At 45.6% G+C, this 72,089-nt stretch overlaps 2 protein-coding genes across 2 annotated transcripts; both read right to left on the bottom strand.

Annotated features, from left to right (window-relative positions):
* Positions 1 to 15,878: 15,878 nt before the first annotated feature.
* On the bottom strand, positions 15,879 to 16,398 carry LOC147981723 (uncharacterized protein At5g01610-like). Its single transcript, XM_087517197.1, has one exon. The coding sequence runs from the start codon at positions 16,365 to 16,367 to the stop codon at positions 15,921 to 15,923; it is 447 nt and encodes a 148-aa protein (XP_087373323.1). The 5' UTR covers positions 16,368 to 16,398; the 3' UTR covers positions 15,879 to 15,920.
* Positions 16,399 to 20,776: 4,378 nt separating this feature from the next.
* LOC147981722 (uncharacterized) lies at positions 20,777 to 41,834 on the bottom strand. The gene is made up of 3 exons (XM_087516070.1): positions 40,781 to 41,834; positions 38,150 to 38,301; positions 20,777 to 20,809 (listed from the first exon to the last, which is right to left on the bottom strand). Exons 1-3 carry the CDS (start codon positions 41,832 to 41,834, stop codon positions 20,777 to 20,779), a joined length of 1,239 nt encoding a protein of 412 aa, XP_087372196.1.
* Between the last annotated feature and the right edge of the window lie 30,255 nt (positions 41,835 to 72,089).

The following is a 72,089-nucleotide window of genomic DNA, read 5'->3' as shown; positions in this document are numbered from 1 at the left end:
CAAGGTGCCGGACTCTCCTCCGGACCCCGAACCATCCGCGCCCCTGCCAATCGAATCCGACTGGGCGCCGATCATGCAATTCACCGCTGCGGATATCTTTCAGCACTCGCCCTTCGGCGACATTCTGAATTCACTAAGGTCTCTCTCTTTGTCAGGAGAGCCCTGGCCGGATCATGGCCAACAGGACTGGGATGCGGACGATGAAGAAATTCGACGCCCACCCACCACCCACTTTGTAGCCACTGTCGATATTTTAACCGACATGCTCGACTTCGACTCCGAAGACATCGACGGTATGGACGATGATGTAGGAGACGAACATGAACCAACACCTATAGGGCATTGGAAAGCCACCTCGTCGTATGACATATACATGGTGGATACACCCAATGAAGGCAACGGCGACGAGATAGCGGAGGATGACCCCTCCAAGAAGCAACCCAAGCGCCGACGTCAGCGGCGCCGCTAGTCCCGCCAAAGCAAAAGTGGTGATACCAGCACAGGAGATAATAACACTCCGGATAGCACCGAAGACAATGAAAACCGCCTCCAACAAGAGTTAGATCAGGAGGATGAAGGAGCCAACTCTCCTGAGAGAGCGGCTGGCGGAGAGGAGGAGGATGACAATTACATGCCCCCCTCCGAAGACGAGGCAAGCCTCGGCGACGATGAATTCGCCGTACCAGAGGATCCCGTCAAACAAGAGCGCTTCAAGCGTAGGCTTATGGCCACGGCAAATAGCCTAAAGAAAAAGCAGCAACAGCTTCAAGCTGATCAAGATCTGCTAGCTGACAAATGGACTGAAGTCCTCGCAGCCGAGGAATATAAACTCGAGCGTCCCACCAAGAGTTACCCAAGGCGCAGGTTACTACCCCGACTGTAGGAAGAAGCGTATGATACGGCTGATCGGCCACATCGTGGTCGCGATAGAGAGGCATTCATGCCAAAAGCTCAGCCTCCACCCCAATGCCATCCAAATAAAAAGGCATGGGGAGATACGCCAGACCTGCGAGACATATTGGAGGACAAAGCAAAGCACTCAAGATCGACCTATGGATCACGAGGGCGCACCACTCTACGAGACGGTAAACGTCACGCCGGATACAGTAAAAGCAAATCCGGCTGGGCCGAACACAGCGGGCAGGACCCATACGAGCTGTGTCGCGACATAGCCCAATACAGAGGCGCTGCACACCCCTTATGTTTCACAGACGGAGTAATGGAACATCAATTCCCAGAAGGTTTCAAACCTGTAAACATTGAATCATACGACGGCACAACAGATCCCGCGCTATGGATTGAGGACTTCCTCCTCCACATCCACATGTCCCGCGGTGATGACTTACATGCCATCAAGTACCTCCCACTAAAACTTAAAGGACCAGCACGGCATTGGCTTAATAGCTTGCCAGCAGACTCCATTAACTGTTGGGAAGATCTAGAAGCCGCATTCGTCGACAACTTTCAGGGCACTTATGTGCGACCACCAGACGCCGATGACTTGAGCCACATAATTCAGCAGCCAGAAGAATCGGCCAGGCAATTCTAGACTCGGTTCCTTACAAAGAAAAACCAAATCGTCGACTGTCCGGATGCGGAGGCCTTAGCGGCTTTCAAGCACAACATCCGAGACGAGTGGCTAGCCCGGCACCTTGGTCAGGAAAAGCCGAAATCTATGGCAGCCCTCACGACGCTCATGACCCGCTTTTGTGTAGGAGAAGACAGCTGGTTGGCTCGCAGTAACAACATATCAAAGAACCATGGTACCTCATATACCAAGGACGCCAATAGCAGGTCACGTCGCAACAAGCATAAGCGCCGCATTAACGGCGAAAGTACTGAGGATACGACAGTCAATGCCGGATTCAAAGGCTCTAAACCCGGTCAGCGGAAAAAGCCATTCAAACAAAGTACGCCGGGTCTGTCCAGCTTGGATCATATACTCGATCGCTCGTGTCAAATACACGGCACCCCAGACAAGCCAGCCAATCACACCAACAGGGATTGTTGGGTATTCAAGCAGGCTGGCAAGTTAATTGCCGAAAACAAGGACAAGGGGCCGCATAGCGATGACGAGGAAGAACCCCGGCAGCCGCACACTGGAGGACAGAAGAGGTTTCCCCCGCAAGTGAGGACGGTGAACATGATATACGCAACCCACATCCCCAAGAGGGAGCGGAAGCGTGCGCTCAGGGACGTATATGTGCTGGAGCCAGGCGCCCCGAAGTTCAACCCTTGGTCCTCCTGTCCGATCACCTTTGATCACAGGGACCACCCCACTAGTATCCGTCACGGCGGATTCGTCGCACTGGTCCTAGACCCAATCATCAACGGATTTCACCACACTCGGGTCCTCATGGACGGCGGCAGCAGCCTGAACCTGCTTTATCAGGACACAGTGCGCAAAATGGGTATAAACCCCTCAAGGATCAAACCCACAAAGATGACCTTTAAAGGCGTCATTCCAGGAGTAGAGGCCCACTGCGCAGGCTCAATTACACTGGAAGTGGTCTTCGGATCCCCGGATAACTTCCGAAGCGAAGAGTTAATCTTCGATATAGTCCCGTTCTGCAGTGGTTATCACGCGCTGCTCGGACGAACCGCATTCGCTAGATTCAATGCGGTACCACATTATGCATACCTCAAGCTCAAGATGCCAGGACCTCGTAGAGTTATTACAGTCAATGGAAACACAGAGCGCTCTCTCCGAACAGAGGAGCACACCGTGGCCCTCGCAGCAGAAGCGCAAAGCAACCTCTCAAGGCAATCTACCAGTTCGGCGTTCCAAAGCCCGGACACCTTCAAGCGCGCTCGGGGCAATCGGCAAATAGACCGCCTGGCGCGATCTGAGCTCGCGTAGCAATACGACGGCCACCCCAATCCCAGCCCAACAACGTTGTTCATGCCGCGCGTACATCATTACACATTAAAAATACCATGGGCACAGATGGGGAGGGGGAGGCACAACTGCAGCACATCCCAAAACCGGCCTAAACCGCACCAGGGGCTTCCCGTTTGGTCATTTTTCTTTTTCTTTCAGGACTTCAATCTCTGGAAACACTATCCGGCAGCTCTATTGCCGAACACATGATACAACAACCAAGGAGGCCGACGACTACGGAATTCCTAGGTGGATTACAGATTTCACATAATTCCTCAGCTCGCCCTTGGAAGGGACATAGTCCTACTCTTTTGATCATTACACTATCTGTATCACTCTGCTTTAATGCAATTTTCTATTATACAATGCATGACATTATGATTATTATCGCATTTTTGTTATATGTATACATATCTATGTGTTCATTAATGACGCCTAGCAACCGTACACTCTGGTATGGCCAATGCACCAGGGGCTTACATACCCACAATATGGTGTGAAAAGTCCGAACACTTTCACAAGTGTGGCACCCCGAACTTATAGCATTATATGCATCATCTCCGAATCATGTCTTTGGTCAAATGTTGGGTTTGCCCGGCTCCTATGTTTTGGTACCTTACGTTCCACTCTATCAGCTAAGGTAGCGCTAGGAGAACTACTGTGATTGTGCCCCGGTTCTGCCGGGCCGAGCACCTCAGTAGAGAAAGCTAAAACTGAATGTCATGATAAGGCGAGAGACTGGTCGCTGTTCGGCGAGGTTTTTCGAGTCCCTAAAGACTTATGCCGCTTAGGGCGAGGGGTCGGCTCCGTCCGGCTTACAGGCGTGTATCGCGCCCCGAATTCGGCCTTCCGAATACCAGGGGCTTCGAATAAATTTAAAATTATAGAATTCTATGGCCAAGTGAGAGTGATAAAGCATTATTAGTCCGGTTGCCTTGTTCGTTGTGCTGAGCACCTCCCTCGACGGACCCAAACATGGGAACAAGAGTGCTCAGGTTTATCCCGAACACCCCGGCACTCGTGGCATGAGGGCATAAGCCGAGGACTAGCCATCTCTCAGATTGGATAAACAGCCAAACAGAAGGTAATATTTTAATTCACACAAGCGTTGCATAGCGCATATGAAACAAGTTTTCATTACACAGGATAAAAACGAGCAAGTTTCATTCAAATATTACATTTTGTGAACACTGATCCGCGATAAGACGAGCGCCCGGCAGAACACCCTCGTAGTACATCTCGGGGTGGCGGTGCTCCTTGCCCTCCGGCGGCCCCACCTTGATAAGATTCACGGCGTCTAGCTTGACCCACTACGTTTTCACACGGGCGAAGGCCCGGCGTGCACCTTCAATGCAGACGGATCACTTGACGACCTCCAGCCATGGGCAGGCATCCACAAGCCGCCTCACCAGGCCGAAGAAGCTGTTCGAAAGGGAGTCGCCAGGCCACAACCGGACTATGAAGCCCTTCATGGCCTGATCGGCCGCCTTATGTAGCTCGGACATCTGCTTCAGCTGGTCGCTCATTGGCACCGGATGTTCGGCCTCAGCATACTGAGACCAGAACAGCTTCTCCGTCGAGCTTCCATCCTCGGCCTGGTAGAACAGTGTGGCATCGGACACAGTGCGGGGCAAATCTGCGAATGCTCCTGAAGAGCTCCGGATTCGGGTAAGTAATCGGTAATTCACCTTTACATGCTTGCTTTGCATATAGAAAGCCTTACCCGCCGCTATCTTCTTCATCGCGTCGATCTCCTGAAGGGCTTTCTGGGCCTCGGCCTTGGCACTCTTCGCGCTCTCACGGGCCGCGGCAAGCTCAGACTCTCTCGTCTTCAAGTCAAGCTCCAATGCCTCATGCTTGGTCACGAGAGCCTGGAGCTCTTGCTGCACCTCGCCCACCCGAGCCTCGTGCCTCTCTCGCTCGGTGCGCTCCTGGGCCGCCTTTTCTTCGGCCTGGGACAACGCTTGCTTCAGGGTCGCCACCTTGGTCGTGGCCCCTGGCAAACATACAATGATCCTGTCATTTAGCAATCGCATCCTTTTCTCATCTACAGACGGGGTATCACTTACCCTTGTTCTCCTTGAGCTGCCTCTTAGCAAGGCCGAGCTCTTTTTGGGACCCCTCGAGGGCCTCCTTCAGTACGGCGACCTCCGCAGTTAGTGCGGAGGACGCCAGCAGTGAAGCCTGCATATGCATATTGACATACTTATATTAGACTCCTGCGATATTATTTGATCCTCTATTCGGCTTTTCTTTGTGAACACCGAACAAAGCATCAGGGGCTACTGTCTATGCGGTAACACTTCTACTACATTTTAAAACACTTACCTCGAAGCCTGTTAGAAGGCTAGTACAGGCTTCAGTCAATCCGCTCTTGGCGGACTAAACCTTCTGGATCACCGCACTCATGATAGTGCGGTGCTCCTCCTCGATGGAAGCGCTGCGAAGCGCTTCCAACATAATGTCCGGCACCTCTGGATGGACAGAGGTCACCGGCACAGGCGTCTCACCCTCCTTTGAAGGGGACCGCCTGCCCAAGCTCGGATCCGTTGGAGGGTCCGGCGCGGTGTTCGACTGAGGGCCGAACTCGGAGCTCTCGGAGACCCCGTCCCCTCGGCTCCCGGAGTCCAGAAGGTCACCTTGCGGCGCCTCCGGGACTGTCCCCCTCGATCCGGTGCCTCTTGAGACAGCACCTCGGTGTCGTCGGCTGGATGAGGGGAGGTGGCCGTCGGGACTGGATCGCTATCCATGTCCGACGCACCCAGGGAGCCGTCCGAGGATACCTCGATATTGGCTCGGGGCGGCCTCCACAATTGAGTTCGGCGTTAGGGAAAGCAACGCGACAAAGGAATCCTATGGGTTACTTTGGTATCCGAACACTTACGATCTCCCCTGGGGCTTGCCCCTGGGCAACCACTCGTCTTCACTTTCGTCGGCGGCGGTAGCGCTGTCCGGAGGGAGCGTCCTTCCCTTCTTGGACCCTTCGGCCTTCCCAGTTGGGGCGGCCTTCCTTTCTTGTCTCCCCCAGTCGGTGGGGGAGCCTCTTCTTCCTCTTCCTCGTCTTCGGGGGAAGAGTGCGCCGCAGAGTCATCGGACGGTGAGTCCGACGACGCCTGGCGTCGGGAACTCTTTCGAGCTCCCTTGGCCTTCTTGGTCTTCTTCGGCACCTTATAGGGGGCCGGAGTCAGCATCTTCATTAGAAGAGCGTCTGCGGGGCCTTCGGGCAAGGGAGCCCGACAGTCGATCTGTCCGGCCATCTTCTGCCAGTCCTGTCAAAATTACGGGACTTTAGATCCCGCATAAAGCCAATCTATATATATAAAAAAATATCCTGTAAGAGGTAAAACAACTTACCGCACTAGCGTGGCGCTTCGTGCTGAATCCGCGATCCTCAGTAATGGGGGGAGGGACCGCGGCGCCCTTGAATAGCACCCTCCAGGCATCTTCATGAGTCGTGTCGAAGAGCCTGTTCAGAGTTCGGTGCTGCGCCGGATTGAACTCCCACAAGGTAAACTCCCGTTGTTGGCACGGGAGTATCCGGCAAACGAGCATAACCTGGACTATGTTGACAAGCTTGAGCTTCTTATCCACCATGTTCTGAATACATGACTGGAGTCCGGTCAGCTCTTTTGAATTACCCCAAGACAGGCCCTTCTCTTTCCAGGAAGTGAGCCGCATGGGGATGCCGGATCGGAACTCGAGGGCCGCTACCCATGCGCGGTCGCGCGGCTCGATGATATAGAACCACCCCGATTGCCACCCCTTTATGGTGTCCACGAAGGTGCCCTCGAGCCATGTGATGTTGGGCATCTTGCCCACCATGGCGCCTCCGCACTCCGCCTGGCGGCTGCTCACTACCTTCGGCTTGACATTGAAGGTCTTCAGCCATAAGCTGAAGTGGGGCTTGATGCGGAGGAAGGCCTCGCACACGACGATAAACGCCGAGATGTTGAGGATGAAGTTTGGGGCTAGATCATGGAAATCCAGGCCGTAATAAAACATGAGCCCCAGACGAAGGGATGGAGAGGGAATCCTAGTCTGCGGAGGAAATGGGTGAGGAATACCACCCTCTCATGGGGCTCGGGGGTGGGGATGAGCTGTCCCTCATCTGGGAGCCGGTGCACGATGTCGTCGTGCAGGTATCCGGCTCTCCTCAGTTTCTTGATGTCTCCCTCCGTGACGGAGGAGACCATCCACTTGCCTCCCGCTCCGGAGATGGTTGGAGAAGGTTGAGATGGAAGTGAGGACTTGGGCGCTAGAGCTCGAGTATGCGGGAGTGGATGAGTAGAGGAGGAAGAAGGCGTGGATAGAAAGGTGAATCCTTATCCCTTTATATTGGCGGACAAAATTAAACGTCCCCACTTGCCTAGTAAAATTCGCTTATCCCCCAAGCGCGGCAATTGATGGCGCGGTTGGGTTACCCACGCCCGTATTGATGAGAATCCAGTAATAAGGGGACACGATCTCTGCTTTGACAAGACATGTCGGAAAACTGCCTCGCGTTATGTGCGGGGCTGGTTAAAAGAAACGGTTCGAATAATCACCGGGCCATGACATAATGTCATGCTCTGAAAACAAGCCAGCAAATTAGATCTGCGAAAAAACATTATTCTCTCTATGGTGAAATGTGGGACTTATTTTGCAGGGTCGGACACTATCCTCGTATGCAACTTCTTCTGTAATGTATTCGGAAAGGAACCCGCCTTGCAATGCCGAAGACAACTGCACGCCGGACTCATCGTCATTGAAGCCTGGTTCAAGGGCTACTGTGGGAGTCCTGGATTAGGGGGTCTCCAGATAGCCGGACTATCTCCATTGGCCGGACTGTTAGACTATGAAGATACAAGATTGAAGACTTCGTCTCGTGTCCGGATGGGACTCTACTTGGCGTGGAAGGCAAGCTAGGCAATACGTATATGGATATCTCCTCCTTTGTAACCGACCTTGTGTAACCCTAACCCTCTCCGGTGTCTATATAAACCGGAGGGTTTTAGTCCGTAGGACAACAATCACAAGATACAATCATACCGTAGGCTAGCTTCTAGGGTTTAGCCTCTCTGATCTCGTGGTAGATCTACTCTTGTAACACCCATATCTTCAATATTAATCAAGCAGGACGTAGGGTTTTACCTCCATCAAGAGGTCCCATACCTGGGTAAAACTTCGTGTCCCTTGCCTCCTGTTACCATCCGGCCTAGACGCACAGTTCGGGACCCCCTACCCGAGATCCGCCGGTTTTGACACCGACAGGGACCATTAGTAACAACACTTTAGTCCCGGTTCCAAAACCGGGACTAAAGGCCCTCTAGAACCGGGACAAAAGGCCCTTTTTCTACTAGTGCATGTATATCTAGACATCATTAGAACATTAAGGTAACACTCTTCCTTATTGCTATGTAGCCTGGGATTGCATATTTAGTCATTCAGTACAATGCATGTTGCTATGTAGCCTCAGATATATTAAATATGGCCCTAGTTAACCTACTGATAAATGGGTTACAAATATATTCAGTGAAATGTCCGATTCGATGGTTAATCCCTTATCAGCCCTAGGCTATGTGGTACCAGCTACCGTATCCTGAACAGTGGGTACATATAAGCAATACGATGAAACTAACCTCGATGGAAAACAACACTGCTCTCAATATTGTCCTGCATGAGTACATATAAAGGCATGTTAAGCACAACAGGCTAAACATCAACCAAATATATCCCTGGTATACAACATAATCTACAAATGATAGCTTCAGTGTGAAGGCTTAAGAACGCTAGTTAAGCAAAACAAGAAGTGGAAAGGTGTGTTAACTGCATCAGGCATAATATTTAAAAATAAGCAAATAGTCATTCAAACTGGTATTGTGCAGGTCTAAAGTACACTAGTTATTGATAAAAAACAAAAAGCCATGTTAACTGCAATATCCTTAACAGCAACCAAATATCATAATTCATAGTGGTTTGGTTGAAACTGTTATTGATGAAATTGAACTGCACGGCAAATACTTGCACATATAGAGCATCACATTGTGAAGAACTGAAATAAACAAGTCATAAGGCCATATCTAGCCGATCCTTAAAAAGTTAGTGTATATATATATATACACTCCAGCAATTTTTGGCCTTTTCTAGTCGATCCCCTAAACTTAAGGTTGTAAACTTCAATCTGATCAAGTTCAAAGCAGGTTCAACCGAAAGTAGCATGCATTCAAACATAAACATAGATAGTTTTCCATAACCGAATATAAAAAATAAATTTAAACTAAGCTAAACTACTTTTTGTCGAAGTAGAGGTCGAGCCAATCCGTCCTCGTCATGTAAGGTGTGCCGCAAGCCGGGTCCGGGCCGGTGCCGTCGTCCGGGTCGTTGGGGAAGACACCCCTCCACTCGTCGACGTCGATCTCCTCGTCCTCGGGGCCCACCTCGACGCCCTCTGCGCCGCCGCCTTCGACCTCATCATCGGAGGACAGCATGATAACCTCGCCGCCCTCCACGCCGCCGTCCTCGCCGCCTTCGACCTCTCAAACGACCACAAACACCAACCGACGTGCCCAGGAGCGTCCACGGGCACTAACCGGGCTCGCCTCTTATTTGCCAGTCTGCATCCGTGTATTATCCGGTGCCTTATATACATACTACACATGCAACATTGATCTACTCTATGTGATCAGATGAGGAACAACAAAAATCGGCTACAAAGGAACACAAGATCGACTGCAAACGGACAAGTTCTTAAAATTCTAAAACTAAAAACAATATAAACATTAAGGAGGGGAGGATCACCACTTCCTCACCATGCCTTTGCCCTTCCGGTCACCGGTGCAGCTGTAGGTATCCGTGGCTGGTGAAGGTTCTTGGTCATCCGACAAGGAGGTGCAGCTGTCGCCGTTGTCAGAGTCAGAGTCAGATAGGACGATGAGCCCCTTCATCCGATGGACCACCCTGTCCTGCTCCCGATTCAACCTGCCGACCAGAGCCTCTTCGTTGCTGCCTCCTTCGCCTCACGCTCCGATGCTCAATAGCAAGCCGGAGCGCCTTGGCGTTCTTCCATCTGAGGCGGCGAGCATCCGTCTCCATCATCGTGAAGGACTGGCGGTAGACACATGCACGGAGACCCGTGCACGCAGCCTCTCGCAGCGTGCTACTCCAATTCCGGAGTCCGCGTGCAGTCGGTGGCGCGGGGACAAGCACCCACCAGTGGCCGCATGGAGGAGCGGCCGACACGGGAAGGAGACAACGCGGGGGCCGTGCGGACTGCGCTGTCCTGGCGTCGTTGCGTGCGGGCCGGTGATGTCTACTACACAACCTTCTTCTTGTAGACGTTGTTGGGCCTCCAAGTGCAGAGATTTGTACGACAGTAGCAAATTACCCTCAAGTGAATGACCTAAGGTTTATCAATCCGTGGGAGGCGTAGGATGAAGATGGTCTCTCTCAAGCAACCCTACAACCAAATAGCAAAGAGTCTCTTGTGTCCCCAACACACCCAATACAATGGTAAATTGTATAGGTGCACTATTTCGGCGAAGAGATGGTGATACAAGTGCAATATGGATAGTAGATAATGGTTTTTGTAATCTGAAAATATAAAAACAGCAAGGTAACTAATGATAAAAGTGAGCGAAAACGGTAATGCAATGTGTTGAAACAAGGCCTAGGGTTCATACTTTCACTAGTGCAAGTTCTCTCAACAATAATAACATAATTGGATCATATAACTATCCCTCAACATGCAACAAAGAGTCACTCCAAAGTCACTAATAGCGGAGAAAAAACGAAGAGATTATGGTAGGGTACGAAACCACCTCAAAGTTATCCTTTCTGATCGATCTATTCAAGAGTCCGTAGTAAAATAACACGAAGCTATTCTTTCCGTTCAATCTATCATAGAGTTCGTACTAAATAAAACCTTAAGACACAAATTAACCAAAACCCTAATGTCACCTAGATACTCCAATGTCACCTCAAGTATCCGTGGGTATGATTATACGATATGCATCACACAATCTCAGATTCATCTATTCAACCAACACAAAGAACTTCAAAGAGTGCCCCAAAGTTTCTATCGGAGAGTCAAGACGAAAACGTGTGCCACCCCCTATGCATAAGTTCGCGAGGTCACGGAACTCGAAAGTTGATTACCAAAACATACATCAAGTGCATCATGTGATATCCCATTGTCACCACAGGTAAGCACATGCAAGACATACATCAAGTGTTCTCAAATCCTTAAAGACTCAATCCGATAGGAGAACTTCAAAGGGAAAACTCAATCCATTACAAGAGAGTAGAGGGGGAGAAACATCATAAGATCCAACTATAATAGCAAAGCTCGCGATACATCAAGATCGTACCACCTCAAGAACACAAGAGAGAGAGAGAGAGATCAAACATATAGCTTCTGGTACATACCCTCAGCCCAGAGGGAGAACTACTCCCTCCTTGTCATGGAGAGCGCCGGGATGATGAAGATGGCCACCGGAGAGGGATTCCCCCTCCGGCAGGGTGCCGGAACTTGTCTAGATTGGTTTTCGGTGGCTACGAAGGCTTCTGGCGGTGGAACTCCCGATCTATTCTTCTCATCGATGTTTGGGGGTATATGGATATATATATATATAGGAGGAAGAAGTACGTCGGTGGAGCAACGAGGGGCCCACGAGGGTGGAGGGCGCGCCCAGGGAGGGTGGGCGCGCCCCCCTGCCACGTGGCTGCCTCGTGCCTGACATATACTCCAAGTCTCCTGGATTGCTTCCGTTCAAAAAATAACTCTCCCGAAGGTTTCATTCCGTTTGGACTCCGTTTGATATTCCTTTTCTTCGAAACACTGAAATAGGCAAGAAAACAACAATTTGGGCTGGGCCCCGGTTAATAGGTTAGTCCCAAGAATAATATATAGGGATATAATAAAGCCCATATACATCCAAAACAGATAATATAATAGAATGGAACAATAAAAAATTATAGATACGTTGGAGACGTATCAGCCGGGAGGGTGTAGCTCCGGTGTTCGCGTTGCGCCGGTGCGGGAGCTGCGGCGACGCTCCAGATCTAGAGTTGTCGCTGGTCTCCGCCTTGGACTGCTCCAGTGCAATGCGGAGGGCCATCTCCTCCTTGTAGTCGAGCTCGGAGTTGGAGTCGCTGCCCAAGTTGGTCATCGTAGTGGATGGGACTGGAATCGAAGAGGGAGAGGAGTATACGGAGCAAGAGATAGTGAGCTAGGGTTTGGAGCGAGGCGCCCGGATTGGGTTTTTTTGTGGGATAGCTTTGGGGTTGGTGGTGGGCTGGACCTGTCAGGCAGACGCCCTCGGACCACCCCATATCCTCCCTATATTTGGGCTAGATATGAGGGGTGCCAACCATCCCAGGCGTTTGTCCGTGGTTTGAGAGGTACGGTTGGGTTGATTTTTTTTAACCATTTAGTGACCGGATGACCTGCCCGGGCGTTTCAGATGGGTATGTGAGGCCCGGCTGTATGCTGTAAACAAAGCCTTCCAAAATTTGTTGCTGGTGGGAACCATTTTTCATGGGCTAATAAGAACTTTTTTCCCCATCTCATCAACAACAATTGATGAAAACTCAAGATTGCTTTGAACTTGATTTCCACAATGCTTACTAGCACAATTTCAACTAACGAAATAAAAATACAACTAATTTATTGAATTGTAAATATCTAGTGCTGCCTCTTCCTCTATTTGGAAGTGACCTCAGAGACGAGATTCTTCTGGTTCTTCCACTTCCACAGTCAGGAGGTCTATGAGCACATGTGTGTCTTCGTTGCGGGACTAAGCTACAACGCTGCCAAGGCGGTAGTTGTCATGAAGGCAATGTAGTGCTGGGCGGCGGGGAAGCGCTCCATCCCAAGAGTTGATTCAGCCTAATCGAGCCAATCCTCCTTGACCCACTTAGACCACGATCAAGCCCTCTCACAGAACTTTCTCTCGGCACGGTCCTCTTCGGTCTCGCAGGGGAAAGATCCGATAGGAGGGCTCCACTGCCCTGACATGGCAGATGTGGGTGGTTGTGGTGCCGACAACAAAGATGGGTGAGTAGTGGCGCCCCGAGGAGGCGGGCCGGCTTATATACACGCAAAAGGGAATGCTCCGGCGGGAAACGGGGTTAGAATTAACGGTCGTGGTAGGTAAATGGGTGCGACACACATCATTTGTCATTAATTGGTGCTCTTCTCAGTGCAAAAGTGGTTGCGCTATTGCCAAGAGTCAAGGTGGCGGACGTACGGATGACTGCATCATTGGCCGGACTGGATATAGAAGGAAGAAGATGGCATCAAACTTCACTCCTTCGCGAGTGGTTGGGTTTGATGCCCGCTCCATATCAAAACCCCTCCAGCCTACAAATTTATAGGCTCGCATGATCGATTTGAAGCGGCCTGCAAGAAGTATGGAGGCCAAGGTCGTTATGGCCACTCTACAAGACCTAATTTTGGGACTTGAACAAAAAACTACGGTTAGTATGGCGATTGGCGATGTATGACTTGACTTTGGTAGAGCTATCAGATGATATCATTAAGACCGCCAGTTCTTTGCCATTATTTCTTCTCATGTCCCCCTTTTCTGAGTAGGCTCCTTTTTTTACACTAATATCTACAATCATTATATTTTTTTTTTGTTGTGAAACTGCATACATTATAGTTGTCCCCGCTACGGCCGCTAGTAAAGGAGTTCAACGGGGAAGTAGAACTTTGAAACTAAGACAATGAAAATGGTCACAAAATCGTACATGTAGTCACGTACAGGTGCCAAATAGTGTTGCACTACCATAGGTCCTTAGTTGTGCCAGATAACATTTCACGAGACGTCATGTTCCGCACATAGGGATCGGGTCGTTGACCACACACAAAATCAAGTTGGCGTTGTGAACCAGACCATTTACCATTCTACGGACTTTTGGTTGTTTGTTTGGTCAGTTTTATTATATGCTAGCGATGGGCCGACCAGTTTTTTCACTTGTTTTTTTCTTCTTGCAACTACATTAATTTTTACAAATGGTGACGATATTTTATACAACGTTCTTGAGTTTAAAAAAATGCACACAAATGTTCAATAATTGTAAATTATTTTAAAATAATACAGAAATTTAACATGTTAAAGAATTTTTAAAAAATTCACATTTCTTTTTTAATGAAAATCAATTTCACAAAATCTCACAAATAATAAAATAATTGCAAATTTCAAAATGTTTTCAATTTAAAATAGTTCAGGAATTAAATATTTTATAAAAACTAATGTTAATGAACTAAAAACAAAATTTCCAATTTTAGTTGAAGCATTTAAAATTTAAAAGGTGTTCGTGAATAAAAAATAGAAAAGGGAAAGTTTCTAAGAAAAAATTAAAATAAACAGAAAATTAATATTAAAAAATGAAATGCAAGAGAAAAAGAAAGAAGAACAGAAAAGCCCAAGTAAATCAGGATATTTGTAACAGCAGAAGCAGGAATCAATACAGTGTCTCGAGTAGGACGGCCCATATAATCACCGGAAATGGGTGTTTAGGTTTTTTTTAGTAACATGCGTGTTTGGGTTCACACACCCAGCCTTACACGCGGAATATTTACCCCTCTTCACACGGCTCTCAATTGCATTTAATTTTTTTAGAGGAACTAAATTTAATCAACCCATTTCTTTGAGGCATGCAAGCTGTGGCGGACATTCTAGAACAATCTTGGCTACCCCACCAGCCCATAAGGACAAATGTACCGGTTGCCAATGAGCCAACATATTTAGGAATGAAATTGAATCATCTCATTACCACACCGTTTTTTAAAGAAAAAAAAATGCCAAGCTCCGACACTGCACACAAGCATTAAATATTACTTACCCAATTTCAAATTAATTAAAGATCTAGATATATTCCAAGTTAAACTTTTGACAAAGTCTACAGAAACATGTGCTAAAATATACACTATCAAATATATAGAGTACGGACATATATTTAGAAATGCATGTTGTAGATGTGGATAAATTTTTTGATCAGTTTTTGTTTCAATTAGGATGAATTTAATTTTTTAATTAGTTTAAAATAGAGGGAGTGTGTAGAATATTACATTGCTACGTTTATTTTTTCAAGGTAACAAACCAACATGTGTTTGTCAATATCTATATGAAAGTATCTATCAATATCTTTATGAACGAGTGGTGGACCCTGGCCCTTGCGAGCGGGAGGGATCTTGCCCCCATTAGGTGTTTTTGTGAGTTTGTGTACGGTTTGTGTTTTGTTCAGGAAGACCATGCGATGGTGTCACTCTAAAGATGGAATAAGGTTCTCCCCACCTAGCGCTCATTTTGGTGATGCATCTAGCGTCATCGAAGGGCATGTGGTGGTGTGTCTTCGGCATATCTCATTAGATTCAGTCGGCGCTAGTGTTTGGTGGCTCTGCATGGATCCAGTTTGTGTTCATCTTTGTCATGTGTCTTCATGTTGGATCCTTTCGATCTATATTTCTCTTCATAGGCAACGTTTACTATTCTGGTGCACTGATCCCGTGGGGCCTTAGCACGATGACTTTCCGACTATCTAATACAACAAGTTTGGCCTGACTCCGGTGAGGGAAGGGCGATGACGACGGCGCGTCTTCGGCTCGCTCCAATGCTGACATGGCATGACTAATAGATAAAAAAATTCCTCGCAAAAAAAGTTACCACATGGGAAATGTGGTAAGCTATCTTTAAGATAAAAAAATTCTAATTATATCTAAGATGATGCTGAGAGCTAATTAAGTGAAAGTCTCCTTTTGTGCCACAATACCATTATGCCTTCTCTGTTTAGATAACCCATTCACTGTCCAGCCCCTCATTAATTGAAATCTCAGAAATAATTTTTGCAATCACGAACAAAAGGCACTTTTTTATATCATTCAATCTCAGCCCATACTACTACAATGGGAGTACATGAATTAGTAAGATGGCAAGGGGTTGCAAAACAAGCACCAACGTGCATAATCAATCCTACAAAGAAAGAAGGAAACGTCAAGCAACGTGATCGAAGAGGCAGACTGGGGTGGCGACACTTGTGTCGATCTTGCAGTCGAGCCTCAGTTACACATAGGGCTAGAGGAGAAAACGTCTACCGGTAATGACTTGGATATCATACCGGCGTGCAACCTAAGCTCATCCCCATCGCGGCCAACCTCCTTTATGCTGACCCACGCAACAAATACCTTCACCTTAATACCTTCGAGACCGCTGATCAAGTCATTTTTTATGTTTCCGGCGACCCAAGTGCTGTAGTGGATGTCGTACTCACCGTCGACACACAATTGGCATTCATCGGAGAAGTGTACCTCAAAGGAGCCATCCGATCGGAGCTCGTAGTCATGCACTCCCTGCGGGAGGATGCCCTGTGGGAAGCCGTATCGCCCTAGCATTTCGTACGCCGTCGGCTTGGCTGCATGGGCTGGGGGCTTGGCCACGGTGGCAGCGGTGGTAGTGAGAAGGATGGCTACTATTGCCACGAGGAGAAAGGTAGTGTGCTTCACCATTGTTGGTGCTCTAGCTCAGGCTGACAACTAAAGCTTTGGAGATATATTTGTGTGTCAGCACAAAAATATGCAGGCTATATATAGAGAGATAAATTTATAAATATTTGGTATACAATAAATGTGTATTCAGTACTCACTAAAGTTAATAGGAAATATACTCCTACTAAAAATATTCTCATATAAATTAGATAACTATAAGATATATATGCTCATTAATTTTTCAAATCGTAGCAACAAAATAAACATTTAATTCCCTCTGAGGGTACAGAGTCTTGGGGAGTTCTACCTCCATTGACATAGCTAACCTAGTTGTGGAAACCTGAGGACTCCATGTATGCTTTATATGTTGAGGGTTGGGTTTGTCATAGATCAACTTACAATCTCTCGGTACTTTTTACTTCGTATACACCCCCAACGCAATAAAACAAAAGAAGGACATAGGGTATTATGTCCACCGTGAGAGCCTGAACTTGGGTAGAAACCCTTATTTATGTTACCATCTTGACAAATACCATACTAAGGATACCCTACTGAGGGATCTGCCTTATTTAGAATTGGGAAACGTTGCATGGAAAACAAAAAAAATCTACAAACGCACAAGATCTCTCAAGGAGATGCATAGCAACGAGAGTTGAGAGTGTGTCTACGTACCCTCGTAGACCGTAAGCGGAAGCTTTTGTTAACGTGGTTGATGTAGTCGAACTTCTTCGCGCTCCAACCGATCAATTACCGAATGAATGGTACCTCCGTGTTCCGCACACGTTAATCTCGGTGACGTCCTCCGCCTTCTTGATCCAGCAAGATGGTGAGGAGTGGATTCGTTCCGGAAGCATTTCAGCATGGTGACGGTGATGGTGAAGCTATCTCTGCAGGGCTTCGCCTAAGCACTACAAAAATATGATCGGGGTGTAAACGGTGGAGGGGGGCGCCACACATGGCAAAACAATTGTCGTGGTTGTGTTAGGCGCCCCCTCCCATATATATATAGGTGGGAGGGAGAGGGGAGAGGCCAAGGGGCGCCCCCCTACCACATATATATAGGTGTGAGGGAGAGGGGAGAGGCCAAGGGGCACCCCCAAGTAGGCCGAATCCTACTTGGGTTCTTCCCCCAAGTGGCACCCCTTCCTTATTTGGAGTGCAGGAGGAAGGAAGGGAGGAGGTGTGCCCCCCCTTCCTTTCTCTCCTGAGGAGGGAAAGGAAGGAGGGGCCATCCATCCCCTTCCTTCCCCTAGGGCCGGCCATCCAAGTGAAGGGACACACCAGCCCCCTTGTGGGATGGTATGTCCCTCCCTTTGGCCCATAAGGCTCATACACTTGCCAGGTTTGCCCGGAATCCCTTCCGGTGACCCAATGAGTACCCGGTGCACTCTGAAACTATTCTGGTGTCCGAATACCATCGTCCTATATATATACCAATCTTTACCTCTCGACCATTTCGAGACTCCTCGTCATGTCCTTGATGTCATCCGGGACTCCAACAACATTCGTTCACCAAATCATATAACTCATATAACACTATATCGTCAATAAACGTTAAGCGTGCGGACCCTACGGGTTCGAGAACTATATAGACATCACCGAGACACCTCTCCGGTCAATAACCAATAGCGGAACTTGGATGCCCATATTGGCTCCTATATATTCTATGAAGATCTTTATCGGTCGAAACGTTATGACAACATACATGATTCCCTTTGTCCATCGGTATGTTACTTGCTCGAGATTCGATCGTCGATATCTTCATACCTAGTTCAATCTCGTTACCGGTAAGTCTCTTTACTCATTCCGTAATACATCATCTCGTAACTAACTCCTTAGTCATTTGCTTGCAATCATATGATGTGCATTAGCGAGAGGGCCCAGCGATACCTCTCCAACTCTCGGAGTGATAAATCCCAATCTCGATCTATGCCAACTCAACAAACACCTTAGGAGATACTAGTAGAGCATCTTTATGATCACCCAGTTACGTTGTGACGTTTGATAGCACACAAGGTATTCCTCCGGTATCCGGGAGTTGCATAATCTCGTAGTCGAAGGAATATGTATTTGACATTACGAAAGCAATAGCAATAAACTAAATGATCAATATGCTAAGCTAGCAGATGGGTCTTTGTCCATCACATCATTCTCCTAATGATGTGATCCCGTTATCAAATGACAACTCATGTCTATGGTTAGGAAACCTTTACCATCTTTTGATCACTGAGCTAGTCTAGTAGAGGCTCACTAGGGACACGGTATTTGTTTATCTATCAACACATGTATTTAAGTTTCCGGTCAATACAATGCTAGCATGAATAATAAACCTTTATCATGATTAAGGAAATATAATAATAACCATTTTATTATTGCCGCTAGGGCATATTTCCATCAATCTCCCACTTACACTAGAGTCAATAATCTAGTTCACATCGCCATATGATTAACACCCATAGTTCACATCGCCTTGTGACCAACACCCAAAGAGTTTACTAGAGTCAATAATCTGGTTCACATCGCCATGTGATTAACAACCAAAGAGTATCAAGGTGTGATCATGTTTTTCTTGTGAGAGAAGTTCAGTCAATGGGCCTGCCACATTCAGATCTGTATGTATTTTGCAAATTTCTATGTCTACAATGCTTTGCATAGAGCTACTCTAGCTAATTACTCCCACTTTCAATATGTATCCAAATCAAGACTCAGAGTCATCCGAATTGGTTTCAAAGCTTGCATCGACGTAACCCTTTACGACGAACTCTTTATCACCTCCATAACCGAGAAATATCTCCTTAGTCCTTCTTAGGTAACTAAGGATAATTTTGACCGCTGTCTAGTGATCTATTCCTGGATCAGTATTGTACCAGATGACCCACAAGTATAGGGGATCAATCATAATCCTTTCGATGAGTAAGAGTATCAAACCCAACGAGGAGCAGAAGGAAATGAAAGGTAGTTTTCAGCAAGGTATTCTCTGCAAGCACTGAAATTATAAGTAATGAGTAGTTTGATAGCATGATAATTTGTAACGAGCTTGTAACGGTAACGGTAACAAAAGTTCAGCAAGATAGCCCACTTTTGAGGCAAAGGACAGAGACCAAAACTGTCTCTTATGATAAGCAAAGCGTTCTTGAGGGTACACAGGAATTTCATCTAGCCACCACTAGTACGCGTCGGTGCTATACAAACAAGTTTTAACCCCTTTCCGCGACGGCATTTGGAACCGTCGCCTAGTCAGTGATGGAGATAGTGGGGGGGTCCTTCCCACACAACCCAGAAACCATCGGGGATAGGGAGCCTTGATGCATACAGTTGTCGCTATATAAGTGTTTCCTGTATCTCGAATATCCCAAACGCTTCATCCTTGCTACTCGTTTGTACTAGCATTGCCATCGCAGTCGGAGTTTTGTGGTTTTACCTAACACTACAGGAATCAGGAACTTTGCCGCCCGCCATGGCGGAGGGTAAAGGCACGAATGGCGGATGGCAAAGACAGCTGACGGTAAAGTTCTTGATTCCAGTAATGTAAAACCACGCAGATTCTAGGCATGGGAGCTTTCGTGGCAAGTTCTAGGCACGGAAGTTTTACGATTCCTGACACATCACAAACAGTTCATGATTATAAACCGTGTACGATAGGTAGACAATCACACACATTTGGTTTTCCCGCACCGTATGTGATAGTGTCTGACATCACACACACTTTGCAAATGGCAACTATGTGCATTGTTACACATGTTTCCTCTCTGTGAACCGTGTCGGATTATGATGTATATCGCACACGATGTGCTTTATTAACCGTTTGCGTCGTAATGACCCGCACACTGTAATTTCACCCTAATTTAATTGCTGCTATTTAAAATTGTACCTAATTTAAACTTGAAAGTAGGCTATAGCTTTACTCATATCCATCAGGTTCAAACAACCAATGCATTATTCGATTCAAAGTTACATATGTTTAAGAATTACATAAGCACCAAATAAAGAATGATGAACGAGGGTTCTATACTTGTACAATTACAGATGGAGAAAGAGGCGACAGACATTCTGATTGCTGAACAAGGTGAAGCAGAATGGCCCTATTGTGCTCTCCTGGATGCAGAAGGCATGCAGCGCTCTTGTCCAACCCCTTGTGGTGGCCGGCCGCCAATCATGTAGTTTGAGAGGTAATCTTGAGTAAACTGCTTCAGGATCCACTACAAAAGAAAAAAGATTCAGACATTGTCATCTCACACAACTCATTACGGACAGTAAAAAGAAGGCTACAGGGTTCTTACTTACCATCCTGCAGTTCACTGTTGTCTTGCATAAAGTGTAAACAAATAGTTTGATTGACATCTTTTGACCCATTTTAATGACAATCTTTATCCGCTTCCTCACTTTATGCTGGTTCATGAATATCTCATTGCCCCATACACAGAAAGGTTCTAAGTGTGGATCTTTGGCAATGATATATGTACCTAAAAGCACCAAGGTAATATTAGAAGTTAAACAACAATTGAAAAATGATGCAGTACAACACTCCCTCCATCCCATTATATAAGATTTTATTACATGTATATCTAGACATCATTAGAACATTAAGGTAACACTCTTCCTTATTGCTATGTAGCCTGGGATTGCATATTTAGTCATTAAGTACAATGCATGTTGCTATGTAGCCTTAGATATATTAAATATGGCCCTAGTTAACCTACTGATAAATGGGTTACAAATATATTCAGTGAAATGTCTGATTCGACGATTAATCCCTTATCAGCCCCGGGCTATATGGTACCAGCTACTGTATCTTGAACAGTGGGTACATATAAGCAATGCGATGAAACTAACCTCGATGGAAAACAACACTATTCTCAATATTGTCCTGCATGGATACATATAAAGGCATGTTAAGGGACAACAGGCTAAACATCAACCAAATATATCCCTGGTAGACAACATAATCTACAAATGATAGCTTCATTGGAAGGCTTAAGAACGCTAGTTAAGCAAAACAAGAAGTGGAAAGGTGTGTTAACTGCATCAGGCATAACATTTAAAAACAAGCAAATAGTCATTCAAACTGGTATTGTGCAGGTCTAAAGTACACAAGTTATTGATAAAAAACGAAAAGCCATGTTAACTGCAATATCCTTAACATCAACCAAATATCATAATTCATAGTGATATGGTTGAAACTGTTATTGATGAAATTGAACTGCCCGGCAAATACTTGCACATATAGAGCATCACATTGTGAAGAACTGAAATAAACAAGTCATAAGGCCATCTCTAGCCGATCCTTAAAAAGTTGAAGGACTAACACCCTTAGTGGATACATATATATATATAGGCTAGACTTCTAGGGTTTAGCCATTACGATCTCGTGGTAGATCCACTCTTGTAACACTCATATTCATCAATATCAATCAATCAGGACGTAGGGTTTTACCTCCATAGAGAGGGTAAACATTGCGTCCCCCGTATCCTGTTACCATCGATCCTAGACGCACAGTTTGGGACCCCCTACCCGAGATCCGCCGGTTTTGACACCGACAGTCGTGCGGATGGGTTCTTTGGGACCGGAGCGACGAGGCGCGTCGGACAGTGGCAACGGCGGGTGCTGGGGTGGCCGGAGTTGGCAACGGCGGCGAGCGAGGCGGCGGCCGGAGCTCGGCTTCGTGCGAGCGTGGCGCTAGATCAAGCAGGCGATCGAGTAGAGGGGCTAGGCGGCCTCCTGGAGGAACCAGAAGCGCGATGCCGTGCAGGGGCGCGGGTGGTTCGAGCTCAGGCCACGGCGGTGACAAAGTCGGGCGGCGGTGAGCTATGCTCACGGCGAGAACGGCGCTACAGCATGCAAACGACAACGGGAGCAGGGGTGGAAGGGGGAGTGGCTCACGGCGCTTGCAACGGATGGCTCGGCATGGTCAGGGCAGCTCTATAGGCGGCGCATCGACGACAGCGATCTCTGGCGATCCGAGGATGAAGACGACGGCGTGAAGGCGATGCAGAGCTTCTGGCGAAGCGTGTCTTGGTGAGGATGAAGAGGGGAATGAGGCAGTCCTTCTAGACACGACGGATAGGCGGGGCAGTGGCTCTGGCCGCGGCGAACGGCGTCGGTGGCGGTGGCATGCTCGGCCATGGGAAGAGAAAGCAGAGGAGCGAGGGGGAGGGACACTGGGAGAGCGAGAGAGAGTCGAGGGGTTTCTAGGGTGGGTGCATGGCGCTCGGGGCCGTCTCCAGTAGCGGTAAGAAGGCAGGAGGTGGTCGGGCGCGTGCTCGCGCGCGTCGGCCACGCGCGATGTCCGGCTGGCGCAGGGAGGAAGACGACAAAGGGGGAAGCGGTGGTGGGCCGGGCCACTTCTGCCAGGTAAGGCCCAGGTGAGATTCCTCTCCTCTCTGTCTTTTTCCTATTTCTGTTTTGTTTTCTAATTTGTTCTATTTGTTTTGATTTAGTTCCAGCACTAAATCATTTTAGTTGCTTCTGGAAATTCTTGTGGGTGTAAGATGAACTAATACAAAGCCCCACATTATTTTTCAGAATTATTCGAGTTATAAATATATTTATAGGAATTTATAACCCCAATTCAAATATTTAGGATTTAACTCAAAGTCCACAAATGTCATGGAAAATGTACAATATTTATGGAGGAGCTTTTAATCACTTCCCATAATCATGTACATTTTTGAAGGGCACTTTGGAATCATTGAGAATTATTTTAGGTTGATCTTGTTTGAAAATAAATTGGTGCTAGGGTTTGGTCATCCCCATTTGAAGTTTCAAATAAATCTAGACATGATGCATGGATGCTTGTGCAACTATTTGCAATCAGATTCTAGGGCCGTGACAACTCACCCCCACTAAACAAGAATCTCGTCCCGAGATTCAAGACGTGAGGTAAGAAGACAGAAGGAACACAAAGCTAACACGATCTTCATGATCCAAACTCCCTTCTCGAAGATGTTGATTCATTCCTTGAAATTGATCTTGACGTCCTTGCTTTCAAGATCTTTATCCAACTATGATGACGGAAGAGAGGAAACTCGACAGAATTCGATCGTCACGAAGATCAAGCGATACACGATCAACTCATGGAATGAGACGAACGAATGCCTCTTGAGCCGAGACACAAGACACATATCAGGGGTGAAAGGAAACAGATGGCGATGGCTCAACTTGGTAGGAAACAATTCCACACTCGATCATGATGTAGTGAGGAGTTAACTGCCATGATTCCTCAACGGGGCACCTTAGGGAAGGTGACTCGTAGAATTATTCTCTCAAGTGGCAAAAAGAATTACTTTTGATACAAAGATCATTGAAACCCTCTATACTAGCCTAAGGCAATCACAATCGATCATTTGAAGGAGTTCTAAAGATTGGCATACTCAGACTAGAATGGATGATGTGGACTACCTTGTTAAAGACAACGCAATGGATGATTTTGCTTATCATCGGAAATGGATGGGACCCATGGTATGTCCACTTTTGAAGATGATCTTGGACAACAACTGCTGAGAAAGGCAGCCCATGGGAAATTGGCACAATGGCGGTGCAAGCTGGGAACAAAATGCAACTGTTGGGAATGTTCCAACCATCATATTTGCCCGAGATTCAGATCCGATTGGTGATAGGATACTTCAGACTTAGCATGTCTGAAAAGAAAGTTTGCAACACAAACCGACGAGATGATGTTGCGAGATTCTCGGGAAATGAACTACGATAGTAAGCTCCAAAACATGCGCTGGTTCTGCTACATACCTGTGAACACGTTGTCCAACACAAGCATGACCACATAGTAGTCTTACAGCAAGCACTACCAAGTTCGGGTAGAAACCATCATTGAGGATATCAAAGTCTTGTGCATTACCATGGATTAGCAGTTAACTTCTTTTCCTGGAACAAATCAATCAGTGGCTTGGTGTGCTAGGGATTCATATAGAATGAAGGTTGCAAGTCTCTAGACCACATAATACTTCGCACATATGCATGACTGACTTGGGATGATTACAGAGGAAGCAAAACAAACTTTTTCGAATTCACGGCGGCAACTTGCATCGAATGCACATGAATTAGAGGAAGTCTCTTCTTTCATCCAAACATATGCTTCATGAATGGGACATGAAGATAATGCTTATAAAAGTTTCCAACACTAGCTTGATGTTCAACACGAATCACGGAGGAGATAAAATGTTGATGATGGGCTAAACAACAAGTCATTAAGATTCCCATGAAGATGGAATCCCACAACTATGTGAACAAGGCGATAGCATTGGTCAGAACAAAAGATATAATGATGTATGCTCGAGGGATCAACCACGAGTAAGACAACATTATGAACATCGTTGGTTCTGATTTGATTTGACGATATCCCATACTCAAATCAAAGATTGTGTAAGACAATAGGTCCAACAACTGATCACGAGGACCAATTGATGAAGATATCATCTTTCTTCAACACACACACACACAGAAAATATCCCTTAGATATGAACTAAGTTAAGAAAAGCTTTTACTTTCCAACTCTCCAAGTTGTTGTCTAGATCAACCAACCAGCTCAGGGATATCCAACACAAATTCTTGGAGCAGGGGTGATTACAAGAAACCAACTTCATAACGAGCTCAACATAACAGTCAGGGGACAGCCTGGCGATACTTCCGAGAAGATAGCCAGAAAATTATGAACCACCGAAATGTTATTAAGCTCGGGAGCAATCTCACTTTCGAGGCAAGATGATATGATCAAAGGAGCCAGGGATTGACACAATCCTAACTCATTGATCGAAGAGTGCACCAGAAATAAGGACTATGTAGCACCATCAATCTTAGATGATGATTCAATAACCAGCACGCTAAGAGTGAGAGTATTGTCCATTAACTACCAAGCAACGAGGTTGCTAGGAGTATTGATTTCACACATCACAGTTCACTTTTCGGCATTCCAGTTACAACAACACGGGACCGAGGAATGAATAATGATGGCGAGAAGTATCATTGCGTCAAGAATTCATAAGAGGTGGTGCAATTCTCATGACATTCCTGACAGAAAGACGGCAACACTCCAAGGTAGAACAGAACAAAAGCTGGATTGGCATTTTGGTCTGCGGGGTACAACTGCTTTGACCCAATCCTAGAACTGGATGAGGTACTGGAGTTTGTTTCTCCTAGTCATTCTAAAATAGAATGGCTTGACGGACTATAAAATAATAGGCATCGACGAACACAGATGCACAACTACTCCTGACTATCAACTGATAGATGGAGGTCAGAACACAACTAAAGGGGAACAACTCAAGGAACATAAAACTTTCTGAGTTTTGGATGCATAGATTAGTATGTCGAACCAAGTTCGACAGGTTTCTTCCGGATAACCCATGCAGAAAGGTAGGACTGGCAGAGTCACAATAGAATGGGGAACTCATCGAGAGCACTCTTGTTGTGATCTTTTGGTTCAAACAACTTCTGCCATGAGCAGTTCATGGTATTTGGAAGAAGGAAATACCACGGACCTCGAGCACTATCGCAAAGGTTACTAATATCCTATAGGAATGAGCAACACTATCAACATGAAGTAAGTAGGGTGAGCTCGGGTTCAAGAACCCAGGAACAGAATACCTACTAACTAATAACATCATGGGATGCTTTCAAGAATGATGGCCAGAATCATCACACTAGGAATATAAGCATTGCAAAATACTGGGTGGTTTTCTAGGATGCCTAGGGTCATAATACTAGCTCCAACATATATGTCGAGGCAATGGAGTACCTCAATAGACGATTGGTGTAGTTAATCTGGCCCAAAGGAACATCGAGAACGGAAAGAAGGGATTTGCAAATGCATCAGACTGTTTAGAAATCTGGGATGACTCAATAGCATAACGCCTGTAAATGCTCAAAAAAATTGAGACATCCTGCAAAATAGTGGCATGACCACTCAATCATCACAACATCAAGGTTCTGAGGCCAACTATGAACATACGGAAGTAATAGAAACTGAACTGAGACTTGAATCCATCAATCCTATAAGTCTACGGATTAGTAACATGTGATCCTAATAGAAAGATGAGAAGCCTAGTTCTTAATCCCCGTAGAAGAGAAGAGGGCGACTCAGATCAGAAGGGCATAAGGTAAAGGAGTAAAGAGAGTCTTACGTTCCCTTCCACAATCAATTCCCTTATATAACTAAAGCATTTCTAGACTCAACTTCGACCAGTTTGGCATGGTAATCCTACAGGCAGTCAGGCTCTGATACCAACGCTGTCAGGACCCCGATCCTAAATCACACCGATCTAGCATGTAACACATCATATCACTTTGCGGCCTCACGCATGGTATCCCCACGGGTGCCACCTTACCTGGCCCAGGACCGTTTGCGCCTTTTGGCTCACGTATATGACAGTGCCGCTAGCATCCATATGACAAAGAACCCGGGCCGACATGTGGTGTAGGGTGGAACCCTAAGTGGAGATCTTTCATGAATTGGAGGGGGAATCCCCAAGAACAAGATGAACACAAGAGGGAAAAACAAGAGGAACACTCAAGAACAAGTCCAATCACACATCCACTAGACAATCAAACACACAAGATCCACAAGGTACATGAACAATCAAAGGGAAATAAGATACATGGTAGAGTTCATCCCAAATCCTATGAAGGAGATGAGGGCTTGATGATCTAGATAGATCCTTCCCTCAAGAGGGGTCTTCATCCACTAGGGATCTTCTCCAATGGAGGCCTTGAACTCCAATGGAGTGTCTCTCTCTCAAGAGGAATCCCACAAGGGGAGATACATGAGCTAAGCTCTAGTGTTTAGATCTATTCTTAGCTAAGTCTAAATGGAGGAGATGAAGGAGTATATATAGGTCCAAGGGATGAAGGGGTAAGCAGGGGCGAAATGGGGATTACATGGGCAAAGCCCGCAGCAACACACAGGGGGCCCCGTGTGCACGGGGTAAATGGAGCCCGTGCGCACGGGGTATGCAGAGACCTGACGCAAGGGCCCGTGCGCATTGGGCCCGTGGACACGGGGGTCCCGTGGGCATGGTACACGCCCGTGCGCACGGGGGCTTCAGGACCGCCAGCCTAGGAGGCCTGTGGGCATAGGGTTGGAGTGGCCCGTGCGCACGGGGTTGCCTGGGAGCTGCTGCCTTCTTCTTGGCGCTTCCTTCTCCACTTCCAGGCTTCCCTCTTGGATGGTGTAGGTGTTCACTTCTTCTTGGACTCCTCCTTGATGAATGTGTAGCTCCGCTCACACCTATGTATGCATGCGAGAGAGGGGTCAAGTAGTATACCATCCTCGAGAGGTACAAGTGGACACGTGTAAAGGAGATGATTCATCTTTGTATGGATGAAGTAGATGTGGCACGCGTCACTTGCCAAATGGACTCTTGACATGGTGATGTCCATAGGATACTCCGCATCATCCCCTCCCCCTTGGGAAAGATCCGACCTCGGATCGAAATCCAAATCACCATGGGAAAGAGATGATGTTGCCGTGTAGTAGTGGAGGATCACCAAGCATTCATCATCTTGTAGTTCCAAATGGGCACTCTCTGATGTCGTACCGTCTTGTAATTTCTTTAAAAGGAGCAAAGATAACAAGCACTTGGAAAAACAAATGTGGTTGGCGTAAGAGCAAAACCAAGCATTCAAGAGGTGATTCACCCAACAAGTCTTGTCATCAAGCATAGCATATGGTTTGACAAAGAAGTGTGGCATGGCATTTAAGCATATAAGGTGAGCACAATCAAGGACATCATGGAAACAAGTATGCAAATGGGAGGTAAAGATGTGATAACCCACAAGTATAGGGGATCGCAACAGCTTTCGAGGGTAGAGTATTCAACCCAAATTTATTGATTCGACACAAGGGGAGCCAAAGAATATTCTCAAGTATTAGCAGCTGAGTTTTCAATTCAACCACACCTGGAAACTTAGTATCTGCAGCAAAGTAATATGATAGTGGTGGCAGCGGCAACAAAAGTAAAGACAGCAAAAGTAATGTTTTTGGTATTTTGTAGTGATTGTAATAGTAGCAGCAGGAAAGTAAATAAGCGAGAACCAGTATATGGAAAACTTGTAGGCACCGGATCAGTGATGGATAATTATGCCGGATGTGGTTCATCATGTAACAGTCATAACATAGGGTGACACAGAACTAGCTCCAATTCATCAATGTAATGTAGGCATGTATTCCATATATAGTCATACGTTCTTATGGAAAAGAACTTGCATGACATCTTTTGTCCTATCCTCCCGTGGCAGCGGGGTCCTATTGGAAACTAAGGGATATTAAGGCTTCCTTTTAATAGAGAACCGGAACAAAGCATTAGCACATAGTGAATACATGAACTCCTCAAACTATGATCATCACCGGGAGTGGTCCCGATTATTGTCACTTCGGGGTTGCCGGATCATAACACATAGTAGGTGACTATAGACTTGCAAGATAGGATCAAGAACTCACATATATTCATGAAAACATAATAGGTTCATATCTGAAATCATGGCACTTGGGCCCTAGTGACAAGCATTAAGCATAGAAAAGTCATAGCAACATCAATCTCAGAACATAGTGGATACTAGGGATCAAACTCTAACAAAACTAACTCGATTACATGATAAATCTCATCCAACCCATCACCATCTAGCAAGCCTATGATGGAATTACTCACGCACGGCGGTGAGCATCATGAAATTGGTGATGGAGGATGGTTGATGATGACAACGGCGACGAATCCCCCTCTCCGGAGCCCCGAACGGACTCCAGATCATCCCTCCCGAGAGGTTTTAGGGCTTGGCGGCGGCTCTGTATCGTAAAACGTGATGATTTCTTCTCTCTGATTTTTTTCTCTCCGAAAGCAAATATATAGAGTTGGAGTTGGCGTCGGAGGGCATCCAGGGGGCCCACGAGGTAGGGGGCACGCCCTAGGGGGGGCGCCCCCACCCTCGTGACAAGGGTGTGGGCCCCCTGGTCTTCATCTTTGGTGAGGATTTTTTATTATTTTTTCTAAGATGTTCCGTGGAGTTTCAGGTCATTCCGAGAATATTTGTTTTCTGCACATAAAACAACATCATGGCAATTCTGCTGAAAACAGTGTCAGTCCGGGTTAGTTCCATTCAAATCATACAAGTTAGAGTCCAAAACAAGGGCAAAAGTGTTTGGAAAAGTAGAAACGACGGAGACGTATCAACTCCCCCAAGCTTAAACCCTTGCTTGTCCTGAAGCAATTCAGTTGACAAACTGAAATAAAGAAAGAAAGAAAGAAAAACTTTTACAAACTCTGTTTGCTCTTGTTGTTGTAACTATGTCAAGCCAGCATTCAAGTTTTCAGCATAGATCATAACTAACCACATTTGCAATAATTCTCAGGTCTCACAATTACTCATATCAATAGCATAATCAACTAGCAAGCCATAATAATAAATCTCGGATGACAACACTTTCTCAAAACAATCATAATATGATATAACAAGATGGTATCTCGCTAGCCCTTTCTGAGACCGCAAAATATAAATGCAGAGCACCTTTAAAGATCAAGGACTGACTAGACATTGTAATTCATGGTAAAAGAGATCCAATCATAGTCATACCCAATATAAATTAACGGTGATGAATGCAAATGGCGGCTGTGCTCTCCAACTAGTGCTTTTTAATAAGAGGGTGATGACTCAACATAAAAGTAAATGGATAGGCCCTTCGCAGAGGGAAGCAGGGATTTGTAGAGGTGACAGAGCTCAGTTTTGAAATAGAGATAAATTGTATTTTGAGCGGTATACTTTCATTGTCAACGTAGCAACTAAGAGATGGCGATATCTTCCATGCTAAACACATTATAGGCGGTTCCCAAACAGAATGGTATAGTTTATACTCCCCCTCCACCAACAAGCATCAATCCATGGCTTGCTTGAAACAACGAGTGCCTCCAACATACATCAGGTCCCAGGGGGAGTTTTGTTTGCAATTAATTTTGATTTAGTTTGCATAAAGCATGGGACTGGGCATCCCAGTGACCAGCCATTTTCTCGTGAGTGAGGAGCGGAGTCCACTCCTCTTGAGAATAACCCGCCTAACACGGAAGATAAGGACAACGTTGGTTGATACATGAGCTATTCGAGCATACAAAACAGAATGTTTATTTGAAGGTTTAGAGTTTGGCACATACAAATTTACTTGGAACGGCAGGTAGATACCGCATATAGGAAGGTATAGTGGACTCATCTGGAATAACTTTGGGGTTTAAGGGATTGGATGCACAAGCAGTATTCCCGCTTAGTACAAGTGAAGGCTAGCAAAAGACTGGGAAGCGACCAACTAGAGAGCAACAACAGCCATTTACATGCATTAAAATTAATAAACATTGGATGCAAGCATGAGTAGGATATAATCCACCATGAACATAAATATCGTGAAGGCTATGTTGATTTTGTTTCAACTACATGCGTGAACATGTGCCAAGTCAAGTCACTTAAATCATTCAAAGGAGGATACCACCCCATCATACCACATCATAATCATCTCAATAGCATGTTGGCACACAAGGTAAACCATTATAACTCATAGCTAATCAAGCATGGCACAAGCAACTATGATCTCTAATTGTCATTGCAAACATGTTTATTCATAATAAGATGAATCAAGAACGAGGGACTCATCATATTTACAAAAAAAGAGGTCGAGTTCATACCAGCTTTTCTCATCTCAGTCAGTCCATCATATATCATCATAATTGCCTTTCACTTGCACGACCGAACGGTGTGGATAATAATAAGAGTGCACGTGCATTGGACTAAGCTGGAATCTGCGAGCACTCAATAAACAGGAGAATACAAGGCAATATGGGCTCTTGGTTAAATCAACAATAATGCATATAAGAGCCGCTTCAACAATTTAATTATGCTCTTCTCCTACTGACCCCCAAAGAAAAGAAAAGAAATAAAACTATTTACACGGGAAAGCTCCCAACAAGCAAAAGAAGAAAAGAAGAACGGGAAATATTTTTGTGTTTTCTTTTTAATTATTACTATTATAGCAGAAAAATAAACTACTACTATTTGTTTTGGTTTTTCTTAAGGTTTAACAAACACACAAGAAGAAAGCAGGAAAAGGAAACTAAACTAGCATGGATATTACAATGAAAAAGTATGAGCACCGACATCTAGCAATGAGTGTGTGTGAACATAAATGTAACGTCGGTGAGAAATACGTACTCCCCCAAGCTTAGGCTTTTGGCCTAAGTTGGTCTATGGCCATGGCTGGCCTGGCGGATATCCATAATAATAGTTTTAGGGGTCGTACTATGATGAGGAGGAATAGTTGGGATCATACTGATGTGCAGCGGTTATCGCCTGCTGAGCTGCAGCGTGGAGTCGAGCTGCTTCCGCTCTCCTCTTGTACTCTTCTGCCTCCTCTCTGGTAATAACATATCTTCCTTTTGTCTGTGAATCAAAGAAGGCAGGAGCAGGGAGAGTAATACGGAAAACACGTCGTTTATCAAAAATTAAACGATAAGAGAGGTGATTCAGGCCTCTCGACAAACTGGTGCGAAGCCATAGAGGCATAATTTAAATATGCAGGGGGCAACTCCATATCACCCTCACGAATGTCTATCTCAAGAAAATAAGCTAAGCGGGTTGCATAAATTCCTCCAAAGAAATCTCCATTATGTCTATTATGATGCAACCTACGAGCTACAATGGCTCCCATATGATAAGATTGGTCTCCTAACACAGCACTCCTAAGAATGCTAAGATCAGGGACACACATGTGACATGCTTCATCCTTAGCATTTATGCATCTACCGATGAAGAGAGCAAAATAATGTATAGCAGGAAAGTGAATGCTCCTTATAGTAGCCTGCGTTATATCTCTAGATTCCCCCACAGTTATACTAGCAAGAAAGTTTCTAAATTCAGATTTAGGGAGATCCCTAACACTACCCCATGATGGAAGTTCGCAAGCAGAAGTGAAATCCTCTAAGTCCATGGTATAAGATTTGTCATAGAGATCAAACATGATTGAAGGAGAATTACGTGATGATGAATACTCAAACCTCCTCACAAATGAACTCGTGAGATCATGATACTGGGGGAATTTGTTAGCCACAAAATCCTCAAAACCGGCATTGCGCAAATATGCTTTGAATTCTTCTTTAATTCCCGCATGGTCCATAAAATTTTCCGACGGCCATTCGCAAGGCCGTACTGGAGCGTCTCTTGGTGGATCCTTGTCAGCATCGCGCATAGCAATCCTGGGTCCTTGCTTCTTAGAGGAACCACCTTGGAACATCTTCCTAAGCATATTGTTTTTCTCTGAAAAATTCTAAAATTTTTAGTAACTTCAAACAAAAGTGAACCAACTTTAATAAAACTGATAGCAACTACTCCTACAAGTGCCTAGAGCCTATATCCTTGGAACCATATAAATTTGACATGCAAGCTCAAGAACATGGTCACCTATGCAACACAAATTTGCAAAGAATAAAGCACTAGAACAAAAACTAATTGGACCAATGGAGGAGTCACATACCAAGGAACAATCTCCCCAAGCAGTTTTGCGAGAGGTGCTTTGAGCAAGGAGATCGAAAATCACAGCAAAAGTGGCTGGAACTCGTGCTTGAGTTGGTTTTTCGGGTTTGTGTGAGACAAAGGAAGAAGATGGGTGCTGGGATAAGTGGAGGAGGGCCACCATGGGCCCACGAGGCAGGGGGCGCGCCCTATAGGGGGGGCGCGCCCACCACCCTCGTGGCCAGGTGGCAGCTCCTCCCGTGGTAATTTTTGCACAGTAAATCCTCAAATATTCCCGAAAAAACATATTAAATTGGCATGGTATTCTGAGGACTTTTATTTTTGGGATATTTTTATATTGCACGGATGAGTCAGGAAACAGACAGAAAAATACTATTTTTACTTTATTTAATATAAATAACAGAAAGTAAAAGTGGGGTACAGAAGTTTGTGCTTCTAATTTCATCCATCTCATGCTCATCAAAAAGAATCCACTAACAAGGTTGATCAAGTCCTGTTAACAAACTCATTCCGATAATCATGAAACCGAAGAAATTTCGAATAACACTAAGTTACCTCAACGGGGATATGCACATCCCCTATAATAAGTATATCATATTTCTTCTTGACAGTAGGAAGAGGAAATTCAAAGCCTCCAAATATAATCGATGGAATTTTTCCAATAGAGTTGATACTATGAACTTGAGGTTGTTTCCTCGAAAAGTGTACCGTATGTTCATTACCATTAACATGAAAAGTGACAGTGCCTTTGTTGCAATCAATAACCGCCCCTACAGTATTAAGAAAAGGTCTTCCAAGAATAATAGACATACTATTATCCTCGGGAATATCAAGAATAACAAAGTCCGTTAAAATAGTAACGTTTGCAACCACAACAGGCACATCCTCACAGATACTGACAGGTATAGCAGTTGATTTATCAGCCATTTGCAAAGATATTTCAGTAGGTATCAGCTTATTCAAGTCAAGTCTACGATATAAAGAGAGAGGCATAACACTAACACCGGCTCCAAGATCACATAAAGCAGTTTTAGTATAATTTCTTTTAATGGAGCAAGGTATAGTAGGTACTCCGGGGTCTCCAACTTTCTTTGGTATTCCACCCTTAAAATATAATTAGCAAGCATGGTGGAAATTTCAGCTTCCGGTATCTTTCTTTTATTAGTAATGATATCCTTCATATATTTAGCATAAGGATTTGTTTTGAGCACATCAGTTAATCTCATACGCAAAAAGATAGGCCTAATCATTTCAGCAAAGCGCTCAAAATCCTCATCATCCTTTTTCTTGGATGGTTTCGGAGGAAAATGCATGGGTTTCAGAACCCAAGGTTCCCTTTCTTTACCATGTTTCCTAGCAACAAAGTCTCTTTTATCATAACGTTGATTCTTTGATTGTGGGTTATCAAGATCAACAGCAGGTTCAATTTCTACATAATTATCATTACTAGGTTGAGCATCATCATGAACATCATCATTAATATTTTTACTAGGTTCATGTTCATTACCAGATTGTGTTTCAGCATCAGACATAGAAATATCATTTGGATTATCAGGTGGTTCAGCAATAGGTTCACTAGAAGCTTGCACAGTTCTATCATTTTTCTTCTTCTTCTTTTTAGAAGAACTAGGAACATCAATATTATTTCTTTGAGAATCTTGCTCGATTCTCTTAGGGTGGCCTTCAGGATACAAAGGTTCCTGAGTCATTCTACCAGTTCTAGTAGCCACTCTAACAGCATAATCATTTTTCTTACTATTCATTTCCTCAAGCACTTGTTTTTGAGCCTTAAGTACTTGTTCTACTTGAGTGGTAACCATAGAAGCATGTGTGCTAACAAGTTTAAGTTCACCTTTAATATTAGCCATATAATCACCCAAGCGTCTAATCATATAAGCATTTTCTTTTAATTGTCTACCAAAATAAGCATTGAAGTCGTCTTGCTTAAACATAAAGTTATCAAACTCATCCAAGCACTAACTAGCAATTTTAGTAGGAGGGACTTCAGCTTTATCATATCTATAGAGAGAATTTACCTTTACTACCTGTGTCGGGATATCGGGATCAGGAGGTTCTTCAGTAAATAAAGAATTAAGATCATATGTTTCTTCAACAAGCGGTGAATTAAGACCATGTATTTCTTCAATAGAAGGTAAATTCTTAATGTCTTCATCTTTAATACCTTTTTCTTTCATAGATTTCTTTGCCTCTTGCATATCTTCGGGACTGAGAAATAGAACACGTCTCTTCTTCGGAGTTGGTTTAAGAATAGGCTCAGTAATTGGAGCAGGAGCTGGCTCAGGAGGTGCCCAATTATTTTCATTTGTCAACCTATTATTCAATAGAATTTCAGCTTCATCCGGTGTTCTTTCCCTGAAAAGAGAACCAGCACAACTATCCAGGTAATCTCTGGAAGCATCGGTTAGTCCATTATAAAAGATATCAAGTATTTCAAGTTTCTTAAGAGGATGATCAGGCAAAGCATTAAGTAACTTGAGAAGCCTCCCCCAAGCTTGTGGGAGACTCTCTTCTTTAATTTGCACAAAGTTTTATATTTCCCTCAAAGAAGCTTGTTTCTTATGAGCGGGGAAATATTTAGCAGAGAAGTAATAAATCATATCATGGGGACTACGCACACAACCAGGATCTAGAGAATTAAACCATATCTTAGCATCACCCTTTAATGAGAACGGAAATATTTTGAGTATATAGAAGTAACGCGATCTCTCATCATTAGTGAACAGGGCAGCTATATCATTTAACTTAGTAAGATGTGCCACAACAGTTTCATATTCATAGCCATAAAACGGATCAGATTCAACCAAAGTAATTATATCAGGATCAACAGAGAATTCATAATCCTTATCAGGAACTCATATAGGTGAAGTCGCAAAAGCAGGGTCGGGTTTCATTTTATCTCTAAGTGATTCTTTGTTCCATTTAATTAATAACCTGTTAATCTCATATCTATCTTTGCAAGCTAAAATAGCGGCAGAAGATTCCATATCAAAAAGATAGCCCTCAGGAATAACAGGCATATTTTCATCATCACTATCATCATCGTATTCAGATTCAATAATTTCTTTTTCTCTAGCCCTAGCAATTTGTTCATCAAGAAATTCACCAAGGGGCACAGAAGTATCAGGCATAGAAGGAGTTTCATCATAAGTATCATGCATAGCAGAAGTGGCATCATCAATAACATGCGACATATCAGAACGAATAGCAGAAGCAGGTGTAGGTGTCGCAAACTTACTCATAACAGAAGGTGGATCAAGTGCAGAGCTAGATGGCAGTTCCTTACCTCCCCTCGTAGTTGAGGGATAGATCTTGGTTTTTGGATCTCTCAAGTTCTTCATAGTGATAGGCAGATATAAATCCCAAGTGACTCAAAGAATAGAGCTATGCTCCCCGGCAACGGTGCCAGAAATTGGTCTTGATAACCCACAAGTATAGGGGATCGCAACAGCTTTCGAGGGTAGAGTATTCAACCTAAATTTATTGATTCGACACAAGGGGAGCCAAAGAATATTCTCAAGTATTAGCAGCTGAGTTGTCAATTCATCCACACCTGGAAACTTAGTATCTGCAGCAAAGTGTTTAGTAGCAAAGTAATATGATAGTGGTGGTAGCGGCAACAAAAGTAAAGACAGCAAAAGTAATGTTTTTGGTATTTTGTAGTGATTGAAACAGTAGCAGCGGGAAAGTAAATAAGCGAGAACCAGTATATGGAAAACTCGTAGGCACCGGATCAGTGATGGATAATTATGTCGGATGCGGTTCATCATGTAACAGTCATAACATAGGGTGACACAGAACTAGCTCCAATTCATCAATGTAATGTAGGCATGTATTCCATATATAGTCATACGTTCTTATGGAAAAAAACTTGCATGACATCTTTTGTCCTACCCTCCCGTGGCAGCGGGGTCCTATTGGAAACTAAGGGATATTAAGGCCTCCTTTTAATAGAGAACCGAAACAAAGCATTAGCACATAGTGAATACATGAACTCCTCAAACTATGATCATCACCGAGAGTGGTCCCGATTATTGTCACTTCGGGGTTGCCGGATCATGACACATAGTAGGTGACTATAGACTTGCAAGATAGGATCAAGAACTCACATATATTCATGAAAACATAATAGGTTCAGATCTGAAATCGTGGCACTCGGGCCCTAGTGACAAGCATTAAGCATAGCAAAGTCATAGCAACATCAATCTCAGAACATAGTGGATACTAGGGATCAAACCCTAACAAAACTAACTCGATTACATGATAAATCTCATCCAACCCATCACTGTCCAGCAAGCCTACGATGGAATTACTCACGCACGGCGGTGAGCATCATGAAATTGGTGATGGAGGATGGTTGATGATGACGACGGCGATCAATCCCCCTCTCTGGAGCCCCGAACGGACTCCAGATCAGCCCTCCCGAGAGGTTTTAGGGCTTGGCGGCGGCTCCGTATCGTAAAACGCGATGATTTCTTCTCTCTGATTTTTTCTCTCCGAAAGCAAATATATAGAGTTGGAGTTGGCGCCGGAGGGCATCCAGGGGGCCCACGAGGTAGGGGGGCGCGCCCTAGGGGGGCCCACCCTCATGAGAAGGGTGAGGGCCCCCTGGTCTTCATCTTTGGCGAGGATTTTTTATTATTTTTTCTAAGATGTTCCGTGGAGTTTCAGGTCATTCCGAGAATATTTGTTTTCTGCACATAAAACAACATCATGGCAATTCAGCTGAAAACAACGTCAGTCCGGGTTAGTTCCATTCAAATCATACAAGTTAGAGTCCAAAACAAGGGCAGAAGTGTTTGGAAAAGTAGATACGATGGAGACGTATCAAGATGCTAATATGTGTGACAAGTGAACAAGCATCAACCTCAAGATCATAGCAAGAATGTGCAATGTGCTCAACAAAAGGTCTATGGTAGGCATAGGAATCATTCACAACACCAAGTAGAATGAGGTTTCTAAACACATGTGTCAAGTGCAAGACAATCCAAGCATAATGTGCATGGGGTGTAGTGAATATAGTGTGGCACTCAACACAATAGAAAGAGCAAGTGTTCATCATGTGTGAGGCAATCAAGGCAAGCATGTAGCAATCGATGGGACATGGCATATGTGAAGTGATGACATTGTTGCAACCAAACATATGAGAGGAGCAAGTAATCCAAGAATTGGATGCAACACACAAGGCATATATATCATGATGAACAATAAGTCTCATGGTGCAAGCAACACAAGTAGTATGATCCGCAATAGCCATGCTCAAGAAAGATGTCACCTTGAAGGCGTGTCCTTGTGCATTCTTCACAATGCCGAAGTGGTAGCAAAGGTGTTGGAGAAGCGAGTCGTGGTCGAATGTATGAGGCTCGCTCTCAAGAGCTCGAATGGTCAACTCATGTGAAGCAAAAGTCGACACAAGGTCCAAGTATCCTACACATGCATAAAACAAAAAAAAAGAACGTATGCGCATGGTAGATAAACACATCATCCATCATGATGGTTCTCTTCTCTTGCACATAACCATTAGAAGCACAAGTGCATGAATAATATGATGCAACAATGGCAATATTCATGGCACTAGGTATATGGTGCAAAGGGGTAAGACAAGCATGCTTCACAAGAAATATGTCTGAATCTCCAAATATAGGCGAGAATGCTATGGGGGCAATCTCATTAGCAAGACTGAAGGTATAGTTGCACTCAATACATGGCAAATCATCTAGCATGAGAGAGGCAACATGTGGAGATATATGACAAGAAGAAATAATAATCATGTGATAAGCATGTAGATGGTTGTCATCAACCGCATGAAGTGAGCAAGTATGAGTCATCGGTGATGCAACAAGGCAAGCAATCATAGGAAACAAGTCGTGCAAGCTAGTAGTGCGAAGATGCAACATACTAGAGGAAATCATGGCAATCATGTCATGTGAGCAAATAATAGGCATAGGCAATGCACATGACATATCGCAAGCACAAACACAAAGCAAGATCATAGCATAATCATAGGCATGGGGCACAAAGCAAATATGGCAATAACAAGTGATATCTCCACCAAGCTTGCAAATACACATACAAGTATTAGAATCAATCATCATGTGTAATGCAAAGCATGGGTCACAAATGCATGGCAAAGGCATAGTAATGAACATATCATGCAAAGTGAACATGGCAAGATGGGCATAGAATAGGTAATGGATAATAACCCATAGCCAAGGGAGGGCCATGTAGAAGAAATGCGTGAAGTCTTTGCGCGAAGATAGTGGTGGGAAAGACAATCCATGGGATCCTAAGTCATCGTTGCTCTCTAGAGCTTGTTTTGTCAACTCGTGGGATTGCGAGGTTGACAAGAATTCATGGGTACCTACACAAAGGAGACACAAACGAAAGAAATTGTGTGTGCGGTAAATGTACACACCATCCATCATGATGTGTATGTGCACGTGAGAGTTAGCACAAGATAAGCATCGCTCAAAGAAATTTGATGCATGGTATAAGAACATGTCATCCATCATGAAAGAATATTTATTGTGTATAACACGATGGGGATGCAAATTGAGCATACAAGTATAAGGATCATGCAATGGATGGGATGAATAAAAATCTCCTAAAATGTATGAGGAAACTATGGGGGTCTCCTCATGAGCAATGTTGGAAACGTCATATGGAGAAAATGGACAACATCCAAAACAATGCATATCCATAGCTAGATGGTTATGGCATGGCATATGAGATAAATAATGCAAAGGTAGCATATCAATATCATCACAAGAAAAACAAATGCTAATAACCATGGGCTTTTCATCTATGCCATAAGTGCAAATTGGGTTAATCTTAATGGCATATGCATAGTCACTATGAAGAGATTGCAAATATGACATGTGGTCGATCTCATGCATAGCATATGACAAGTCAAGCGGATTGGCAAACATGATGTGACCGAGAGAATTAGCACAAGAAATCCTATGTAACATGGCATCACAACTAATAGACTCCACATGGCAATCATCATACTCATCATAAATGGGTAAATCATCGCATGGGGAAGTCACACTAGCATGAAGCATGGAAATAGGTTGATCAACATCATGCAAGCAATCAACGTCAAGAATGTCCACTAGTGGGACTAGAGCATCACCTTCACCTATGTTACCTTTGTCATTCCACTCATGTGGTGTAGGTGAGGTGGGAAAGACCAAATGGTGGTCATCTTCATCTTGATGGAACCATGTGGGGGGTGCATCACATTCCACCATGGCCATCATCTTGTCCAAAGGTAGGACGAAGTCGTCGAGAATCGGCGCGTCATCATATAAGGGACCTAGCACCAAATGAGAAGACACAATAGAGGTAGAGGTCAAGTCGTTAGTGTTGAAAGTGGCCTCACATGCCCTATCAACTACCTCACTTTCTCTATGTGGTGGTTTACTCACTCCCTCACAATAGGTGCACTCAAACTCACATATGGTGGAGTCACTCTTCGCACTCAAGAGGTGGGGGTTGTGGCTCTCCTCACATCGGAATTGTGGAAACACATCATATATGGGGCTAGTGGTGAAGTCACTCTCACTCTCAATATGGTGGCAAAAGTCACTCAAGTCATCATGTGTCGCCGTGGTCGAGGTGACATACTCAACCATCTCATCGCCGTCGCCATGGATGAAGGCCGAAGATGGCACATCATCACTCTCGCCTCCTAAGATGGAAGCATCATCCTTGCTCGCCACCGTGTCGCTCGCCTCCGAAGCTTGGTCGTTGAAGATCTCCGTAGTTGAACTTGTCGCTGCACCGTCTTGAAAAAGAGTCATAGGAGACTCGGCATCGTCAATGCCACAAAGAGGGATGGTGGTGAAGTCGAACTTGGGAGCATCGTCTTGGAGCTCGTCGGGCTTGGACATCGTGGTGGTACTAGCCTCATGCTCGTTGTGTTGGAGCTTGGTCTTCAAGAAGTGTGCTTGGGATGGAGAAGCCTTGGCCTTCATGAGTTCTTGTTCCGCCTTGAGAGCACTAATGTAGTTGTCATCGAGGGACTTGTAGTTCGCGGGGAAGATAGGCTTGGAGATGTCATTGTTCAATCCCATCATGAAGTGGAACTTCATTGACATGGGGTCGTCCACGCCGGCACGTCGCAAGGCATGCTTCATCTCCTTGAAGTACTCGTCGATGGACTTGGATCCTTGGATGGTGTTCTCCAATTGGCGTAGAAGTTGTTCCGTGTAGGTTGGAGGCACGAACTCTCGCCGCAAAACTCTCTTCATCTTGGGCCAACTCATGTCGTAGTTCTCCGAAGGTGTGTGAAGCCACCATGTGGACGCGTAGTCGTGAAAGTTTCTTGAGGCGCACTTCACTTGATCTTCGAGAGGGACTTGATGTAGCTTGAGGTAGTCGTCCATCAAACGCTCCCACTCAAGATACTCCTCGGGTTCTAGAGTCCCATAGAAAGGAATCTCGTGGTTGGTGTCGAGGTCATAGTAGCTCGAGATAGTAGTGGACTTGAGCTCGTGGAGTAGGCGAAGATGTCGTACGTCCGAAGGCGAAGATGCCATGAAGTCACTTGGCGAAGATGCCAAATGTGTTGAAGAAGCCGTAGCCTTGTAGTCAATGTTGCTGTACTGTATGGCCCGTGCGCATGGGGGTGCTGTAGGCCGTGTGCACGGGGTCCCGTGTGCACGGGGGTCGAGGGCCCGTGTGCACGGGGGTGGCAGAGAATCCAACTCTCGTCCAGTAGGTCGCTCTTCATGGTCTTGTCGATGTCGATGCTTGTGTGTACTTGCCGCAGATGGTAGCACGGAAGTCTTTACACTTGAGCGTCTTCTCAAAGATGAGGAAGACCGCTTGCCGTTCTTGATGAGGACCATGAGCTCCTCCATGTGCTTGTCCATCTTGGCGTCGATGACGTTCTTTATAGCAGCGAACCCGTCGTCGTGGTTGTAGACCGGAGGTGAAATGCCTTGCCTATCCATCACAAAACTCGAGCAAACGTGAGTAGAAAATGAGATAAACAATACCAAGCTACCTTTTCCCAAAGTTGAGGATGTATCTCGTATCACTCAATGTGAGATGAAAGAATAGTGGAATTGGTACCGGACTTGTTCACTCACACCTATCAAGTAAAGCTTATGGTGGAGCTCGGTGAGGATAGTGGCACAAAAATTTGATGCAAAATGTTAGAAAGAGTCAATAATGTTGGAAAAGATTCACAAATTCGCAAGGTGAAATAAGTAGACCAATAGTAATATGTGGCACACGGAAACACACACACGGATAGATAAATGGGGTCGTGCAACCAAGGAATGAGCACAAAATGTGGAATCCCTGGAAAACGCTCGTGTTGCACAACTCAAGAGAGACGCTAGCACGATTGCTCAATAGGCGGATACGACACTTGTGCACAACCTATAAGATGCAAAATGTATGAGCTTTCTATCCCAAGTATGCTATGTGTATGATGTTCCCGTTGTTCTTCTCAAGGTGATCCAAGATGATCGGATATGACAATCTTATGCGCAATGTGGTATGATGCTATGGCACTTGCTTACAAGCTCTTTGCTCTCTTTTCTTTTGCTTAAAAGCTTATTCTCTTTTTTTGATATGGCCACTATGCGAAATGCACAAACCAAGATAGCAATTGTGTATATGCCGGAACAATCTTGTGACACAAGAGATGATATGATGATACCAATATGATATGGTATGTATGAAATGGAAGTTGTATATCACTAGTGTGCACAAGTAAAGTTGCCGGCAATACTCAAATGGCTAGTCTCGATAGGCAAGTGACGCAAAAGGGGCTCAGGGTTATAAATGCAATTGCAAGGGGAATGTACAATGGTGTCGTCGAGGTTACCGTCCTTGAAGATTGTGAGTGGCGGTTTTCTTGATGTAGATACCAAGAGGATGGAGACTCGTCCCTAAGTAGCCGAAACACCTTAGGAAACGGTAAAAAAACCGCGAATTCAAAATCTCATGGACAAAAGTCAAATGGTGGTAGCGGAGATGGCAATGCAGAAGTGGTGGTGATGGATGATGAAGAAGCAGCCGTCCCTAAGTAGCCGAAACACCTTAAGAGACTCAAGTCACCACTCAAACAACCATAAATGCTAAATGGAGCAAAATGGGTGATGGATGATGAAGAAGCAGCCGTCCCTAAGTAGCCGAAACACCTTAGGTTGCGGAAGGCTATGGTGGATTTTGCGGATGGTATGGTGGAAGGCCTATGCAAAGATGCCAAAATGTCAAAAACAATTATGGAGTCAAATGGTGTTGGAGCCTATCTAGGTGGATGGGGGATGTCCATAGCTACTCAACGAGCTAAAGAAGGCGAAAACCGGTCTCCGGATGTGGAAGTTAAGGGCGAAATGGTGAAGTACTCGCGGCTGCTGTAGGGGGGGGGCATGCGCACGGGGTCTAGGGCTCGTGGGCACGGGGTGTCGTGCGCACGGGGTCTAGGGCCCGTGGGCACGGGGTGTCGTGCGCACGATACACACACCGAGGGCACGGGGTCACCTGGGACACGCGCGTTTGGCGGATATCTTCCCGATCTGGGCTCCAAATGGATGGATCTCTTTGCTTTGGTGTAGCTGGGGGTATGGGGGTGGTATGGGAGGGTGGGAGGTCGAAGGGACAGCGGCCGAAATGCACTGGAAGGATCGTGCGCATGGGGTCTGTCTGGCCCGTGTGAACGGGGTCCCATGTGCACGGGGTCCCGATGGCCCGTGTGCACGGGGTGCTCTGTGAGCGGACGAACTGCTCCGGATCCGTGGGTAAATACGAAATTGGGGTCTAAATCAAAGGATGGAAGGTAGGGGAAGGTGGAGGAAAGCTAGATCCACTTGAAACCAAGCAAATCCGTGGATCAAATCCAACAAAACATCATCAAAACCAACAGATCACAAAAAAAAATTGGGGCTATTTTTGGTGGGGAATTTTCGAATTTAGGACGAAATCAACAAAACTAGGCTAGAAAACAAAGAGGGGGCTCCAATTTCGTGAGAAACCATGGCTCATGATACCAAATGGTGTAGGGTGGAACCCTAAGTGGATATCTTTCACAAATTGGAGGGGGAATCCCCAAGAACAAGATGAACACAAGACGGAAAAACAAGAGGAACACTCAAGAACAAGTCCAATCACACATCCACTAGACAATCAAACACACAAGATCCACAAGGTACATGAACAATCAAAGGGAAATAAGATACATGGTAGAGTTCATTCCAAATCCTATGAAGGAGATGAGGGCTTGATGATCTAGATAGATCCTTCCCTCAAGAGAGGTCTTCATCCACTAGGGATCTTCTCCAATGGAGGCCTTGAACTCCAATGGAGTGTCTCTCCCTCGAAAGGAATCCCACAAGGGGAGATACATGAGCTAAGCTCTACTGTTAAGATCTATTCTTAGCTAAGTCTAAATGGAGGAGATGAAGGAGTATATATAGGTCCAAGGGATGAAGGGGTAAGCAGGGGCGAAATGGGGATTACATGGGCAAAGCCCACAGCAACACACAGGGGGCCCCGTGTGCACGGGGTATCCAGAGACCTGACGCAAGGGCCCGTGCGCACGGGGTCCTTTGGGCCCGTGGACACGGGGGTCCCGTGGGCACGGTACATACCCGTGCGCACGGGGGCTTCAGGACCGCCAGCCTGGAAGGCCCGTGGGCACGGGGTCGGAGGGGCCCGTGCGCACGGGGTTTCCTGGGAGCTGCTGCCTTATTCTTGGCGCTTCCTTCTCCGCTTCCAGGCTTCCCTCTTGGATGGTGTAGATGTTCTCTTCTTCTTGGACTCTCCTCGATGAATGTGTAGCTCCTCTCACACCTATGTATGCATAAAAGAGAGGGGTCAAGTAGTATACCATCCTCGAGAGGTACAAGTGGACACGTGTAAAGGAGATGATTCACCTTTGTATGTATGAAGTAGATGTGGCACGTGTCACTTGCCAAATGGACTCTTGACATGGTGATGTCCATAGGATGCTCCGCATCAAGATGACTAGTCGTGAACCCAAAGTGGCGCTAACTTACGGGGACAGGAATACATGAACCAGCATCGAACATGTCGGTCATCAACGTGTGAATCCAGGTTGTAGCAACTGGGCTAACATGACTCTGGGAACCCAGGTTGTGGCAGGCTAGTAGGACTCCGGAAGTCACCACGTGACATTTCCCTGAAGGGACAGACACAGGAAGGAAGTGGATCACATGCCGGCCAGTCTAAGTGTTTCGGAGCAGTAGTAACTGGGCTAGTAGGACTCCGGTAAATCGGGCTGTAGCAGACTACCATGGCTCAGTGGAAGCACTAGACTACATTTCCCCATAAGAGAGGCTACCAAGGATAAACAACTAGGTTGTCGGATCCCACACATACCAAGCAGTTCAATCATACACACAATATGCCCGATATGTGTAAATACAACATGGCATCACAACAAAACTCTACAACTCAAAGTATTTATTCATTAGGCTCCGAGGAGCCAAGTCTTACAAACATGGATCTCATGACCCAACATACAGAGCATACAAGCAACAAGCACATGCGGAAGCTTAACTTGTCTGAGTACAGACAACTACAAATGAAAAAGGCTAAGAAGCCTGATTGTCTACAAGACCCTGCAAGACTTAAGTAAACAAGAAAAACGTCGAAGTCCACATGGAACTACTAGCGAGACTAAAGTCTCTCTCTGCAAAACATAAAATTAAGAAAACATGAGTACAAATGTACCCAGCAAGACTTACATCAGAACTATCTACATATGCTTCGGTATCAACAAAGTGGTGGTGGATTTTAACTGCAGCAAGCCAGCTTTGACTCAGTGGTTATCCTATACTACGACTATAAGTAACTCTTTTGGGGTGGCGCACACGACTCCACATATTCACCAATCAATACACCACTATGGATCCGCTCCCGTCTCCCTACGAGAACGCCATCCATAGCACTCACGCTTATCTTGCGCATTTTAGAGTATCCACTTTCACTTGTCTATGAACTGTACCGGCAACCCAGAAGTCCTTTACCACGAACACGGCTATTCGAATAGATGATGTTAACCCTGCAGGGGTGTACTTCTTCACACACCCTCTCGCCACATACCACCATGTACACGTCGTGTATCTCGGCAACCTTCAAGCGGAAGCCTGGCGAGGGAGTCAGCCATGACCTGACTAACCACACAAGTCTCTAGTCCAGGTTTATCGCCTACTCGGGTTCCATCCGCAAGGAGATCCTGTCGGGGTTTCGCTCACGGCCCCAAACGATGAGAGCAGGGTTCCCGAGGCACCAAACGGGCGTCTCGATACACTGTGCCTTGTGTCTCTACCGCAACATAGCCCACCCCTAGGGTCAGCGCTACGCACGGCCCCCAACACATATCCTACAAACACCAGAAACAAGTTGCAACTCCTGGACAGATATCAAGGTGATTAATAAGCTGAGAGGAGTCGAGTTACCGGAACCCAATGTGTGGTAGTAACTATTCATGGATCACAAACACAGAACTCAGTTCCTAAGGACGGCTTCAATGAAACAACCCACCATGTACTACATGGCCTCTCATCGATACCTTTACCAAATCATGTTCACACACTTAGCTCTCAACAGTAGGACATGTTCACACACCTCCAATTCATCCCCGATGAATCAGACCTGACTCAACTCTAACCAGTAGCAGGCATGACAAACAAGCATGAATGAGTAGGCACATCAGGGCTCAAAAAACTCCTACTCATGCTAGTGGGTTTCATCTATTTACTGTGGCAATGACAGGTCATGCAGAGGAAAGGGGTTCAACTACCGCAGCACGTAACAGTTGAATTGTTGTTGTCCTAATGTAGTAAAAGAGAGCAGAAGCGAGAGAGTGGGATTGTATTAGAATGAACAAGGGGGTTCTGCTTGCCTGGCACTTCTGAAGATAGTATAGCTCTTCATCGGTGTCATCGAACTCATCGTCGGAACATACGTCTACCGAGGGGGAACAACCACCAGCAAAGAGAGAAAGGACACAATCAATGCAATGCACAATATGATGCATGATCATGACATGGTAATATGATGTGATTTGAGCTAATGCAAAAGAAAGTCATTTTAATTGAAGTGGAATTCAAACTATATCATATTCCAACTCCAAACCTATTATGAAATTTGCTCTAATCATGTTTCATCCTAAACAGTGAGGTTAACTTGCTCAAACATGCATGAAAATGGTACATATGGATAGATTGGATTTTTCTGATAATTTTTCATATATAAATTATTTCATTTGGAGTTATAGATTATTTTCTATGAACTTTAGAAGTTTTAGCTATTTTCTGAAATTTCCTGAATAAGAATAAATCCAAAAAAATAGCTTATTGCTTTGGCATGACATCAGTGTGACATCAGCAGGTCAACACGGCCAGGTCCAGGTCAAACCTGACCTGTGGGTCCCACTGGTCAGTCTCACAGTGATGGCTAGGCTCATAGACATGTGGGCCCGGTCAAAGGCCACGTCAGCACGCTCAACGCTGACGCGTGGGTCCACTGATTTTATTAATTAACCTAATTATTTTGGTTAACGAGTAACCTAACAAAGTGGGTCCCACTGTCAGTGCCTAAAGTTAGTCCAAAAGGGTTAGTTAGCCCCTAATCTAATGACGGCCACGTCGGCTAACCGATGATTTGCCGTCGGCGCTAAGTGGGGCATGGCGGAGGTCCTCGTCCGGCCGTTTTCGGTGATGAGAGATCGTGCGGATGGGTTCTTTGGGACCGGCGCGATGAGGCGCGTCAAATAGTGGCAACGGCGGGTGCTGGGGTGGCCAGAGTTGGCGACGGCGGCGAGCGAGGCGGCGGCCGGAGCTCGGCTTCGTGCGAGCGTGGCGCTAAAGCAAGCAGGCGAGCGCGTAGAGGGGCAAGGCGGCCTCCTGGAGGCACCAGAAGCGCGATGCGGTGCAAGGGCGCGGGTGGTTCAAGCTCATGCCACAGCGGCGACAAAGCCGGGCGGCGGTGAGCTCCGGTCATGGAGGGAATGACACTACATCATGCAAACGACAACGGGAGCAGGGTGGAAGGGGGAGTGGCTCACGGCGCTTGCAACGGATGGCTCAGCATGGTCAGGGCAGCTCTGGAGGTGGTGCATCGACGACGGCGATCTCTGGCGATCCGAGGAAGAAGACGACGGCGTGAAGGTGATGCAGAGCTTCCAGCGAAGCGTGGCTTGGTGAGGATGAAGAGGGGAACGAGGCGGTCCTTCTGGACACGACGGATAGGCGGGGCAGTGGCTCTGGTCGCGGCGAACGGCGTCGGTCGCGGTGGCATGCTCAGCCATGGGAAGAGAAAGCAGAGGAGCAAGGGGGAGGGACACTGGGAGAGCGAGAGAGGGTCGAGGGGTTTCCAGGGTGGGTGCATGGTGCTCAGGGCCGTCTCCAGTAGCGGTAAGCAGGCAGGAGGTGGTCGGGCGCGTGCTCGTGCGCGTCGGCCACGCGCGATGTCCGACTAGCGCAGGGAGGAAGACGGCAGAGGGGGAAGCGGTGGTGGGCTGGGCCACTTCTGCCAGGTAAGGCCCAGGTGAGATTCCTCTCCTCTCTGTCTTTATCCTATTTCTGTTTTGTTTTCTAATTTGTTCTGTTTGTTTTGATTTAGTTCCAGCACTAAATCATTTTAGTTGCTTCTGGAAATTCTTGTGGGTGTAAGATGAACTAATACAAAGCCCCACATTATTTTTCATAATTATTCGAGTTATAAATATATTTATAGGAATTTATAACCCCAATTCAAATATTTAGGAGTTAACTCAAAGTCCACAAATGTCATGGAAAAATGTACAATATTTATGGAGGAGCTTTTAATCACTTCCCATAATCATGTACATTTTTTAAGGGCACTTTGGAATCATTGAGAATTATTTTAGGTTGATCTTGTTTGAAAATAAATTGGTGCTAGGGTTTGGTCATCCCCATTTCAAGTTTCAAATAAATCTAGACATGATGCATGGATGCTTGTGCAACTATTTGCAATCAGATTCTAGGGTCGTGACACCTCCGCCTCCGGATCTTCAGAGGTCGCCCTTTTCTTCTTCCTCCCCTTTGGGAAAGGGTTGCAGTCGGCCTCCTCCTCTTCGTCTTCATCCTCCTCGGAGGAGTGAGTTTCGGTCTCTCCGTACATCGCGTCCGAAGTACCTTTGCGGCAGAGGCCATCTTTAGCCTCCTTGTTCTTCTTCTTGGCCTTTTTCTCCAGCGCCTGATAGGGCGTCGGGACCAGCATCCTCATTAGAAGAGGATCTGCTGGGTTTTCGGGCAATGGAGCTGGACATCTGATCCGCTCCGCCTTCTTCGTCCAGCCCTATTTACAGGATGGAATTCTCAGTCCACCCCCTCTTTTGATTAATGAACTAAGTTATGTTTGGGAATATAGCACTTACCGGGGAGGCTGGATGATTGCAGTCCAGGCCAATGTCCTCGGATGTCCTTGGCCACGACTTTTGAGTCTTGAAAAGCAGCTTCCAGATTGCTTCATGCGTTGTGCCGAAGAATCGCTTCAGGGTCTGTGGCCCGTCTGGATTGAACTCCCACATGCAGAAAGACCGGCGTTGGCTGGGAAGGGTCCAGCGGATGAGCATCACCTGGATAACATTAGTGAGGCTGGTGCCCTTCTATATGATATTTTTGATGTGCTTTTTCAGCATCAGCACCTCGTCGGATGATCCCTAGTCCAGACCTTTGTTGGTCCATGACGCAAGCCGCAGCGGGGGTCCGGATCTAAATGCAGGGGCAGCCGCCCACTTGGTGTCGCGAGGTTCGGTGATATAAAACCACTCCTGCTGCCATATCATGACGGTCTCCATGAAGGCCCCTTTGGGCCAGATAACTTTGGGGAGCTTGCTCATCATGGCACCGCCACAATCCGCGTGTTGCCCATCGACTACCTTTGGCTTCACATTGAAGATATTGAGCCAAAGTCCGAAGTGTGGGGGGATGCTGAGGAATGCCTCACACACGACGATAAATGCCGACATGTGGAGGAAGGAGTTCGGGACCAGATCATGAAAATGCAGCCCATAATAGAACAAAGGGGTGGAGGGGAAACCCGAGTCTGCGGAGGAAGTGAGGGATGAAGACAACCCTCTTGCCGGGCTCTAGAGTGGGGATGACTTGCTCTTTGGCAGGAAGCCAGTGTGTGATCTCCGTTGTCAACTACCTCGCCTCCCAGAGCTCCTTGATGTCCTTCTCCATCACGAAGGAGGCCATCCACTTGCCCTGCGAGCCGGATCCAGACATGGCTGGACTGTTTGGTGGCGATGGGGAAGATTGTGACTTGGGCGCTGGAGCTCGAGGACGGGAGGGATGAGGAAGAAGAAGGCGTGAGTTAAAAAGATGAATCCTTATCCTTTTATAAAGGTAGTGAATATCAAGCACCCCCTCACAGGCCTTATAACTCACCTATTCCCAAGGCGTTGTGCGAACGGCACGGTTAGATTACCCAAGCCCGTATTGATGAGAATCCCGCAATAAGGGGACACGATCTTTGCTTTGACAAGACATGTCAATGAAAACCGCGCCTCAAAACGCGAAGCGGGAGGCTAAACAACGGCCCGAAATAATAATAAGGTCGGGCATAACGTCTCGCTGAAAAAGTTGTCAGAAGACATGACTTATTTTGTTTAAGTATTTTCCCCTTGTGATTCAGGGTTGTAACTGTTATACAGAGCTGGATATAGTTCTTTTATTTAAACAGCTTTGGAGTATTCGGAGGAGGAACCCGCCTTGCAATGCCGAAGACAATCTGCGCGCCGAACACATCGTCATTGAAGCCTGGTTCGGGGGCTACTGAGGGAGTCCTGGATTAGGGGGTCCCCGGGCGTCCGGGCAGTGTGACATGGGCCGGACTGATGCGCCGTGAAAATACAAGATAGAAGGCCTTTCCTCGTGTCCGGATGGGACTCTCCTTTGCGTGGATGGCAAGCTTGGCGTTCGCATAGTTCCCTTTCTCTATGAACTGACTCTGTATAAACCCTACAGCCCTCTTGTGTCTATATAAACCGGAGGGTTTAGTCCGTAGAGGCTAAGACAAATCATACAAGCTAGATATCTAGGGTTTAGCCATTACGATCTCGAGGTAGATCAACTCTTGTAACCCCCATACTCATCAAAGTCAATCAAGCAGGAAGTAGCGTATTACCTCCATCAAGAGGGCCCGAACCTGGGTAAACATCATGTCCCCTGCCTCTTGTTACCTTCGATCCTCAGACGCATAGTTCGGGATCCCCTACCTGAGATCAGCATATTTTGACACCGAAAACCAGCAAGTTTGAAATCATAATTGAGTTCTTTGATTGCCCAAAATGCTTTATCTTCTAACTCAAAAGGCAGATGACAAGATTTTCCATAAACCATTTTATAAGGAGACATACCCATAGGATTTTTATAAGTTGTTCTATAAGCCCAAAGTGCATCATCTAATTTCTTAGACCAATTCTTCCTGGACCTATTGACAGTCTTTTGCAGAATTAATTTTATTTCTCTATTGCTAAGTTCAACTTGACCACTAGACTGAGGATGATAGGGTGATGCAATTCTATGGTTAACATCATACTTGGCAAGCATCTTATGGAAAGCACCATGAATAAAGTGTGAACCACCATCAGTCATTAAATATCTAGGGACTCCAAAACTTCGGAGAATAACTTCCTTAAACATTTTAATAGAGGTGTTGTGATCAGCACTACTAGTTGGAATAGCTTCTACCCATTTAGTAACATATAATCAACAACAACCAAAATATGTGTATACACATTAGAGGATGGAAAAGGTCCCATATAATCAAATCTCCAAACATCAAATGGTTCAAAAGCAAGCGAATAATTCATATGCATTTCTCGACGTGTACTGATATTACCTATTCTTTGACATTCATCACAAGATAAGACGAACTTACAGGCAGTTCTGCAATACCTTATGAGCAGTTCTGTCTCTAGCATGATGCCCTCCAAAAGCTTCGGAGTGACATTTCTGTAGGATTTATCCCTGTTCATGCTCAGGTACACAACGTCTAATAATACCATCTACTCCTTCTTTATAAAGATGTGGGTCATCCCAAAAGTAATGTCTTAAATCATAGAAGAAATTTTTCTTTTATTGGTATGTAAAGCTTCGTGGTAAATATTTAGCAACAATGTAATTAGCATAATTAGCATACCAAGGAGTACTGTGAGCAACATTTATTGCAGCTAACTGCTCATCAGGAAAACTATCATCAATAGGTAGTGGGTCATCAAGCACATTTTCAAGCCTAGATAGATTATCAACTATTGGGTTCTTGCTACCTCTTGAGCACTGTGTTGATTTTCCCTTGAAGAGGGAAGGGTGGTGCAGTAAAGCAGCGTAAGTATTTCCCTCGGTTTTTGAGAACCAAGGTATCAATCCAGTAGGAGACCACGCGCGAGTCACCTCATACCTACACAAACAAATAAGAACCTCGCAACCAACGCGATAAAGGGGTTGTCAATCCCTTCACGGCCACTTGCAAGAGTGAGATCTGATAGAGATGATAATAATAAGATAAATATTTTTGGTATTTTTATGATATAGATTGAAAGTAAAGATTGCAAAATAAAATAGATTGGAAACTTGTATGATGGAAAATAAACATGGGGGCCATAGGTTTCACTAGTGGCTTCTCTTGAGATAGCATAAGTATTACGGTGGGTGAACAAATTACTGTCGGGCAATTGATATAAAAGCGAATAATTATGAGAATATCTAGGCATGATCATGTATATAGGCATCACGTCCGAGACAAGTAGAACGAAACGATTCTGCATCTACTACTATTACTCCACACATCGACTGCTATCCAGCATGCATCTAGAGTATTAAGTTCATAAGAACAGAGTAACGCCTTAAGCAAGATGACGTGATGTAGAGGGATAAACTCATGCAATATGATATAAACCCCATCTTTTTATCCTCGATGGCAACCATACAATACGTGTCATTTCCCTTTTTGTCACTGGGATCGAGCACCGCAAGATTGAACCCAAAGCTAAGCACTTCTCCCATTGCAAGAAAGATCAATCTTCTAAGCCAAACCAAACTGATAATTCGAAGAGACATGCAAAGATAAACGAATCATGCATAAAAGAATTCAGAGAAGATTCAAATATTGTTCATAGATAGACTTGATCATAAACCCACAATTCATCGGATCTCGACAAACACACCGCAAAAAGAGTTACATCGAATAGATCCCCAAGAGAATCGATGAGAACTTTGTATTGAGATCCAAAGAGAGAGAAGAAGCCATCTAGCTACTAGCTATGGACCCGTAGGTCTAAGGTAAACTACTCACACATCATCGGAGAGGCCATGGAGTTGATGTAGAGGCCCTCCGTGATCAATGCCCCCTCTAGCGAAGCTCCGGAAAAGGTCCCAAGATGGGATCTCTTGGGTACAGAAGGTTGCGGCGATGGAAATAGGGTTTTGTGGTGCTCATGGATGTTTGCGGGGTATATGGATATATATAGGAGGAAGAAGTAGGTCGGTGGAGCAACGAGGGGCCCACGAGGGTGGAGGGCATGCCTAGCGGGGGTGGGCGCGCCCCCCTGCCTCGTGGCCGCCTCGTTGATTGCTTGACGTCCACTCCAAGTCTCCTGGATCACGTTTGTTCCAAAAATCACGTTCTCGAAGGTTTCATTCTGTTTGGACTCCGTTTGATATTCCTTTTCTACGAAACACTGAAATAGGCAAAAAACAGCAATTTGGGCTGGGCCTCCGGTTAATAGGTTAGTCGCAAAAATAATATAAAAGTGTAAAATAAAGCCCATTAACATCCAAAACAGAAAATATAATAGCATGGAACAATCAAAAATAATAGATACGTTGGAGATGTATCAGCATCCCCAAGCTTAATTCCTGCTCCTCCTAGAGTAGGTAACTGATAAAAACAGAATTTTTGATGTGGAATGCTTCCTAGAATATTCTTCAATGTATTTTTCTCTATTGTGGCATGAATGTTCAAATCCGAAAGATTCAAGATAAAAGTTTATTATTGACATAAAAATAGTAATACGCCAAGTATGCTAATCAAGCAATTATGTCTTATCAAAATACCATAGCCAAAGAAAACTTATCCCTACAAAGTCATATAGTTTGGCCATGCTTCATTTTCATCACACAAAATGCTCTCATCATGCACAACCCCGATGACAAGCCAAGCAATTGTTTCATACTTAGCCTTTTCAAACTCTTTCAACTTTCACGCAATATATGAGCGCGAGCCATGGACATAGCACTATGGGTGGAATAGAATATGATGATTGAGATTGTGTGAGAATACAAAAAGGGACTCACATTGACGTGGATAATCAATGGGCTATGGAGATGCCCACCGATTGATGTCAATGCAAGGAGTAGGGATTGCCATGCAACGAATGCACTAGAGCTATAAATATATGAAAGCTCATCAATGAAACTAAGTGGGTGTGCATCCAACTCGCTTGCTCATGAAGACCTAGGGCATTTGAGGAAGCCCATCATTGGACTATACAAGCCAAGTTCTATAATGAAAAATTCCCAGTAGTATATGAAAGTGACAAAATAAGAGACTCTCTATCATGAAGATCATGGTGCTACTTTGAAGCACAAGTGTGGAAAAAGGATAGTAACATTGTCCCTTCTCTCTTATTCTCTCATTTATATTTTTTTTCTTTTGGCCTCTTTCTTTCTCTTTTTTTTATTTTTCGTCCGGAGTCTCATCCCGACTTGTGGGGGAATCATAGTCTCCATCATCCTTTCCTCACATGGGACAACGCTCTAATGATGATCATCACACTTTTATTTTCTTACAACTCAAGAATTACAACTCGATACTTAGAACAAAATATGACTCTATGTGAATGCCTCCGGCGGTGTATTGGGATTGCGATGAATCAAGAGTGACATGCACGGAAAAATTATGAATGGTGGCTTTGCCACAAATAGGATGTCAACTACATGATCATGCAAAGCAATATGACAATGATGATGTGTGTCATAATAAATGGAACGGTGGAAAGTTGCATGGCAATATATCTCAGAATGGCTATGGAAATGCCATAATATGTAGGTATGGTGGATTTTTTTGAGGAAGATATAAGGAGGCTTATGTGTGATAGAGCGTATCATATCACGGGGTTTGGATGCACCAGCGAAGTTTGCACCAACTCTCAAGGTGAGAAAGGGCAATGCACGGTACCGAAGAGGCTAGCAATGATGGAAGGGTGAGAGTGCCTATAATCCATGGACTCAACATTAGTCATAAAGAACTCACATACTTATTGCAAAAATCTACAAGTCATCAAAACCAAGCACTATGCGCATGCTCCTAGGGGGATAGATTGGTAGGAAAAGACCATCACTCGTCCCCGACCGCCACTCATAAGGAAAGCAATCAAAGAACACCCCATGCTTCAAATTTGTCACATAACGTTCACCATACGTGCATGCTACAGGACTTGTCAACTTCAACACAAGTATTCATCAATTTCACAATTACTCAACTAGCTCACTTCTAATATTACCACCTTTATATCTCAAAACCATCTATCAAGCATCCAACTTCTCTTAGCATTTAAAATTTATAGCTAAAGTGAATTACCATGCTGTTCTAAATGAATCTCAAAATGATATAAGTGAAGCATGAGAGATCAATTATTTCTATAAAATAAAACCACGGTCGTGCTCTAAAAGATATAAGCAAAGCACTAGAGCAAAAACTATATAGCTCAAAAGATATAAGTGAAGCACATAGAGTATTCTAATAAATTCCAATTCATGTGTGTCTCTCCCAAAAGGTGTGTACAGCAAGGATGATTGTGGTAAACTAAAAATCAAAGACTCAAATCATACAAGACGCTCCAAGCAAAACACATATCATGTGGCAAATAAATATATAGCTCCAAGTAAAGTTACCGATGGACGAAGACGAAAGAGGGGATGCCTTCCGGGGCATCCCCAAGCTTAGGATTTTTGGTGTCCTTATATTTTACCTTGGGGTTCCATGGGCATCCCCAATCTTAGGCCCTTGCCACTCATTGTTCCATAATCCATCAAATCTTTACCCAAAACTTGAAAACTTCACAACACAAAACTTAAAAGAAAATCTTCGTGAGCTCCGTTAGTAAAAGAAAGCAAACCACCACTTCAAGGTACTGTAATGAACTCATTATTGATTTATATTGGTGTTAAAACTACTGTCTTCCAACTTCTCTATGGTTTATAAACTCTTTTACTAGCCATAGATTCATCAAAATAAGCAAACAACACACGAAAAACAGAATCTGTCAAAAACAGAACAGTCTGTAGTAATCTGTAGGTTTCGACCACTTCTTGAATCCCAAAAATTCTAAAATAAATTGTTGGACGTGAGAAATTTATCTATTAATCATCTGAAAAAATAATTAACTAAATAGGACTCTCCAATAAAAAATGGCAGCAACTCTCGTGAGCGCTAAAGTTTCTGTTTTTTACAGCAAGATCAAAAAGACTTTCCCCAAGTCTTCCTAACGGTTCTACATGGCACAAACACTAATTAAACACAAAAAACACAACCAAAACAGAGGCTAGATAAATTATTTATTGAATAACATCAAGGAAAAATATTGGGTTGTCTCCCAACAAGCGCTTTTCTTTAAAGCCTTATAGCTAGGCATAAGATTTCAACAATGCTCACATGAAGGACAAGAATTGAAGCACAAAGAGAGCATCATAAAACACGTGACAAACACATTTAAGTATAAAATACTTCCTATGCATAGGCATCTTATAGGCAAACAAATTATCAAGGCAAGCAAAAACTAGCATATGCAAGGAAGCGGAAGGAAACAATAGCAATCTCAACATAACGAGAGGTAATTTAGTAACATGAAAATTTCTACCACCATATTTTCCTCTCTCATAATAATTGCATGTGGGATCATAAGAAAATTCAAAAAAATAGCTATCACATAAAATATTTTCAACACGATCCACATGCATGCAAAGTTGACACTCTTCCAAAATAGTGGGATTAACATTAACTAAAGTCATGACCTCTCCAAACCCACTTTTATCAAAAATTTCATAAGATTGAATGTTCTCCAAATATGTGGGATCTAAAGTTTACACTCTTCCAAACCCACCTTCAATAATATTGCAAACACTATTATCAATCTCATATTCATCATGGGGCTTAAATAAATTTTCAAGATCAAAATAAGAATCACCCCAATCATGATCATTGCAACAAGTAGTAGACATAGAAAAACTAGCATCCCCAAGCTTAGGGTTTTGCACGTTATAAGCATAATTGACATTAATAGAATTTATACTATCATCATTGCAATCATGCTTTCTATACAAAGATCCATCGTGAATCACTCCATAAAGTACTTCATCACAATTTTTAGATTCACGAATTTCAAGCAAAACTTCATAAAGATAATCTAGTGCACAAAACTCACTAGCAATTGGTTCATCATAATTGGATCTCTTAAAAAGATTAGCAAGAGGATGAGGATCCATAGATCTTAGGTTCTCTGTTTAGCAATAAATAAACAACTAATCCAACCAAACGAGCAAACGAGCCAAGTAATACATCAAAGCAAATGGAAAGACTGTCGGTGTACTAGAGTAGGGGTACCCTAGTATCCCGAACTTGTGCACGGGCAGTCGCAGCATCCCGCGGCAAGGCTTGCCGGGTGACCGCCAAGACCCTCCGTGGTTCCTTTGGAGCCATTCAAGAACAAAGTATCCAAGCCAAGGAGACAAGACCCCGGCAAGAGGAGCTTGCCGGGAAGGCCAACCAAGGCATATCGAAGCCAAGGAGACAAGACCCCGGCAAGAGGAGCTTGCCGGGAAGGCCAACCAAGGCATCTCAAGGAACTTGCCGCGACGCGCCACGCGTCCCGGCAAGGCCCAGTGAGCGACAAGCTCCCGGACACGACAAGACAACGACCGCGGCAAGGTGCTTGCCACGGCAAGCCACCACTCTGTGCCCGCGCTCCAGCACATCCACCAACGTGTCGCTCTGGGACCCTTCCAGGCGTACGTGGCGGGAGGCTGTGCAGCCAGCGGCGCGCGATGGCAAGCGGCGCTGACAAGATTGCCATCGTGGCGAGCGGTGGCGTCCCTGGCGGTCCCTTTTGCACTATTTAGGCGACGCAGACGGGCATTTAATGCCCTTGTCCCCTGCCGTCAGGGTTAGGTATGATACACTGTAGCAGGTAGCTGTACCAACCGCAGCACCTTTTCCATTTTTACCCTTGTCTACATTGCCACCTGTCGGTGACCCCTTGAGCATATAAAAGGAGGCCCATGCGCAACGTAAAGGGGGGGAGCAAGGAGAACACTCAGGCTCGGTCTCGTTATCTGCTGGTGTGTACTGTAGCACTCTGCGCTCCCGAGCAAGAACTCAATACAAACCACAAGGCAGGAGTAGGGTTTTACGCATCCGTGCAGCCCGAACCTGGGTAAACCGCTCGTGTGCTTCGCCTCGATCCGCTCTTCGTACGACCTCCGCCCCCGCCGAACCGAAAGGGACCCGGTCCGCCGGTCCCATAGGTGCACGTGGATCAGAACCCCGGCATCTTTGGCGCACCAGGTAGGGGCGTCGAGGTTGTGTGAACCAGATCCGGCGTTCACACGAGCTAGATCTTCATCATCTTCATCGACATGCCGCCGAAGAAGAAGGCTTCGGAGGCGGCTGCTCCGTCCGCGCCGAACCCACCACCGCCGGAGCAAACGGCTGATGGGGCAGACGCCGGCCGAAGAACGGGCGTCGACAAGGGAGCTCATGGTGCTGCCAGGTCCAAGGACAAGGCTGCGCTGCCCATCGGCGGCGTAGCCGGCTCCCACAACGACCGGGCGCACTCCAAGACCTCGGCGTCCGTACACGCACCGCGCCCATCTCAAGAGGCGCGGGACCGGCAGCGTCATGGTACTCACAGTACCATGCGTTTGCTGGACCAAGATCGAGTTGGCGGATCTCGGAGTGCTCAAGACCAGCATGCACGCCAACATGCTGGCACGAGCGAGGCACGGTCGCCTGGACGGGATACTGCTCCTTCTAACATAATTAGAAGTCCGAGCATATCCCGCTCCTCGCACCGTTCGCCACCGCCACCCGCCACTCCAGCAGAAGCTTTGGCACGAGCTCAACTGCTCCTGGACTACCCTCCAACGGCAGACAAGATCGACGACTGGAGGGCCACCATTCAGAGTCTCATCGGCTTCGCCAACGGCGACACTCAACGGCAGCCGAGCACGTCGCAGCCGCGGCAAGTCAGCCAGGCACGAGCCGGTGGTGACAAGACCGGTGGGGGTGCAACCACTGTGCACTCTCCGCCCCGAAGGCCAAGATCGCCGACTCGCCGGATCAACCTCGACAGCGACTCCACCGCGTCATCAGATCCACGAGCTCATCGCGATCAGCACCAAGTTCTTCACGAACGACAGCAAGAAGATGCTCGTACTCGCATCGAGCGCCGAAGAGAAGCGCGACGTCAATCGGACCAGCGCGCTGGGCCCTCTATCGACATGCATGCGCCAGGGGAACCAGGCGACTTGCCGTACGCGGTAGGTTGCCCTGCGTTTACCCGTGAGCTGCGGCAAGTCCAGTGGCCCAGCACGAAGAATTTCAAGCCAGACGTACCAGAGAAGTACGACAGCAAGTCGCATCCGTCGGAGTTCCTCAGCATCTACACCATCGCGGTGCAGGCTGCCGGGGGCGGGACGACAAGATCCTTGCCAACTACTTCCCGCTGGTGCTCAAGCCCAACATCAGGTCCTGGCTCATGCACTTGCCGGATAACTCCATATCCTCCTGGGCAGACCTATGCCATCAGTTTGTCGGCGCCTTTACAGGCGGCCACAAACCCCATGGCCAAGAGAGTGACCTTCATCTGCTCGCCCAGAAGGAAGGAGAGCCCCTGCGCAAGTACATTCAGAGATTCAGCCGTGTACAGCACAACATCCCAGATGTCCACCCTGCCGCGGTCATCAGCACGTTCCATCAGAACATGCGTAACCGCAGGATGCGGGAGGAGATGGCGATGTGCAGGATCAGAGACGTCAGTGAGCTGTATGCCCTGGCCGACAAGTGTGCACGTGCTGAGGAAGGGAGGAAACTCCCCGGAGAGAATACAGGAGCAGGAGGATCTGACAGCGAGGATGCTGCCCCGGCAAAGAGAAACCGGCGGCGAAACAACAGGAAGAAGAAAGGCAAAGATGTACTAGTCGTTGAGCAGTCCGGCAACGAAGGCGGCGCCAAGAAAGCCAAAGCTGGTAGCTCCGGCAAAGAGATTGCCACATGCACCAACTGCCAGGCTGTGGCGGTCGCCGACAAGCAGGATGGCACCGACAAGCAGTACTGCAAGATCCACCGCACCAAGGGCCATGACCTCCAGAGCTGCAAGAAGGTCGAGCAGCTTGTCCAGCAGCAAAAAGCTGAATACGAGCGACGTGACAAGGAGAGGGCCCAAGGAGGCGCTGAAGAATCTGGCAAGAAGCGCGCCGGCCGGGGAGGACGCCGCGGCAAGGCCAAGCAGCGGCAAGGAGACAGACCTCCCCGCGGCCGCGACAAGGATGAAGATGACGACGACGACGAAGACATGGATGATGTTGAGACCAGTGAGCAGGAGTTCCAGAAAGCCACAGAGGTCTTGTGCGTTGACGGCGGTGCTTCTCTGCATACTTCACACCGCCAACTCAAGCAGTGGGTGCGGGAAGTCAATGCGACGGAACCACCTGTCGAGTCACGCAAGCTTCTGAAATGGTCCAGCACGCCTATCATCTTTGATATTGAGGACCACCCTGATCGCACAACTGCGGTCGGGTGCTTGCCGATGTTGGTTTCACCAACTATCCGCAACCTCAAGGTCACTAAGATGTTAGTTGATGGCGGGGCCGGCTTGAACCTGATCTCCTCCGCTGTACTCCAGAAACTCCAGATCCCTGACAGCGAGCTTGAAGAGACCGGCACATTCCAAGGAATCAACCCGGGAAGGAGCAAGCCGAAGGGGAAGGTCACGTTGCCAGTAACATTTGGCAGCGAGGTGAACTTCAGGACTGAGAGGGTCACTTTTGACGTTGCCGATTTTCCATTCCCTTACAATGGGATACTCGGCCGTCCAGCACTCGCCAAGTTCATGGCAGCCTCTCACTACGCATACAACATGCTAAAGATGCCAGGCCCGATAAGCGTCATCTCTGTCCCTGGCGACAAGAAGGATGCTCTTATCTGCGTCGACAAGATCTACCGGGAAGCAGCAGCCACAACAGATCGCAAGTCACCTGTCGTTGAAGCTCCCGGGGGGAAGCAAGGAGAACACTCAGGCTCGGTCTCATTAGCTGCTGGTGTGTACTGTAGCACTCCGCGCTCCCGAGCAAGAACTCAATACAAACCACAAGGCAGGAGTAGGGTTTTACGCATCCGTGCGGCCCGAACCTGGGTAAACCGCTCGTGTGCTTCGCCTCGATCCGCTCTTCGTGCGACCTCCGCCCCCGCCGAACCAAAAGGGACCCGGTCCGCCGGTCCCATAGGTGCACGTGGATCAGAACCCTGGCAAAGACTAACAGAAGAAGGGCGAATAAAACGGCAAGGGTGAAGTGGGGGAGAGGAAAACGAGAGGCAAATGGCAAATAATGTAATGCGAAGGATAAGAGTTGTGATGGGTACTTGGTATGTCTTGACTTGGTGTAGATCTCCCCGGCAACAGCGCTAGAAATCCTTCTTGCTACCTCTTGAGCACTGCGTTGCTTTTCCCTTGAAGAGGAAAGGGTGGTGCAGTAAAGCAGCGTAAGTAAAACAGCAAGGTAGCAAGTGGTAAAAGTGAGCACAAAAAGTATTGCAATGCTAGGAAACAAGGCCTAGGGTTCATACTTTCACTAGTGCAAGTTCTCTCAAAAATACTAACATAATTGGATCATATAACAATCCCTCAACATGCAACAAAGAGTCACTCCAAAGTCACTAATAGAAGAGAACAAACAAAGAGATTATGGTAGGGTACGAAACCACCTCAAAGTTATCCTTTCTGATCGATTTCAAGAGTCCGTAGTAAAATAACACGAATCTATTCTTTCCGTTCAATCTATCATAGAGTTCGTACTAGAATAATAGCTTAAGACACAAATCAACCAAAACCCTAATGTCACCTAGATACTCCAATGTCACCTCAATTATCCGTGGGTATGATTATACGATATGCATCACACAATCTCAGATTCATCTATTCAACCAACACAATTGAACTTCAAAGAGTGCCCCAAAGTTTCTACTGGAGAGTCAAGATGAAAACGTGTGCCAACCCCTATGCATAAGTTCACGAGGGAACTCGCAAGTTGATCACCAAAACATACATCAAGTGGATCACGTGATATCCCATTGTCACCACAGATAAGCACATGCAAGACATACATCAAGTGTTCTCAAATCCTTAAAGACTCAATCCAATAAGATAACTTCAAAGGGAAAACTCACTCCATTACAAGAGAGTAGAGTGGGGAGAAACATCATAAGATCCAAATATAATAGCAAAGCTCGCGATACATCAAGATCGTGCCGACTCAAGAACACGAGAGAGAGAGAGAGAGAGAGAGAGAGATCAAACACATAGCTACTGGTACATACCCTCAGCCCCAAGGGTGAACTACTCCCTCCTAGTCATGGAGAGCATCGGGATCATGAAGATGGCCACCGAAGAGGGATTCCCCCCCCCCTCCGGCAGGGTGCCAGAACGGGTCTAGATTGGTTTTTGGTGGCTACGGAGGCTTCTGGCGACGGAATTCCCGATCTATTGTGTTCTTCGATGTTTTTAGGGTATATGGACATATATAGGCGAAAGAAGTCGGTCAGGGGAGCCACGAGGGTCCCACGAGGGTGAGGGCGCGCCCAGGGGGTAGGGCGCGCCTCCCTGACTCATGGCTTCCTCGAAGCTTCCCTGACGTCTACTCCAAGTCTCCTGGATTGCTTCCGTTCCAAAAATAACTCTCCCGAAGGTTTCATTCCGTTTGGACTCCGTTTGATATTCCTTTTCTTCGAAACACTGAAATAGGCAAGAAAATAGCAATTTGGGTTGGGCCTCCGGTTAATAGGTTAGTCCCAAAAATAATATAAAAGTTTTTAGTAAAGCCCATAAACATCCAAAACAGATAATATAATAGCATGAATACTTCATAAATTATAGATACGTTGGAGACTTATCATGTCTCTATTAGCAAGTTTAATAGTAACATCTATGTCTTGTATTTCTCCAGGTGCTATGTCTTTCATAATTTCTTGATATAAAGTGTAAGGGATAGCACTCACACTAGCACCTATGTCACATAAACCTTGGTAACAGTGATCTTCTATTTTAACTGAGATAACAGGCATGCCAACAGCAAGTCTATGTTTATCCTTTTTATCAGGTTTGGCAATTCTAGCAACTTCTTCACAAAAGTAAATAATGTGCCCATCTATATCTTCTTCCAAGAGATCTTTAACCATAGCAATGCTAGGTTCTACTTTAATTTGTTCATCAGGTTTAGGTGTTCTAATATAACTTTTTTAACCATAGTTGAAACTTTAGCATGTTCCTTTATCCAAACAGGGAAAGGTGGTTTCTCAATATAAGCAGAAGGAACAACCGCGTCAACATTATGAAATATAGTTTCTTCTTTAACTGGTACTGATTCTGCAATTTCTTCTTTAATAGGTGCGTGATATTTAAACCACTTCTCTTTAGGGAGTTCAACATGAGTAGCAAATGATTCAAAAAAGTAGGCTACTATCTCAGAGTTAAGTCCATATTTAGTGCTAAACTTTTGAAAAGCATCAGTATCCATAAAAGTTTTAACACAATCATACTTAAGTTTAATACCTGACTCTTTACCTTTGTCAAGTTCTCAATCTTCAAAGTTGCATTTAATTCTTTCCAAAAGATCCCACCGGAATTCAATAGTCTTCTTCATAAAAGAACCAGCACAAGAAGTATCAAGCATGGTTTGATCATTACGAGAAAGCCTAGCATAAAAATTCTGGATAATAATTTCTCTTGAGAGCTCATGATTGGGGAATGAATATAACATTGACTTAAGCCTCCCCCAAGCTAGAGCGATACTTTATCCTTCATGAGGCCAAAAATTATATATATAATTCTGATCACGATGAACTAGATGCATAGGATAATTTTTTGGTGGAACTCCAATTTCAAACGATTCCAATTCCATGATCCAATATCATCGCATAGCCTATACCATGCCAATGATTATCCCTTCAAAGATAAAGGGAAAACCTTTTTCATCACTTCATCTCCGGGTAGACCTGCAAGCCTAAACAATCCACAAATTTGTTCTACATATATCAAGTGCATATCAGGATGTTTGGTTCTATCTCCTGCATAAGGATTAGCTAGCAGTTGTTCTATCATACCCAAAGGAATTTCATATTCAATATTTTCAGTAGGTGCAATAGGTTGAGGGGTAGCTAATTGTGGTTCCGGACGAAGTGAAGATACCCCGAACAAACCCCTCAAAGGATTGCTTTCCATAGTAACAAGTGACAATAAATTTCAGCACACTATATAAATGTTCCCTTACCAAATTCCACTTACCAAAGCCGCTTGACTCCCTGGCAACGGTGCTAGAAAATAGCCTTGATGACCCACAAGTATAGGGGATCAACTGTAGCTCTTTTCGATAAGTAAGAGTGTTGAACCCAACGAGGAGCAGAAGGAAATGACAAGTGGTTTTCAGCAAGGTAATGTCTGCAAGTGCTGAAATTGTAAGTAGCGAAGTAGTTTGATAGCAAGATAATTTGTAACGAACAAGTAATGATAATAGTATCAAAAGTGTAGCAAGGTAGCCCAATCCTTTGAGGCAAAGGACAGGCCAAAACGGTCTCTTATGATAAGAAAAATGTTCTTGAGGGTACACGGGAATTTCATCTAGTCACTTTCACCATGTTGTTTCGATTTGTGTTCGCTACTTTGATAATTTGATATGTGGGTGGACCGGTGCTTAGGTGTTGTTCTTACTTGAACAAACCTCCTACTTATAATTAACCCTCCCGCAAGCATCCGCAACTACGAGAAAAGTATTAAGAATAAATTCTAACCATAGCATTAAACTTTTGGATCCAATCGGTCCCTGATGGAATAGCGCATAAACTGGGGTTTAAGCTTCTGTAACTCTCGCAGCCCATCATCTAATTGCTAATCCACAATGCATTCCCTTAGGCCCAAATATGGTGAAGTGTCATGTAGTCGATGTTCACATGAGACCACTAAGGGAATCACAACATACATACTATCAAAATATCAAACACATATCAAGTTCATGTGATTATTTGCAACATGATTTCTCTTGTGACCTCAAGAACAAAACTAACTACTCACAAATGATAATCATGCTCAAGATCATAGGGGTATTAAATAGCATAATGGATCTGAACATGTCGTGGAATTGTCACGGCAGATGTCCTAGTATGAGGACTTAGTCGTGAGGCCAACGCATCTATGCGGTAGCTTGAAGGGGTTGATCGGAATCGAGAGATGCAACATGCAAGACAAAGATTTAGACAGCTTCGGGCCCCGGGAAACATCATCCGGTAATAACCCTACATGCTGTTTGTGGCTAGGTCTCATTATGATTATGAGGAAGTCGCCGTAAGCCGGCTCTCCTCTTGGTGTCTAGCCCTAGATATTGTTTCTTGTTCCTTGTCCCTCTTTGGGGAGCCCTGCCCCTCCTTATATAAGTTAGAGGAGCGGGTTACATGTGGAGTCCTAGTAGGACTAGGATTAGTCTATCTTCTCTTACAAGTTGATTACAAGTCCGGGTCTTGCTTCCTCGTAAAGGAGATATTCCTCACGCCTTTCCTCTTAAGCCGGCCTACCATAACGTAGCCGGCCTTCTGGGACTTGAGCCTCTTGGGGCCCCGGGTCTTGTCGCTCCTTTGATCCGCTTGCCAGGTCACCCATAAGTCGCCAGGCTCGGGCGGGTCACTTAGTGAGTCGTCCAGTCAGGGCGGTTCATTAGTGAGTCGCCAAGTCCGGCCGGGTTATACATCTGGCCGGGTCATACCGCGGGGTAATATCCCCGACATTTGGCCCCAGGTTTAATTTGGATTTATCCATGTTAAACTGATCTGCAACATAAACACAAGAACAAATTGACAGGTTGCACTCCGGGTTAAATATTCTTGTAAGCCGGCACTTGATCATCCTTAAGTCCTTGTCATCTCCTCCTTCTGGAAAATCCGGGTCAATAGACCAACTTCGTAGTCAATTTGCTTGTAGAAGAAATATTGTAAATAAAGCATCCATTTGAGTCGGCCTTCAATGCTCTCACTTGACAAAAATATTGGTCTTCAAATATTCAACTTATATTCGGCCGACTTGAGATATAAAACTTGCCGGTTTATGATTACCAAAATTGTCGGGTTATAAATAGATGATGCTGAGTCATAATTGTCGCCGACGCCGGTTTATGATTTTTGCAGACACCGGGTCAATCTGATTTACTCAAACTGAAAATTTGAAGATATTTCTCCCTTATATCCATAATACTTGTAGCCCCCAAGGGCCGGTTTAATCAGCACGAATAAGCCAGGACTTATCACCATGGCTTTAAATGAAATCCAGTTGTGTAGCCCTCATGAGTCGGCTATAGTCATAGTAGTGTAGCCGGGTCATCCTAGAATTGTCTTAAGCAAAGAGCAATATGCATTAGCCCCCAAGTGTCGGGTCATTATGTAATAATGAGCAGGGACTTTGTAAATATGATGATGTAAATTTGAGCAGTAACGTGTAGCCCCCAAGGGCCGGCTTAGTAAGATAATACCAAGCTGGGACTTTTCATTGAAAATAATATCATATGATGTAACCCCCATCCTGGGGCTTGAACCCACGTCCACAAGGTTAAGAGCTTTATGCTTTACCAACTGAGCAGTGGATCCTTCAATATATAATGGAATAAGGCTTGTGTATCTTGAATTTTAACAGGAGCAATTGGTAGCCCACAAGGGCCGGCTCATTACAATGGGATGAGTCGGGTCTTCAATAAGGCCAATAAAAATGACTTTGCATTAGCCCCCAAGCGTCATGGTGCATGCTTGCAGTGACATGAGACTTGCATATTCGATGTAACCTCAACTTGAATAATGTAGCCCCCAAGTGCCGGGTCGTAAGCCTGCAGCGAGTCGGGACTATTTCCTCCATTGTAAAATAAATCATGCCCATTGATAAAGATAATAGCTGTGGCGCTAAAGCGACTATGAAAACCTCAATCATAATACTGGTTATTGATAATCATAATAGAAATCCAGCCATGTTGGCTATTCAAAATTTGAATAATATAATCCGGTATGAAAACCTCAATCATTCAATATCATCATTGAAAATCCAGCCATGTTGGCTATTTTAAAGAATTCAAATACCTTATCTGTTGACAAGTAAATCCGGAGTTTAAATACCCGGCGGCTCTTGGCCGATGGCGATTCAATACGCCTTCATTGTAAACCGGAATTTTCATGACCCGGCGGCTTATAGCCTTTTGAGAAATATCCAGAACGGATAATCATTTTGAAGCATCAACTTTGGTAATGAGCTTGAACTTAATCATTTACATTTCATATTTCTGCAAATCCTGCAGAGAGTTTAAACAACATATGCCCTGGCGACTTAGCATCAAAACCAGGGCAGGTCATAATATCTCACATATAACTACTGTGATATTGAATTTGTACTGCCGCCTTACATAACCTGTGCAGTAAGGGTGATAACCCAATCCTTAGAAGCCAATGCTTCCACATAGATGATGATTGTCATAAACTGGTGACTTATAGTCAAAAGTCAAGCCGGGTTAAGCATAAAACACTTATATATATTTGAGATATAATCCCAAAAAGGTCTCAAGTTAAGTAATTGTGGCTGCAATAAACTTTACCAGAGACAGAATAAAACTTTTTGAGGCTTCTGATTCGGATACGATCAGTAAACCGTTCCAAAGGGGTTAAGCTAAGATTCGAATACGATCATATAGCCCCCAGTGGCTTTGGCGATGCCGATCAAGAGGGTATCGACAGCTATGTTCTCTTTGGTTCGAATACGACCTATGTTTGAACAGGAAGCCCCCAAATGACCTTGAGAGTTGTTTAACGACACTGATTCGAATACGATCCACGTCGATTCCCAAAGGGGTTGAGCTATGATTCGGATACGATCAAGAAGCCCCCAAGTAGGTTCGGCAGTTTGCCAATCAAAAGGGTATCGACAGCTATGTTCTCTTTGGTTCGAATACTACCTATGTTTGAATAGGAAGCCCCCAAGTGACCATATAAATTTTGGCATTGCGCCGATCAAGAGGGTATTGATAGCTATGCTCGATGAGCAGGAAGCCCCCAAGTGATCATAATAAGATAAGCCGTAAGGCAGGATATCCAAGTTTGAACCGCGCATCATGGCAGCAAGTTCTTTTGGTAAGCTTTAATTTTTCTGAGAACTCGAACTTGCGAGAGATTTAAATCTTTTTAAATCCGGAACTTTAAACCGGATTTGAGAGCTTCAAGCTTTGTGGGAAAAAGGTTTACCTTGAACCGGATTTTGAACCGGAATCCTTTCTTTTAAGCCGGAAATTTCCTGACGGCCTTTAAATATTCGTCAAAAAGACAGTAGCCTCCGGGGCCGGGCTATTTTTTCTTCTAATGACCCGGAGTTCTTGAATCTGCTTTAAACTGGCAATCATTTACTGAGTCATGTCATCATAGCCCCTGAGTCTCGAGGCGACTTGAGATTATTCATAATTAACCGTAATATAGACTGGTTTGAATCCTCCATGGGACAACTTGCAAACCGGAGTATTTTCTCTTCCATAGAAAAAGCAATATATAATATAAAAATATACTGGATGGATTTCACCTGGTGCGTCAGGTCAGCAATTATGACCGCAGAGTTGATGATCACCATGGTGAAACTGGAATCAATTACGGTCGAGTCGGCCGCGGGTGCTGACAGATCTGTCGGTCGCGGCGTTTTAAACCGGTGTGGAAGGGAGAGTCGACCGCGGCGTTGTAAACCGGTGTGGTCGTGAGAGACAAACACGACGTTGTAAGCCGGTGCGGCCGTGGGAGACGACCACGACGTTGTAAGCCGGTGCGGGAGTCCGTTGAGTAACGACGACCACCTGTGCCAAAAAAATTTGGCGTGCCTCCATATCCGCGGTATAATATCACTTTTTTCATAAGTAATTGCCCTGCATAAACAATATTGCAGACCAAGGCAAAGATAAACTTGTTCTTTGACAAAAACAACATGTGCTAATAAATCAAACTTGGCTGGATAGCACCTGATTTGTTTGGACGATGGATGATCCGTTTATCGCGACAGAGGTGGCTCAGGCAGACCAGTGACTCATTATAGTTCCGACGGCTCAGGCAAACCGGCAACTTAATATAACCCCAGCGGCTCAAAGTGGCAAGGGCGGCTCAACGTGGCTCCGGCGGGTTGACGCGGCAGCGAGACGGAGGCATCACCAGGGCGGCGGCTCATAAACTGCAGTGGCAGCGCGGTTGAGGCGGTGGAGGCGGCAACTTTGAATAGCTTGAAACGGCCGCGAGTCGACCCGAGGGCAGGCGGCGGTTCAACGTGTGACGTTTTAACGCGGGATGGCTCACGAAACTTCTTCAGTTCCGGTTACACGGGTCGCAGGGTCCCGGCGACTCAAAGAGGCTATACAGGTCATGGCAGAGGCAGCTCAAACCGCAACGGCGGGTTGATGTAGGTTAAGCTGCACGGGCGGCGACTTGCGCACACCTGTTCCATCAGTAAGCGGGCGCAGACGCCGGTGCGTGATGGCGCTGAAATACACTTCATAGGCACAACATGGCACCACCTTTGCTACACATAAAAATATACAGACCAAAGCAATTGTTCTTTGATGAAAACAATATGTTTAATAAAATAAACTTAGATGAATATCACCTGATTCGCCCAAACAACAAATGAGTCGGCCGTGGTGTTTTAAACCAGTGAGGATGAGAGAGTCGGCAGCGGTACTTGTAAGCCGATGTGGACTAGCAAGTTGCCCTCCTCGCTTGTAAGCCGGCGCGGACGCGGGAGACGGCCACGGCGTCGTAAACCGGTGTGAGCCTTATTTCCATGGCATGACGTCACTTTTGTAGTGGACTATATCCTGGAATTTTCCTCGGGCGTCTCAACAGGTGAATAATTACTGTAAGAAAAAAAACCGGACGTGGCATTATAAACCGGCGCGGTCGGGCGAGTCAACCGCGGTGTTGTAAGCCGGCGCAGACGGGCGACTCAGTCGCGGTGTTTGTACGCCGGCGTAAATGGGTGAATCGACCATAGCGTTTTGCTTGGGCAGCGTGCCTCGGACGAACGCTAGTGTAGGATCATGCTGGCGAGCTCCGTATCCGAGTTTTGACGCCACTTTTGTAATGAATAATTACCCTGCACAAAAAATATTACCTGCCGGAGTAACCTAAAGTATATTAAGAATAACTGAGAAGAGTAGCACCTGGTATTTTTGTCAAACGAACGCCGATACTAATGTTAGACGTAGTAAGACAAAAAAGATAGCAGATGCTTGGTTGATCTGATTATGTGCGCTCCCTTCCGTCCTTTTTCATTCTGGGGACTTGATCTTTTTTTTCTTTCCTCTTGTGAATTTGGTCATGTAGTTGCTTGCACATGCCAGCTTTAACAGCCCACATGACGCGGCAATTTATCTCGGCGAGACCGATTTCCTGCCTGTCTCGGCGGCTTGAGGGCGTGGCACAGCTAAAAATATCTTCCGCCGGCTTTCGGCAACCCTAAATTTTCTCGATCTTATACACACTGCGGGAAACTTCTTCAATCTTGACCGATGAACTCGCAGTTTCTGTAGATCCTTCTAAATCGGTTCTTCTTCATCCGGAAAATTACAAACTTCTCAATCCCTAAAAGATATCCCTCTAAGAACAACACCACCGTGCGCGAGCCCCACGGTGGGCGCCAACTGTCATGGAATTGTCACGGCAGATGCCCTAGTATGAGGACTTAGTCATGAGGCCAACGCATCTATGCGGTAGCTTGAAGGGGTTGATCAGAATCGAGAGACGCAACACGCAAGACAAAGATTTAGACAGCTTCGGGCCCCGGAAAATATCATCCGGTAATAACCCTACATGATGTTTGTGGCTAGGTCTCATTATGATTATGAGGAAGTCGCCGTAAGCCGGCTCTCCTCTTGGTGTCTAGCCCTAGATATTGTTTCTTGTTCCTTGTCCCTCTTTGGGGAGCCCTGCCCCTCCTTATATAAGTTAGAGGGGCGGGTTACATGTGGAGTCCTAGTAGGACTAGGATTAGTCTATCTTCTCTTACAAGTTGATTACAAGTCCGGGTCTTGCTTCCTCGTAAAGGAGATATTCCTCACGCCTTTCCTCTTAAGCCGGCCTACCATAACGTAGCCGGCCTTCTGGGCCTTGAGCCTCTTGGGCCCCCGGGTCTTGTCGCTCCTTTGATCCGCTTGCCAGGTCACCCATAAGTCGCCAGGCTCGGGCGGGTCACTTAGTGAGTCGTCCAGTCAGGGTGGGTCATTAGTGAGTCGCCAAGTCCGGCCGGGTAATACATCTGGCCGGGTCATACCACGGGGTATATCCCCGACAGAACATATAATATTCCACCAAATAAACCATATAGTAATCAACTACAAGATGTAATCAACACTACTAGTCACCCACAAGCACCAATCTATAGTTCCGGTAACAAGATTGAACATAAAAGATGAACTAGGGTTTGAGAGGAGATGGTGCTTTTTAAGATGTTGACGGAGATTGCCCTCCCCAAGATGGGAGAGTTGTTGGTGATGATGAGGACGATGATTTCCCCCTCCGGGAGGGAAGTTCCCCCGGCGGAATCGCTCCGCCGGAGGGCAAAAGTTGTCCTGCCTAAGTTCCGCCTCGAGGCGGCGGCGCTCCGTCCCGAAAGTCCTCTCCCTATTTTTTCTAGGTCAAAACGACCTATATACCAGAAGATGGGCACCGGAGGTGGGCCTGGGTGAGCAAAACCCACCAGGGCGTGCCTGGGCTCCCTCGCGCGCCAAGGTGGGTTGTGCCCACCTGGTGGGCCCCTCTGGTAGTTATTTGCTCCAATAATTCTTATATATTGCATAAAAAATCTCCGTGAAGTTTCATCTTGTTTAGAGTTGTGCAGAATAGGTAGCCTGGCGTATCTTTTCCAGGTCAAGTTTTCCAGCTGC

The sequence above is a fragment of the Triticum urartu genome, chromosome 3A, assembly GCF_056163025.1.
Source record: "Triticum urartu cultivar PI428250 chromosome 3A, HENAU_Tu73, whole genome shotgun sequence".
NCBI lineage: Eukaryota > Viridiplantae > Streptophyta > Magnoliopsida > Poales > Poaceae > Triticum > Triticum urartu.
Note: the sequence above shows the minus strand (reverse complement) of the source record. Positions and strands in the feature narration are given on the sequence as shown.

Bases quoted from the DNA above. Each gene is read 5' to 3' on its own strand.
- LOC147981723 (XM_087517197.1), bottom strand. From the start codon at position 16,367: ATGGTGAAGCACACTACCTTTCTCCTCGTGGCAATAGTAGCCATCCTT.
- LOC147981722 (XM_087516070.1), bottom strand. From the start codon at position 41,834: ATGGATAGGCAAGGCATTTCACCTCCGGTCTACAACCACGACGACGGG. The intron at 38,302-40,780 runs GTACCACCACGA...ATGCATGTGTAG, and splicing joins ACACAACGAGCATGAGGCTA to GATACTTGGACCTTGTGTCG. The intron at 20,810-38,149 runs GTGACATCTTTC...TGGTGCTTTTAG, and splicing joins CACAAGGACACGCCTTCAAG to GTACATATATCATTGCCAAA.